Genomic DNA, 65,000 nt, shown 5'->3' with positions numbered 1-65,000 from the left:
AAATTAAGTATAGTACCTTTTCATCTTCAAGTTCTGAGCAAATTACCTCATTAGCAATTCCATGAAGTCACCTCACCCTCAAAGGTCTTAATCAGTACTCAATCCTTTTTAGAAAACAGCTTAGAAATAAACCAGGCAGTGAAATACATCTCAAAGCTCTACTTTTTCAACTCACATTTGTATCACTTGCTATAACTTGATATGATATTCACCAGAGGAAATTAAAGCAAATTATAAAATAATGCATGGTACTTGAAACACTTGGTGATCAGCATCTTTCTTTTCCTTTCCTTTAAGACAGGGTCTTGCTATAGCCCAGTTTGGCTTGGAATTCAAGGTCCTCTCTTCCCTAGGGGGGTGTGCAGCTCTCTCATCCAGCTCCACTTCGGTTTCTTTAAAGTATATGCTAAACCACTAAATTACCAAAAAAAAAAAATCTAAAACTGAATTAAAGTAGAATTAAGGTAAATATACTTCCCACCCTAGGAGAGGGAGACTGATAATCCAAATTTCCTCAAATATAATCTCACTCTCTTTCCTCTGTAATTCTAGTTTTTAAAAAAAGGGGAGGAGGGTTACTTCAAATTCGGCATTGGATTCTGAAATTTCTACGTTTTCGACTCGTTTTAACGATTTTTTTCCAAAGGCGGCAGACCAGTTCTTAACCTGCAGTTAGCTGTTGAGGCTCCAAAAAACTCAAATGGTGTACAAACTTCACGTGCATTTTCGAGGGAGAGCCATGGCCATCTTCAGAATCTCAAGGAAATTTTTTAATGTCATTAATTATATTATTATTATAGTCATTAGTATTATAGTCAGCTGGAGTGACAAAACTGTGTATGTGTGTCGGTGGGTGCATCTGAACTATACAATCACCGCTAAGTGTCTAAATAAAATACATCCTTTCATCCAGTGACCCAGATCCTGACACTGGCCTCCCAACCCGAATGTCTTCTGGTTTAGAATGAGGGAAAGCAGCTCCATTTCCCCCACCCTCAGAATTCAATCTCTGACCGACCCTCCGCATCGGGTCAGGTTCCGAGCCTGAGAAGGGCAGGAGCTCGCGTACCTGGGCGCTGGTTCGATTAAGGTGGTAGTATCCAGGTAGTGGATCTTGTAGAACTCCAGCAAGGCCGGCAAATGATCAAACTCCTGGTCCCCGATCTTAAAGCGGCGGTTGGGCAGGGAGTTGATGATGTAGTGCGAGACACGCGAGTTCTCGGACACGGACAGTACATAGTCCCCGGGGCAGGTAGAGGAGTCCCGGACTAGGAACATGCCATGGCGCTGGCCCTGGAGACGGGTCTGCGCCTCCTGGCGAGACACTGGCCCCATGTACCAGGCAGAGCGGTCTGCAGAATCAAACCTGGCGGACGACATGGTGCTGGGTCCGGGGATGGGCGGCGTCTGCTGCTCTCGCCTGCTCGCGAAGCCTTGACCCGCTGTCGGCTTTGGGGCCGAGGAAGGGCCTCTCGGAACACCTCGAGGCGCAGTCAGAGGGCCGGGTCAGGACCTTCCTCCCGGCTCCGGGCCCCGCAGCATCCTCCGCCACCGCCCGCCTGCACCGGGCCGGGAACACGGGGCCAAGCCGGGGGTCGAGGTGGGCGAAGCCGAGCGGTGCCGGAGGCCGCCTCGGGCTTCCCAGCGGCCCGCGCCCAGGGGTGGCTCCGGTGACTTCGGTCCTGGAACCCGCCGGCTCCGCAGCCTCGCGAGCCCGCCCCGGCCGTCCCACGAAGCCGCCTTCCCCAGCAAGAGTCGCGCCTCCCGGGCCGATCCACCCAGCCCGCTCCAACAGCCACAGCAACAAAATGGCGGACGCGGGAGAAGCCGCCGGGCCCCTCCCCCTGGGCCCGGCGCCCGCGCTCTGCGCACGCGCGGAGCCGGGCGCGGCCCCCACCCCGGGGCCCGCCCCTGGACGTCTCCGGGCGCAGCCAATCCGGCGTGCGCTCGCGGGGGTCCGGCCGGGAGCCGCTCGTGCGGGCTCCCGCGTTCCGGGAGGAGGCCGGGGAGGCCGGGGAGGCGGTGGGCCGGGCCCTTCCTGGGCCGCAGAGCGGCCGTCAGGCCCCTGCCGCTGTTGTCGGGACGCCCGCCGCCGCCGCCGGGACGCCCGCCCTTGGCAAGAACACAGCTGGAGCCCGGAGGGAACGGCGTTTTGAAAACCCGTTCCTGGGAACAAAGCGTAACGCGCTGGCCGAAGGTCTGGCCGGGAGGCGTGGCCCTCAGGTGACTGCGAGCCCGAGGGCCCTGATCAGTCATCACAGGGTGAGGGGACCATCCAATAGGTTACTGAAGAACGCCTGCCCTAGGTGATCCGACCTGGCGCACGTGGAATGGTGGTGAAGATCCGCCTTAGGAAGACTACAGTCAGGGGACTACCAGGCCGCCACAGGTTCTGATCCGCAGTACCTGTATCTGTCTTGAAGAAGGTCTTGCCTGCTCTAGCTCGTTGCTCTCCACACTTCATTCCCGCCGTTCCACGTTTGCTCAGCTCCAGCCATGCCCTCCCAACATATTTTCTCCCTCCACCCCACTAGGATCAATATTTTTTCTTTAGTTTGAGAGCGGGGCATTCAAGACAGAGTTTCTCTGTGTAGCCCTGGCTGTTCAGAAACTCACTCTGTAGACCAGGCTGGTCTCGAACTCTCAGAGATCCGCCTCCTGGGATTAAAGGTGTGCGCCACTACTGCCGGGCTAGGATCAAATTTGAATACAACAGGGATACTGTCTTATTCATCTTTATTTTGCCTGCCTTAACACCACGTCTAGTCTTGAATGATCAGACATTTGTTAAATAAATGACTATTGTAAAAAATCACCAACACACTGATGCTGGGTTATTTATCATAACATTTTCAAATTGGATGAACAGAAAGGCATGTCCCAAGCAGGGGGTGGTAGCACACCAGTAATCCCAACACTGGGGAAGTGGAGGCAGGAGGACCATGAGTTCAAGGCCAGCTGAGCTGTATAAGAACCGATCTAAAACTGGAAGTTAGAGGAGGGGAGGTCTCAAGTGAGAAAGACAGGAGAAGCAAACCCTACTTAGGTTTCTGTCAGTGACATTCATTCTGGCCATTTGTATTTCCATGTTCAGCAAATCTTAGATTGTAGGAATAGGTGGTTCCTTCCCGGTGGTAAGTAAGCAAATGTCAAGGTCTTTTGCCTTTTTGTAACTTATCGTAAGCATGTTTTTGCCTTCCCCAAAGATGCTTTCATGGGCATGGGCAGGAAGATTGCTCGGGGAGTAAGGTCTCCCTGGCCAAGCTTAACCATCTGATTGGATCCCAGGGTCTGAGGATGGAAGGAGAACCAACATAAGAAAGTTGTCCTCGCCGGGCGGTGGTGGCGCACGCCTTTAATCCCAGCACTCGGGAGCAGAGCCAGGTGGATCTCTGTGAGTTCGAGGCCAGCCTGGGCTACCAAGTGAGTTCCAGGAAAGGCGCAAAGCTACACAGAGAAACCCTGTCTCGAAAAACCAAAAAAAAAAAAAAAAGAAAGTTGTCCTCAAGCTGGGCAGTGTGGCACACGCCTTTAATCCAGCACTCAGGAGGCAGAGGCAGGCAGATCTCCGTGAGTTTAAGGCCAGCCTGGGCTACAGAGTGAGTTCCAAGACAGCTAGGGCTACACAGAGAAACCCTGTCTCAGAAAAAAAAAAAAATTCAAGAAAGTTGTCCTCTGACTTCTGTGTACGGTGGTGGTACACATGCATACACTTGCACATCATACACAAATACACACAAAAAATCAAAACATGCCAGGACAATGAGGTTTCTCTTTGGATTCCTGAGCACTGAACATGCCCTGTGGCTGCTGCTGAAGCCAACATGACAGAGACCTAATGGGTCTTTATGAAAAAATCTACCTTCTGATGCCAATAGAGATTGAGAGCCCAATATGGCCAGCTTTGGCAAGCATTAATGTAAGCCTAGGAACAGTAGCCATGAGATTGGATTCTCTAGAAGAGCTGCCAGCTAAAGTCATGCTGGGATCAAGAAAAACGGGCCTTGGTGGTTCATGTTCCTGGAGTTGTATCCATGCCAGTGGATGTCCACACAATCCAGAAGAGAATTTGACATTTCTCCTGCCGCTGTTGCTGTTATAACAATGGTGCACAACGCTGCTATTGTTTCTGGGATTACCATTTCATAATTGCTTACTACAGCTATCACAGTGGAGACCCTGGCAACAAAGTAGCTACCACAGTTAGTTAATCTTTCATCCTATTGGGCATGATAAATTTAATTCAGTAGTTATATACATCTCCATTGGCTTTGAAAATTATAAATTTATAAACTCAAGTTCCAGTTGCTTTGGGATACTATCTTACAAGGACTCCAATGAACAGTATGGCTCGTTAAGGAAGGGATGGCTCAGTTGCCTTTAGCCTACTGGCTATGGGTGATATAGGACCTCTGTTGGTCTTTTCTGTATCGAACACACAGATTGCAAGCCCAGTACCACTTTGAGATCTTTGGCAGCAATTAACCATGCAGCTCACACACAATTGAGCCTGTATGATAATGAGTATTCAGAGACGGGTAATGCTGGGGGGCACTCACCAACCTAAGACAGAGTGCCTGTGTGGCCTGGGCAGGCGTCTCCATGACAGGTAAGGTGACCTGCTGACGTCCCACACAACCCAAGTCAGAAGCTCATTTTTTTTTTTTTTTTTTTTTTGAGACAGGGTTTCTCTGTGTAGCTTTGCGCCTTTCCTGGATCTCGCTCGGTAGCCAGGCTGGCCTCGAACTCACAGAGATCGCCTGGCTCTGCCTCCCGAGTGCTGGGATTAAAGGCGTGTGCCACCACCGCCCGGCCAGAAGCTCATTTTTTAATAAAAGGGGACCTGCAGGTCCCTGGCCCCCGTTTTGGGTAACTGTTGCCTTGCTTTCGGACCTTGACCTTGATATCCTCCCAATGCTAATTCCTTGCCAGGTTCCACCCTCCTGAATGCTTAAGGGAAGTTCCTTGTCTGTGTATCCTGAATAACGGGTGTTAACAGCTTAGATGCAAGATTGTAAAACATCAATAGCGAACTTCTGCCTCTGGGTCCTCCCATTGTGCTGTAAGCCTGTATTTAACCTCCTACCCCTTCAAGAAATGACACTCGACATTTAAAATAATATATATATATATATACATATATATATATATAATTGAATGAATACTTCGAATGTAATCTATGAATACCACAAATGTGATTAATATCATGAGTGTAAGTAATGAATATCATGAGTGTAATTTAAAAATAAATAAAAAAAATCAAAACATGCTTTATGTTTATGTTGTTTTAGTATCAGCTGAAATTTGTATAGCTCAGATTTTGAATTTGACCAAGTTTAAATCATGGTTGAAGTTCAAATCAGTTGGGCTACTTAATCTTTCTTTGCCTCCCCTGAGACTACCAGCATTTATCTCCTAATAAATGTACCAGCTGCTATGGCAGGCGATATACGCCTTTAACCCCAGCTCTCCAGGGGCAGAGGCTGGAGCATTCAATTGGTCCAAGTTTGTGGCCACCCTGGTCTATATATTGGCTTCCAGACAAGCCAGGGATATATAACAATACCCTATTCTCAAAAAGCAGAAAGACAGCAACAAACATTTTACTGTTTAAAACAACCTTGGACTTTTTAATTATAACTGTTTTTTATATTCAGGCTATCTGTGTATTATTTCTCCTGCAGTTGTACATAAAATGTTTTTACATTCCAAAAAAGGACAAATACTATAGAATTGTATTACATGAAATATATAGAATACACAAATTCATAGAAAGATTAGACATTATCTCATGATAGAGAAGAAAGAATATAGCGCAATGATTTCCTAAGTACAGAATCTCTGTTTTGTGTGATGGAAAACCCCCACAGATGGACAGTAGTATCAGGACATAATATCATGAATGTAATAAATCAATGCAATTAATGTTAATTAATGAATATCATAAATATAATTACTGAATGAATACTGCGAATGTAATCAATGACTACCACAAATGTAAATTAAAATCATGAGTGTAATTAATGAATATCATTAGTGTAATTAAAAGATAATTTTTTTTTAAAGCGGGAAAAACACCACACCACACATACACACACACACACACCACACACACACACACACACACACACACAAGAAACAACTATATTCTCAGCTACTCCAGAGGTTGAGCAGGAGGAGAGAGAGTTCAAGCTAGCCTACAAAACATCATTTTTATTATTTTTTTCTATTATCAGCTTGATACAGTACCAATTCTTATCCTAATAGTGAAATGTTTCACTGAAGCTTGCCAGTGATTGAGTAAAACCAAAACTTATTATAAGCACAGTCATCCTAGGTCCCCCTGATAGGTAGTCTCTCCTGGTTCTATGGGTTGCAGTCTGATTGTTCTTTGCTTTAAATCTAGTATCCACTTATGAGTGAGTACATACCATGTTTGTCCTTCTGGAAAACATCATTTTTTTGAGACAGGGTTTCTCATTGGCCTAGAGCTCACCAAGTAGACTATGCTGGCTAAGCAGTGAATTGCAAAGATCCAACTGTCTCTGCTTTCAACACTGAGATCACAAACACATACCACCACCCTATCTTTTTTTATGTGAGTTTTGAAGACTGGATTCAAGTTCTCAAGCTTACAAAGCAAACATTTTATCCAAAGAGCTGTCACTCCATCCCCTGGTTTGTTTGATTGGTTTTTAAAAAATATTTATTATTTATTCTTTGAAAATTTAATTCATATATATAATAAATTTTGATCATATCACTACCCACCCCTCCTTCCACCAATCCTCCCTCTTGGAATCCCAAAATATTATGTTCCTTCCAATTTCATGTCTTTTTTTTTTTTTTTTCTTTTTTGAGACAGAGTCTCACTTTGTAGCCCTTGGCTGTCCTGTGTAGCAGGAATCTTAAAAGTACTTATTAATAAAATCAAACCTGAGCGAGTTTTTGGGTCCATGCTGGTAGATCAGAGAGACAGAACAAGCCACAGCTATCTCACCTTGCCAATTCCTCAGCTGGTCCTGTTTCCTCAGACTGGAAGCTTCTGTGTCCTCATCCCAATGGCTCTCAGCTGAACTGCAGCTTAAAAGCCTGAATGCTTAACCAGCCAAATACTGAACCAGCCAAATGCTTCTAGTTTCTGGTCCTCACACCTTATATATCTTTCTGCTTTCTACCACCACTCCCTGGGATTAAAGGCTGGCTTTCTGGGATTAAAGGTGTGTGTCACCATGCTTGGCTATTTCCAATGTGGCCTTGAACTCACAGAGATCCAGAGGGATTTCTATCTCTGGAATGCTAGGGTTAAAGGTGTGAGTGCCACCATTTTCTAGCCTTTGTATTTAGTGGCTGTCTGTTCTCTGACCCCAGATAAATTTATTAGAGTATACAATATTTTGGGGAACACAATGCCACCACAGTCCTGGAACTCACAGAGAGAAACCTGCCTCTTCCTCCCGAGTTCTGGGATTAAAAGGGTAGGTCACCACAACCCACTGCTGTGGCTGTTGCTTTTCTTCCTGCTCTTGCCCATTGTCTACAGATGTGGTCTTCAAAGTGTCATGCATACCTTGAAATCCCCGCTGGTACTTACTATTATTTTGTCTTTGTCCTGGTTGGATGGTTCCAATTGTTCTATCTTCTATTCAAGCTCAGCTATGTTCTCCTCCTCTTCATCTTATATTGCTGAGATTTTCCGCAGAGTTTGTTATTTGACTTACTATGTTTTTAGCTTCTATTATTTCAGACTGTTCTTTCTTCAGTATTTCTCAACTCAAACTTAGTCAAAAGGCTAAGAAACAATTTTCTTTGATAATTATTTTTTTAATAACTTGTTATTTTTATTTAATGTGCATTGGTGTTTTGCCTGCATATATGTCTGTGTGAGGTGGCCAGATCTTGGAATACAGACAGTTGTTAGCTACCATGTGATGCTAGGAATTGAACCTGGAAGAGCAGCCAGCCCTCTTAACCACTGAGTCACCTCTCCAGCCCCCTTCTTTGATTTTTCTGTCTCTGTTGAATTCCTCCTTTATATCAACCACTGCCTTTTTTTGTTTGTTTGTTTGTTTGTTTTGGTTTGGTTTTTGAGAAAGGGTTTCTCTGTGTAGCCCTGACTGCCCTAGAACTAGCTCTGTAAACCAGGCTGGCCTAGAACTCAGAGATCCTGCCTCTACCTCCCGAGTGCTGGGATTAAAGATGCATGCCACCACCTCCCGGCTGATTGCCTTTCTTATTTGGCTCAGCTGTTTGCGTTTTTAGTATGATAATTATTTTATCCTTATTTTAAGTTCTTTCTCTGGGATTTCATTTAATTCACTCTCATTAGATGCCATTACTGTGGGGCTAATAATTCTTGAGGAGTCATGTTGTGTTGGTGTCCTGGTTTCATCTGTTGACGTGATAAACACCCTCACAAAAGCACTTTGAGGAGGAAGGACTCATGTGGCCCACAGTTCAGGTTGGACTCTATCACTCTAGGGAATGAAGGCAGGAACTTGAAGCAGCCAGCCAAAGTAACAGACCAGAGCAGAAGAGGGCTGGAACATGGCTCAGTGGTCGAAAGCACTGGTTTATTTTCCAGGGAAACAGTGTGATTCCCAGCACACTAATGGCTGCTCACAACTCTTTGGAGCTCAAGTCTCGGAAATCCAATGCCCTCTTCTGGTCTCCAGGGGACTGCACTCATGTGGTACACATACATGCAGGCAAAATCCCATACACACAAAAATCATAAAAATAATGACAACAAAAAAAGCAGAGAAAGAATTAATACATTCATGCCTACTGCTGCTGAGCCCACTCTCTACACTTGTATAGTCCAGAACCAAGACCCAAGGGATGTGTCATCCATAATTAATATAGTTGAGACAATCCTCCACAGACCAACATGATCTAGACAATCTCTTGTTAAAACTCTTACACCAGATGATGGTGGTACACGCCTTTGATCCTAACACTCAGGAGGCAAAGGCAGTGGATCTCTTAGTTCAAGGCCAGCCTGGTCTACAAAGCAAGTTCCAGGAAAGCCAGGGCTACACAGTAAAACCATGTCTCAAAAAAAAATTTTTTTTCTTCTGGAACTGAGGACTTGTTATGTAGCTGTTCTCTATGGAGGGAGGAGAGAAGCCAGAGCACACAAGATTAGTAAGTAAAGGAAACATACAGACTGAGAGAATAAATGAAACTTACAAGGCTTAGGAAGGTCCTGAACTTCCCGAGATTTACAAGCTCTCCCCTCCCTAAAGATGTAGGAGAAGTCAGCATTTGCTAGGGAGAAGGCTCTGGAATCAGGGAGGCTGCTAGAATGTGTGCACCGAGCTTCAAAGATGTGGCAGGAGTCCCCTGTGCTGGAGTGTGCTGGAGATCAGCTGCTCTTGCTGAATTACCTTTGGTCTGTTGTCTGTGACGATTTGAAATGGATAGACATTGTTTACATCTCCACAGGAAAGGTCACAAAACTTAGTTCATGATTAAGTCCTTGGGCCATCCAAGGTCCTCCCACTCAGTTGCTAGCACCAAGCCTACTTGAAAAGTAGTGATGACTGAGGTCAGAGGCTAACCCTTCAGGTGAGGCAGTCAGACCAGTCTATACCTGCAATGGCAGTGACTCAGGCTCTACAGAGGGTTACTCTTCGGGCAGTGAAGATCCACCACCTTCCGCAGCCACGGCAAACCTTGTGGCTAAACAATATAAACGCCATTCCGGAGTGTGTGGAACAGTGAGAATGCCACTTCTCAGAGCAGCTGTCCGGAAGGCCTGCTGCGGCAGAGGACTATCTAGTCTCCGGAGCTGCTTCTCTGTGATTTTCCGCGCTCTAACTTTCTTAGGATTTTGACTTTATTCTGCGGAGTAATGGAGAAGTGAGAAAGAGGGTCCCAGTCATCCCAGTCTTCACGTCCAGTCATGCAGTGCCTGCTCAAAGAACTGTATCTTCTCTTTTAATTAATTAATACATTAATGTTTTCTAGCCCAATTAAAGTTTCCCTCCCTCCCTCCTCTCCTCCCAGTCTCTCCCCTCAGTCTCCTCTCTTTCCACCCTCTTCCTTTTCTCTCTAGAAAAGGGCAGGCCTCCATGGATGTCAGCCAGCCATGGCCTATCAAGTTGCAGGTAAACTAGACCTCCTCTTCTGTTAAGACTGATGAGGCAACCCAGTAGGAGCAGAGTCCCCAAAGAGTAACAGAGTCAGAGACAGCCCCTGTCCCACTGTGAGAGTCCTCAAGAAGATCAGGCTACACAACTGTAACATGTGCAGAGGCCTAGATCGTCCCTTGCAGGCTCCCTGGTTGACGGCTCAGTCTCTGTGAGCTCCTAAGAGCCCGGGTTAGTTGATTCTGTGGGAGAACTGTATTTTCTTGTTCGCTCCACACCTTTCTTTCCTTTCTTTTTTCGTGTTATGGATCAAACCCAGAACTTGTTTGTGCTCAGCCCATGCTCTAGCACTGAACTACATCCCCAGTGAAGCGCGAACCTAATAGTCTTAATAATGTAAACCCAGAGTCAGATGTAGGGTGAAAGCTGAAAGATCAGAGAAGCAGAGCAACTAGAAACTTCTTACCTCTACAAAATCTCAGACCTAATGGGGCAATCCTGTCTCTACAAATCTTTCAACTGAATTGGTCAAGATTCTGTCTCCACCCACCTTATATTCCTGTCTCCACCTCTCTAGTGCTGGGATTAAAGGCATGTGCCATCACTGCCTGGCTTGTTTCTCTTTTAGACTGGTTCAATCTCTTGTAGCCCAGGGTAGCCTTGAACTCTCTATCTTCCTGCTTCCTCCTCCCAAGTGCTGGGATTAAAGGTGTGTACCACACCAGGTGCGGTGGTGCAGTGCCTTTAATCCCAGCACTCAGAGCAGAGCCAGGCAGATCTCTGTGAGTTCCCAGGCCAGCCTGGGCTACAGAGTGAGTTCCAGACAAGTACCAAAGCTACACAGAGAAACCCTGTCTCCAAAAACCACCACACCACCACCAAAAAGGGTGTGTACCACCACTGCCTGGCCTCTATGGTTAACTAGTGGCTAGTTCTGCCTTCTGCTCTCCAGGCAAGCTTTATTTATCAGAACACACCAGCCAAACTTTATTTGTCAGAACACAAACCACAATATATAACACTCCAGTCCTGCTCCCCACCTCCCTCAGATTCCCTATGTTTCCTGACTGGCTTCAGAATTTTGATTCTTCTACCTTTGCCTCAGAGTACTGGACAGAAATGACCATCACATCTGGTCTAAGCATCCCTGCCCCTGCTCTTCCTTAAAACGTATTATTAGGCTAGATAATTGCTTTTATAAAGGACCTGTGCTCGGCGTTCACAGTGCCCACATGGTGGCTCCCAACCATCTGTCCTGATTTCCTGGGTGCTGGGCATACTCATGTGGAAATAGATATGCACAGGCAAAACACTCAACACATACACTAAGTAAATACTTTTCAGTTGTTTTATTACTAGTTATAGCAGCATGCACACCATGGCACACGAGTGGAGGTCAGGAATCTGCTGTGTAAGGTCAGACTTTCATGTGGGCTCTGGGTTGAACTCAGGTTGCCAGGCTTCCCAGAAAGTGCCGCTACCCACTGTGCCATCCGATGGTCCTTGTCTTTTTAAGAGCAAAAAGAGTATTTTCTTGAGAAATCTTTCTGGGAGATCTTTCTCCATGTGCTTCATTTAGACCAAATGAAAGGTATGTTGCCATCAAGAAAGAAAATCACTGTGTTAGACTATCAAGCCAGTGTGGACTAAAATTTCCCTCACTCAGTTTCAGGGAAAGCAGCCTTTTCTATGATCCTGAGATAATGATCATTATGTGCATACACTCCCACAGCTGTACTGAGCATCTTCAGGCAGCTAGGTGCAAAGGTGGAATGTTGGCACTGCCCTGCTCAATTTAGGAATTGAATGAGCACTAAGTGTCGGTCAGTGGTGGCACACACCTTTAATCCCAACACTCAGGAGGCAGAGGCAGAGAAGATCTCTGTGAGGCCAGCCTGGGCTACAGAGCAAGTTCCAGGACAGCCAGGGTACACAGAGAAACCCTGTCTCGGGGGGGGGGGGACGGGGACAAAATAAAACAAAACAAAACACTAAGAAATCTTCTGGTATTTTTTGTTGTTATTAATGATACTTTTAATGCTAGAACTCAAACCCAGCGCTTTGTGCATGCTACAAAAGTGATTAGTACTGAGCTACAACCCCAGCTCAATCTGCTTTGTTGTTACGGTTGAGATGGTAACAGTCTCGCTATGTAACTACAGGCGCTGGCTAGTTTTATGTCAACTTGACATAAGCTAAATTAAGGGAAGGAACCTCAATTAAGTAAACGCCTTCATAAGATCAGGCTGTAAGCAAGCCTCTAGGGCTTTTCCTTAATTAGTGATTGATGGATGAGGTTATGCTGCCCGTGGCCGGTTGTCCTGAGGTCTGTAAGAAAGCAGTCTGAACAAGCCATGGGGTGGCAAGCCCGTAAGCAGCACCCTCCATGGCCTCTGTATCAACTCCTGCCTCCAGGATCCAGCCCTGCTTGCATTCCTGTCCTGACTTCCTTCAGGGGTGTACTACAGTGTGGAAGTGTAAGTCAAATAAACTCTTTCTTCCTTAAATTGCTTTGGTCATGTTTTTTCATCATGGCCATTGAAACTAACTAAGGCCAAGGTGACCTCAGCTTGCAATCCTGCCTCGACTTCCTCATTGCTGGGACTTTAAGCTTGTGCTCCTACAGCTGACCTAGTTTGCTGATTTTGTTGTTGTTGTTCTTAGAGATGGGTTCTCTGTGTAGTCTAGTTTTCTGATTTTAACTTGGCTCCTCAAATCCACCTTAACCCCTATAATAATAATAATAATAATAATAATAATAATAATAATAATATTCTGGCATTCTCTCTCTCACTCTTTCTTTTCATTCATCAAAAGTTCCTGAATGCTGATCTGTGCCAGGTATGATGTTCTGAAAACCCTCTCTTCAGAGATTTTACATTCCGGCTTAAATTGCCTGATAGTTGCAGAGAGCACCCTTCTCAATTTAAAATTTCTTGTGATGTTGGTTATCATTTGTAGGAAACTAGCTATGCCTGGGTCTATAAAACTAATAGTTCAAAATCATCCAGAGAGACTGTGACATGCGATGCTGATGTTGACTGGCATCCTTAAATGGAACTCCTGTCATAACCACAATTGGGCCAGAACTTGGTTTTTTGAGACAGAGTTTCTCTATGTAGTCCTGGCTGTAGACCAGGCTGGCCTCAAACTCAGAGGCACCTTCCTCTGCCTCCCAAGTGCTGGCATTAAAGGAGTGTATCACCACCACCGCCCAGCTGGGGCCAGAACTTTTAAAGTGGCAGAATGACATGGTATTAATATAGGTGTTAGTCCATCTCAGAGGATGGAAACTTTTTTTCCCTTGTTTTTCGAGACAGAGTTTCTCTGTGTAGTTTTGGTGCCTATCCTGGATCTCACTCTGTAGACCAGGCTGGCCTCTAACTCACAGAATGCTGGGATTGAAGGTGTGCACCACCCGCCCTGTGAGGATGGAAACTTTAAGCAAAACAAATGAACAAAACAAAAACAAGACTGGGAATGTGGTTCACTAGGCCAAATGTCTTCCAGGCAGTTCTGGGTTCTGTTCCCAGCACCATGTAAACCAGGTGTGGTGGCATGTGGGGGCGCAAAGGTCTGTTGAACCATAACCCCATAATGTCTGTCCCAGACTCTCCTTCCCTAGACCTTTATCTTTAGCTCTAAGATAATAGAACCCATCCTTAGAGGGGATGTACGTGTACTTTATAGCCTGCTGACCTCTATGCTATCTCTGTCAGAGACCACACCAGATCCTAGGCCCTTAAGCTATAGAACCCACCTTCTGGCTCACATGTACTTTGCAAAAGAGTTCTATGTAGTCACACCTTAAGCTTATTGTGCACCTAGACTTGGAATGAATGCTGCCTGGAAAACCCCCTCCCCCGCCCCTCCACCTTTTCTACTGTGGCAATGTGCTGGCAATAAACACCCGGCATCAGACTCTCTAGACTCTTGTTTGATCCAGTTTGAATAAGTCAACCTGAACCAGATTTCATTCTCACCTCTTCATGGTTCATTTTCCTACCTCCTGTGAAACCTGCAGGGACTCAGTGGCAGATGCCTATGATCTCACACTGAGATCCAGGAGAGTTCCTCAGGACCAGGCAGAACGTGGCTTTCTGGAACTAAACTGAGAGAGAAGATTGGAGAGAACCATTATAGATTTGAAAGAAACCTCTCACCCCCAAAAGTCTGCATTAACAGCAGCCACCAAGATCAGCTGTGAACCTGGGACCAAGAGCTGATGTCTGGGTGGTAGCGTTCGTTTACTTGGGTGTTATTTATTTATTTTCAGTGCTGAAACTCAACCCCAGGTGTGATGGTTTACATGAGATTGCCCCAATAGGCTCATGTATTTGAAAACTTGGTCCCCAGTGGTGATGCTGTTGGGAGAAGTCTAGTAGGTGCAGTCTTGTTGGAGAAGACACATCACTGAGTATACAAAGCCTCACACCGTTCCAGGGCTCTCTCTGTCTGCTTTGTGCTCTCAATCTAGGAACTGGCTCCCAGCATCGGGCTCCAGCCGCCATGAATGCTGCTGTCTGTCTGTCTGCCGTGCTTCCCACCATGTGCCTGCTGTCTGTCTGTCTGCCGTGCTTCCCCACCATGATGCCTGCTGTCTGTCTGCCGTGCTTCCCACCGTGATGCTGCTGTCTGTCTGCTGCCGTGCTTCCCACCGTGATGCCTGCTGTCTGTCTGCTGTGCTTCCCCACCGTGATGCCTGCTGTCTGTCCGCTGCCGTGCTTCCCCACCATGATGCCTGCTGTCTGTCTGTCTGCCGTGCTTCCCCGCCATGATGCCCGCTGTCTGTCTGTCTGCCGTGCTTCCCCACCGTGATGCCTGCTGTCTGTCCGCTGCCGTGCTTCCCCGCCATGATGCCTGCTGTCTGTCTGTCTGCCGTGCTTCCCCACCGTGATGCCTGCTGTCTGTCCGCTGCCGTGCTTCCCCGCCATGATGCCTGCTGTCTGTCTGTCTGCCGTGCTTCCCCACCATGATGCCTGCTGTCTGTCTGTCTGCGTGCTTCCCCACCATGATGCCTGCTGTCTGTCTGCCATGCTTCCCCACCATGATGCCTGCTGTCTGTCTGCCGTGCTTCCCCGCCATGATGCCTGCTGTCTGTCCGCTGCCGTGCTTCCCCACCATGATGAACTCTTATTCCTCTGGAACTATGACAAATGAACTCCTAATTCTACAATTTCATTTATTGCCTTGATCGTGGTGAATTATCACAGCAGTACAGCTGTAGCTCATACACTGGGGCCTTATTCTTGCTGGCCAAGAATACTCTACCAGTGAGGTGAATCCAAGCTATTTTGTTTGTCTTGTTTTTGTTTTTGAGACTGGAAGAACTTAGGGTACCGATGAGCAGAAATCAACAAAGAGTCAGTTTTGCATTCAAATCCTCTGATATGAGTTCCAGTTCTGACACCCGACCTTCTGTCCAAAGGCTCTGGATGTGGACACTTTGTCCGGCCCTAGGGTCAGAGTTCACATTCTCAGTGTTCCTCCTGCCTTGAACTGCAGTTATACTGTGGGTCCTTGCCAATGTGCTGCCAAGCAGGTGACCAAGAATCCTATTACTAAAATTATTCTTTCTTTCCCACCCCAAAATTAACATGTTTATTAAATCAGGTTTTAAAAAATGCTCACTCAAGCTAGGTGGTGGTGGCGCATGCCTTTGATCCCAGCACTCAGGAGGCAGAGGCAGCTGGATTTCTGTGAGTTTGAGGCCAGCCTGGTCTACAGAGCGAGTTCCAGGACAGCCAGAGCTACACAGAAAAACTTACCTTGAAAAAAACAAACAAAACAAAAACCAAAATAGAAACATAAACAAAATATGCTCACTCTAGAAACAAGGGTGTACCAGGTTTTTTCTTTTAGGCTGCCACTCAGCTCCCAAATCATGACACAAGACTTATTAGTTATGAATGCTTGGTCTCAGCTTAGGCTTGTTTCTTGCTAGCTCTTATAACTTAACCTGTTTCCCTTCATCTATGTTTGGCTTCAGGCTTTTACCTTTCATTCCTTCTGTATGTCTTCCTTTCACTGCTTCTTGTGTCTGGTTGGCTGGCGGCTCTGGCTCTGGGTGTTTCCCTCTCTTCCTCCCTCATTCTCTTCTTTCTTCTCTAGATTTGTCCTCTATGTATTCTCTCTGCCTGCCAGCCCCACCTATCCCTCGCCTGCCCAGCTGTTAGTCATTCTGCTCTTATTAGACCAATCGGTGCCTTAGGCAGGCAAGGCAAAACAGCAACACATCTTTATATAACTAAACAAATGCAGCATAAACAAATATAACACATCTTTACATCATTAACAAAGGCAGCAGAGGCTTTTGGGAAGCTGTTCCCCATGCTGGATTGATTACCTCCCCAGCCTTGATGCAGGGGGAGCTTGGTCCTGCCTCAACTTGATGTGCCATGCTGTGTTCACACCCATGGGAAGCCTGCCCTTTCTGAATGGAGGTGAGGAGTGGATGGGAGGGGACAGATGGGAGGCAGGGGGAGGGAACAGGAGCAGAGGAGGGAGGGGAATCTGCAGTTGGTATGTAAAATAAATGAAAAAAATTTAATTAAAAAAAACAAAGGCAGCAGAAAAAAATGTAACACACCTTTACACAGTTAAAGTAATATTCCACAGAATAAAAAATGTAGCACACCTTTACACAGTTAAATATTTCACAACAAGGAGGGTGCTGGACAGATGGTTCAGTGGTTAGGAGTGGAGATAGCTCTTGCAGAAGACTTGAGATCAGTTCCAGGACCCATGTCATGCAGCTTACACCCACCTATAACTCTAGCTCCCAGGGGCATCTGACACCTCCGGCCTCTGCAGGTGCCTGCACTCATGCGCACATACACACCCTCTCACCACGGGCACACAACTAAAACAATAAAATAATAACTTAAAAAGTCAATAACAGTATTAGGAAAGTAAAACTATACCTTTCCATGTATATTTGTGTGTTAGCGGAAGCCATGTTTGAGACTCACTTTGCGTTCCATTATTGTAAAGAAAATATAACGTTATACGTTTCACCACAAATCAGAGGGCTCACCCTGCACCCTTCACACTGTGGTTGGCCCTTCACATACGCTATGGTTTCCATTACCAAAGACTAAGAAGAAACCTAGCTCTGACTAAAATGTAGTGAAACTGCGGCTGGTAAAATCTATCTCACCACACAATCACGTATTATCGAAATGGGCACCATATAAGTAGATAAATTTGTGTGTTCAAGCACATTTTTAAAGGATAATATCGGCCAACTATACCATTTAGCATTTAGCTTGCTACCTAAAATTTGGTGATGTATAAAATTTTTATCAAAATCAATAAATATTTAATTCTGTATTGCTTTTCCATCAATAAAAAATATTTTTAATTACATTTTAATTTACTTTGTGTGTATGTGCATACGTGAGTGGGGATGTGTATGTGCCACAGAGCTTGTGGAGGTCAAAGAACAATTTGGAAGGGTAGTTTGGTGGTTTAAATGAGAATAGCCCCCTTTTGCTCATATGTTTGAATGCTTGGTCCCTAGTTGGTGGAACTGTTGGGAAGGATTAGGAGGTGTGGCCTTGTTGGAGGAGTATTGCTGGGTGCCCTTTAAGGTTTCAAAAGTTCATACCATTCCCAGTTAGCTTTCTGCCTCATTGCTTATGAACCAAGATGTAAGCTCTTAGATACTGTTCCAGTGCCATGTCTGCTCCTGCTACCATGCTCCCTGACATGACGGCTATAGATTTTAGTAGTTTGAATGTAATTGGCCCCCATAAGATCATAGGCAGTGGCACTATTAGGAGTATGGCCTGTTAGAGAGGAGTGTGTCTGTGGGGCGGGCTTTGAGGTTTCCTATGCCAAGGATACTGCCCAGTGTCTCAGTTGACTTCCTGTTGCCTTCTGATCAAGATGTAACCAGCACTATGTCTGACTGCATGTTGCCCTGCTCCCTCCCATGATGATAATGGACTGAATCTCTAATACTGTAAGCAAGCCACCCAGTTAAATGTTTTCCTTATAACAGTTGCCATGGTCACGGTGTCTCTTCACAGCAATAGAAAACCCTAACTAAGACAGAAGTTTGTTCCAGGACTGGGGTATTGCTGTGATAGAGAGATCCATGCTGTGGATCATGTTTTTGTTTGGAGGAATTTGGACTTTGGTACTTTGGGTTAGGAAAGCAATGGAATGCTTTAAGCATTGCTTAGTGAGCCACACCAGTAGGAGCATGGAAGACAGAGGTGCTAAGAGCTATTTGAACTGTCGGGGCTGGCTCAAGAGATTACAGAGGAGAAGAATTTACAGAGGATAATAATTTTAGTATTTTGCCTAGAGATCATTCTTGTGATATTTTGGTGAGAATGTGTCTGCCTTTTGCCCTTGTCTGAAGAATCTGCCTGAGGCTAAAGTGAAGAATTTGGATTAATTCCATTGACAGAGGAAATCTCAAAGCAACCTAGTAGACTCTGTCATGTCGTTATTAGTGTTAAACTCTAATGAAGATTCATAATGAAAAGGAGCAAGCTGAGCAAGGAAAAATATTTGAGGAGAAAAAGAGCCTGGAAAGTGGAATGGAGCTAAGTTCTGTGTTCAAGGAGATAAATGGATTAGAAATGGAATAAGGGAGTGGTGACCTCAGGGCGAGATCCCACCAGCTAAATTTCCAACTTGTGAAAGGAAATTTTAAAAAAGCTTAGAGCTGGGTGTGGTGGTGTACGCTTTCTTTTTTTTTTTTTCCTTTTATTTTATTTTACAATACCATTCAGTTCTACATATCAACCACGGTTCCCCTGTTCTCCTCCCTCCCACCCCCTCCCCTTACCCCCATCCCACCCTCCATTCCCACCTCCTCCAGGACAAGTCCTCCCCCGGACTTCGATCAACCTGGTAGACTCAGTCCAGGCATGTCCAGTCCCTTCCTCCCAGACTGAGCCAAGCGTCCTGCATAAGCTCCAGGTTTCAAACAGCCAACTTATGCAATGAGCACAGGACTCGGTCCCACTGCCTAGTTGCCTCCCAAACAGATCAAGCCAATCAACTGTCTCACCTATTCAGAGGGCCTGATCCAGCTGGGGGCCCCTCAGCCTTTGGTTCATAGTTCATGAGCGCATGCTTTTTAATCCCAGCACTCAGAAGGCAGAGGCTGGCAGATCTCTGAGTTTGAGCCCATCCTGGTCTAGAGATCCAGCTTCAGGATAGTCAAGCTTAGGCAGTGAAAAACAGAAAGCTGGTGAAGAAGTAATTGAATTCGGGGCCATGTTCCAGCCCTAGTAAGCAGTAGAACTTGGCAGCTTTGGCCACATGGTTCTGGCTTTAGAGTTAAAGATAGAAAAAACAGGTTATGGAATTTGCCTAAAGAAAGCTGCTAAGGCCAGGCATGTGTCAGGGGTGTCCCTGAATGGAGACCTAGTTGAGAGGCCAATGTGTGAGGCTGTGAAATTGAAGCCTGGATTGCCTTAGAGATGCCAAGATGTTAGAGATGCCCGAGTCATGGGATACCTGCTGAGGAAAGCTGCTAACAGGGAGTGGAACCAGCCCGAGAGGAAGAAGTGTGTTCCGGACAACAAAGCTGAACGGAGTTGGAGATCCAAAGAGCATTTTGACATGAGAAATGGAGATGCAAAGTTTGCCCATTTGCCACTATGCTTTGGAAATATGTGATATGGTTTTTTTTTGTTTGTTTTTTGTTTTGTTTTCGAGACAGGGTTTCTCTGTGTAGCTTTGTGCCTTTCCTGGAGCTCACTTGGTAGCCCAGGCTGGCCTCGAACTCACAGAGATTCGCCTGGCTCTGCCTCCGAGTGCTGGGAATAAAGGCGTGCGCCACCACCGCCCGGCTGTTTTTGTTTTTTTAAGACATGGTTTCTATGTTTAGTCCTTGCTGTCTTGGAACTCACCATGCTGGCCTTGAACTCAGAGATCTGCCTGCCTCTGCCTCCTGAGTGCTGGACTAAAGTGTGTGCCACCACCCTGGTCATGATCTGTTTTTTTAATTTTGATTTTACAGGGGATTACAGTTAAGAGATTGCATGAATCTCAGAAGAGATTTTGAACTTTTGACTTTAAAACATTGTTGAGACTGTGATAGACTATGGGACTTTTGAAGTTAGACTAAAATGTATTTTGCATATGATATTACAAGTTTATGGGGCTAGGGAGTGGACTGTGGTAATTTGATGTAATTGGCCCCATAATCTATAGAGAATGGCACTATTAGGAGGTGTGGCTTTGTTGGGTGGATGTGGCCTTGTTAGAGGAAGTGTATCACTGTGGGGCAGGCTTTGAGGTTTCCTGCCCAGTGTCTCAGTCGACTTCCTGTTGCCTTCTGATCAAGATGTAGCCAGCACTGTCTGACTGCATGCTGCCTTGATCCTTGCCATGATGACAATAGACTGAACCTCTTAAACAGTAAGACACCCCAACTAAATGCTTTCCTTATAAGAATTGCTATGGTCATGATGTCTCTTCACAGCAATGGAAACCATAACTAAGACATGGACTCTAACCCTTTGAAATTGTAAATCCCAGATGAAGTCTTCTATAAGCTGCTTTGGTATTTCCACAGCAATAGACAAGTAACTAAGAGAAGTAGGTTCTCCACTTCTGTTGTGGAACAATTTCCAATAAGAAATCATTGTATCTTGGGAGCTGGAGAGATGGCTCAGCAGTTATGAGCATTTGGTGCTCTTGCAGAAGACCTGAATTTGGTTCTCAGCACCCAAGTGGTGGCTCACAATCATCTGTAGCTCCAATTCCAGGGGATCTGATGTCTTCATTGGCCTCCACAGGCACTGCACACATTGGTGCACAGACATACATGCAGGCAAACATCCATACACACAAAAAATAAAAAATCTTAAAAAATATTGAAAAAAAATCCCAGTCATTCTTGGAGGGAGACTCTTTTAAGGCTCATGATATCCTAACAGAAGGCGTAACATTACATCCTGCAGCCGGGCGTTGGTGGCGCACGCCTTTAATCCCAGCACTCAGGAGGCAGAGCCAGGCGGATCTCTGTGAGTTCAAGGCCAGCCTGGCTACCAAGTGAGCTCCAGGAAAGGCGCAAAGCTACACAGAGAAACCCTGTCTCAAAAAACCAAAAAAAAAATTACATCCTGCAGGAAAGCTCATTAAAATTCAGAAAGTAAACAATTTAATAGCACTAGGAAGTTCCTGAAACTGACCAGATTCATTAGGCCCCTCCCTCCCAAACTTAAAAACAAGAAGGACTGGCAAGAGACACTCTCAGACAAGCCAAACTGCCTGGAAGGAGCAGAGGCCAGTGGATCTGCCTAGAAGAGGGTCAGAGCAATCGGACCACCTGGAAAGGCTCTCCAACCTGTGGAGTTGCCTGCAAGTTGTGTCGTGAACCCTGACCTATGCTGGGTGGGCTTTTGGTGATTTAGCTCTTTGAGTCATTTCTGCTCCTGTAATAAACTTCTTGGTTTGCCACGTTGGACTTTGGTGGCCTCCTTGCTTTGCTGTTATTGGTCCCTTACTGGGGGAGCAGACATTTATTCGTGTCTTCCTAGCAATATTGTCACACAACAGAACTGAGACAGGAACCAGCAAAAGCAAAGACGAGACTGGGAGGCGACTACGTGCTCCTGCCTAAGGGTAGCCAGACGCCCAACTGGGGGGATCTGGATACGCTGCTTTCCCTAAAGGGCATGGGATAGGTTCCTTTGTAAAGGATGGAGCTACCTCTAGGTGGCAAAATGCCCTGTCTCCTACCTTAATGGTTAACCCAGTGGGGCATGTCCAGGACTTGGCTGGGGACCACCCTAAGAGAAGGGTTCACCTTAAGATAATGTGCTTTTCCTTCCAAGAATGTCTGCCTCCTAGGACAGTCAAATGAATTACCAAGGGGTTCAACTGGGTTTTCCCACCTTTCTGCAGCCTAACTTGGAAGCTGTAACTATTCTTTCAGAAGCTGGCCAGAGCTAAGTATGCTTTTATTTTACATTAAAAAAAAAACTTTGTATTCTTTTATGCATATGGATGTTCTGGCTGCATGTTTGCCGAGGAGGGTGTCGGATGCCCTGGAGCTGGAGTGACAGGAGGTGGTGGCCTGTGTGGGTGCTGGGAACTGAAACTGGGTCTTCTGAAAGAACAGTCAGTGCTATGAACCATTAAGCTACCTCTGCAGCTTCTTAAATTATTTTATCAATATGACTAAGAACTCCAAAACGGGAACCCCACGACCCTGATAACAATATTTTCCTGCTTTTAATTCTTTAACTGGCAGGGAAAAACAACAAAACAGCCTGGTCCCGCACCCCTCACTGGCATCATCTTCTTGCTGTGTCAGCAGCAGCGTCCCCGCCCCCCCCCAACAACGAGAGCTGAGATGTGTAACCAAGGCTCAGTGTTCTACCTAGAGGGAAGACCTGGGTAGGAAGCCCATGGGCAAATCCCAATGAGGTTGAGTCCTGTCTGGTAGGGGATGGTAATACCTGCTTGGTGAGTGAGGTCTGGCGCATGAGTATAGAGATGCCTAAAAAAAAGTTAGAGGTTTAAAACAAAATGTTCGGTCTGAGAGAGAAACACATGAGGATCAGTGTGTTGGCGGAGCGTCTCGGCCTTTGCACAGCCACCACTAGGTGTAGTAGAAAGTGTTTTAGGCTGAGTGGTTACTCACTGGGAATTTGCTCGTGTGAGATGATACAAGGAAAAGAGTATAATTTAGGTCTGTGCTAAAGAGTCCTTCCCTGGGGGAAAATGAGATAAAAATGATTAAAAAAAAATAACTCTTAGGGGCTAGAGAGATGAGTTAATGGCTAAGATCACTGGCTGCTCTTCCAGAGACCTGGGTTCTATTCTCAGCACTGCAGGGCAACTTACAACCATCTGTAACTTTAGCTCCAGGAGCTCTGAAACACTTCTGGCCTCTGTAGTCATCAGGCATGCAGTGGTACACAGACATACATGCAGGCAAAACATCATATACCCAAAATAATAAATAAATAAATAAATAATAAATAAATAAATAATAAAATTAAACATTTTGATTTTAAAAGATCAAACAACAACAAAAGGAACCCTAAAGATAGGAAAAGTGGCATTTGATACCAGCTCAGGAGGCCAGTTGGAACTCTTCATACAAGAGGTTAAAAAAAAAAGTCCATTTATCAAGGATGTTAGCTGGGATGTAGCTTTAGTGCTTTGGCAAGTCCCAGGGTTCACATGACCTTTGTGAAGTGAGGGCTTAGCAGACCTGGATGAGTCAGCCCAGCATGTGAACTGGGTTTGTAAGATGTATAAATAGGAAAAACAAGTAAAGTTCACCACAGGGGTAAAGAAAATCCAAAGCAGAGAGGTGTGTGGGGCGGGATCCTTCTTGCTCTGAGGAAACCAGCCTGCAGAACTGTGAGTGCATTCCTGTGGCGAAAGCTACCTCTTCTGTAGTGCTGTTATGATGCCACCTTCAGATGCAGTAGCTAAGACCACACATCTTCTCAGTCCTTTCTAAGAGTGTACTGGGGCTTGAACCCAAGACCTTGAGTTACCACCCTGAGCTATAAGTTTTTTTTGTTGTTGTTGTTTTGAGACAGGTTCTCTCTATGTAGTCTGGCTGGCCTGGATTGGCTATATTAAGAGTAGGCTGCCTAAAACTCACAGAGATCTATGAATGCTCAGCCAACAGCTCAGGCTTGTTACTAGCTAAATCTTACATTTTCAATTAACCCCATATTTCTTATCTATGCTTTGCACGTGGCTCATGGCTTGTAACCTCATTTTCTACACATCCTGCTTCCTCTGCATCTGCTGGTGTTTCCTCTGAAACTCTGCTCTATTTCTTCCAGTCCTTAGTTTGATTGTCTGGCTTATACTTCCTGCCTGGCTATGGGCCAATCAGCTTTTTGTTAACAATGAGAGCTACACATTTTACAATGTATGAGAATTATTCCACAGCATGACTCTCTTCAGTTCTTTTTTCTTTCTTTTTTTTTTTTTTTTTTTTTTGGTTTTTCAAGACAGGTTTCTCTGTGTAGCTTTGCGCCTTTCCTGGAACTCTCTTTGGAGACAGGCTGGCCTCGAACTCACAGAGATCCGCTGCCTCTGCCTCCCGAGTGCTGGGATTAAAGGCAAGCACCAACCGCCCGCTTTTTTCTTTTTTTAAACAACTTTTTTTTTTTTTTTTTTTTTTGGTTTTTCAAGACAGGGTTTCTCTGTGCAGCTTTGTGCTTTCTGGATCTTGCTCTGTAAACCAGGCTGGCCTCAAACTCACAAAGATCCACTGCCTCTGCCTCTCGAGTGCTGGATTAAAGGCGTGTGCACCCACTGCCCGGCTAACAAACTTTTTTTTTTATTTGAAAGTTTCATACATGCATAATAAATTTTAGTAATTTTTCATTATTATTTCCCCTCATTACCCTTCCTACTCCCGCTGAATCCTGTCTTCCCTCAAAGCCCCACTTTGTGTTCTTTTAGAGTGTGACCCACTGACTTTAATTAGGGCTGCTTGCATGAGCATGGATGGAGGCTATTACTGAACATGGGCAACTGCCCTAGTTTGGTGTCTGTTGCTGTGATAAAAGCACTGGGCAAAGCCAATTTAGGGGATGAGGGAGTTTATTTGACTTACATTTCATGTCACAGTCCATCATCAAGGAAGCCATGACAGGAATTGGGAGGCAGGAACCAAAGCAGAGACCCCAGACTGATGCTGCTTACTGGATTGCTTTCATGCTTGCTCAGCTTACTTCTTATACCACCGGGCCAGCTTCACAGGAGTGGCACTGCCCACAGTTGGCTGGGCTCTCCCGCATTAACCATTAATCAAGAAAATGCCCACAAACGGGTCCAGAGGTCAGTCTGTGCAGGCAAAACCTCAACTGGGCTCTTCTCTTCCCAGCTGATTCTAGTTTTTGTCAAGGTGACAAAAGCCAGCACAACAACTTTTCAGTAGCTACAGCAATGGAGAGGGACACCCTTCCCTAGCCATCAGTGGTCCTTCAGGGAGAGATGAGGTCTCAGGAGCTTCCCCCTTCCATGATGCAATGAGGTGAGTCATGTCACATCCAGAAGGTACTTTCTGCAACACACTTCTCCATCCTCTGGCTCCTCCATCCTTTCCACCTCTTCTGAACGTTCCCTAAGTCTTGAAGAGGGTACTCTAGATGACTACCTGCCTTTTGGGACAGGATGTGCTGGCTATTCTTGGTTGTTAACCTGACTACACTGGGCATACCTGTGAGATTCCTTCCTTCTTCCTTCCTTCCTTCCTTCCTTCCTTCCTTCTTCCTTCCTTCCTTCCTTCCTTCCTTCTTTTCTTTTTTCACCTCCTTTTTCATTTTGTTGTTTTGTTTGTTTTTGAGACAGGGTTTCTTTGTATAACCCTGGCTATCCTGAAACTCACTCTATAGATCAAGCTGGCCTGATTCAGAGATCTACTTGCCTCTGCCTCCCAGTGCTGGGGTTGAAAGCTTGGCTTAGATGATCCAAGTAGTATCAAACAGTTACTTTTTAGTTCTTTTTTGTTTTGTTTTTGTTTTTCCAAGACAGAGTTTCTCTCTGTAGACCAAACTGGCCTCAAACTCGAGATCGCCTGCCTCTGCCTCCTGAGTGCTGGGATTAAAGGTGTGTGTCACCACTGCCTGGCTAAGATTTGATACTTTTTTTTTTTTTTTTTTGGTTTTCAAGACAGGGTTTCTCTGTGTAGCTTTGTGCCTTTCCTGGGATCACTTGGTAGTCCAGGCTGGCCTGAACTCACAGAGATCCGCCTGGCTCTGCTCCAAGTGCTGGGATTAAAGGCGTGTGCCACACGCCGGCTAAGATTTGATACTTTTAAGTGGATGGAAAACAAACAACAGTTGATGACATAAAATTCAGATGTTCAATGTTCATAAATGTTTGATTGTTGTAAGGCCTGGAGGAATGTGAGTGCCCCCCCCTCCAGACACAGGCAGCCAAGCTCTGCCTACAGAGAAAAAGCCCAGGCTCAGACCCGGAAATCCACAATCCCACCTGGAATCCACGCCCACAAGAAACCCTATACAACCTGTGTTCTGCTCAGTTCTCTGCTGCTTCTCACTCAACAGAGGCAGCACTCTCCTGGATTTTTCCCTCTGTGTGAGGATTGGTGTGTGGAGTGACTTTGTGGTATTCCTTGGCTCCCAATCGCAGGATACTTTTCCCCAAGGAAACTGTCTTCCGGGAGCGTGACACTGACAGTTGGAACACAGGCATCTCATTTGTGCATTTTCTTTTTTGAGGGGGGAGGGGTTGTGCTACTAGAGTTGAACTGTACTACAGAGACGATTTGGTCGATGGGCTTGAATCGCTCAGGTTGGTGAGAGCAGGCTCAATGGGTAAGGGCACCTGCCTCCAAGCCTGACCACTGTTTGATCTCTGGGACCCACATGATGGAGAGAACAACTCCTGAAAGTTGTCTTGTCCTCCACCTGTGTTCTGGGACACAAGAACACACCACACACACCACACAACACACACACACACACACGCACACGCACACAAGCACACACACAGTTGTTTTCTTTTTTAAAGGCCCTGATGGCGTGACCCTTCCAACCTAGACGCCCACCCCAGCCTCCAGAGCCGTGAGCTCTACACATGACCTCATCTGCAGTGTTTAGTGCAGTGGAAACCGTGATTCTGGATTCCGTCCTGAGCCACTGCACTAGATGGAGGTGGCAGAATTTACTGAGGCAGACAGCTAGGGAATAAAAAATTCAGGGTTTTTCATTTTTGTTTTGCAAGACAGAGTTTCTCTGTCTGTCTTGGCTGCCCTGGAACTCACTTTGTAGACAGGCTGGCCTCGAACTCACCAAGATCCTCCTGCCTCTGCTTTTCGAGTGCTGGGACTAAAGTGTTTATCACCATGCTGGGTACAAATTCAGGTGTTTTTTTTTTTTTTTATTATGTGTATGTTTTGCCTGGATGTATGTCTGTGTGCATGCTTTCTGCTGCCCGTGGAGGCCAGATGGGTATTAGATCTCCTCAAACTGGAATTATGGATGGTTTGTAACTGCCACATGGGTGCTAGAATTGAACCTGGGTCCCTTGGAAGAGCAGCCAGTTCTCTTAATGACGCCATCATCTCTCCAGCTCCCAAATTCAGATGCTTGCTGGGCTTTGATCTTCCTGCAGAGGGGTGAGATAACTAACAGACGGACAAGCTCTAATGACCTTAGGCTTCTGACCTATTTTTATCTTTTGGTTGTAGTGGTGTTGGTGATGTAACCCATGGCTTGTATGTGCTAAACACATGGTTTACCACTTGGCTATCCTCAACTTTGAGGGTTCCTAAATGGGCCTCAGGACAAACACACTAAGATTTACCAAGAACGGTTCCCTCACCCATGACTTGACAGGAACACTTAGGGCGTAGGTTCAAGGACGATGCTCATCTTCTAAGCTGAAGGGTGGAGGACAGAGCGATCTGGTGGACAAAGACGCTGCTCAGCTCTATGGCTTCACCTCTCTTCTTTTACTGAGACTTGGTCCCATGAAGCTCAGTTTGGCCTTTAACTTGCTGGTAGTTGGAAAACCTTGAATCCTAACTTCCTGCTCCATTCCTCACATGCTGGACACAGGAATGTGCTACTGTGTTCCTGGTAGTTTGCCACTTTGCTCATAACACAGTTCATTCACTGAGTTGATGATGCTTAACAACATTAATAAACTTCAAAAAATACGTACAGCGGGCATGGGGGCGCAAGTCTTTAATCCCAGCACTCAGGAGACAGAGCAGGTGGATCTCTCTGAGTTCAAGGCTGCCTGGTCTACAGAGTGAGTTCAGGATAGCCAGGGCTACATAGAGAAACATGTCTCGGAAGAAAACAACAACACAAAGAAACAAAAAACAAACAAAAATTGTAACGAGGGCTGGGAGAGAGATAGCTCTGGGAGAGGATAGCTCTGGGAGAGGGATAGCTCGTTGGTAAAGTCTTTGCAATGAAAGCATGGGAACAGAACTACTAATCCACAGATCTTAAGAACCATGTTAGAAAGTGGAGTATGGTGGCATGTGCTTCAATCCAGCACGAGGAAGGGAAAAAGGCAGCTTGGGTTGCTGTTGAATTCAGGCCAGTGAGAGACAAGGTGGGCAACCCCCCTCCCTCCTTCCCCTCTCTCCCCTCCTCTCCTCTCTCTCTCTCCCCCTCCCTCCTCTCTCTTTCCTCCTCCCTCTCTCCCCTCTCTCTTCACACACACACCTGAAGAAAAAGGCTTATTCAGGCAAAGTAGAAAATTTTTACTAAGTGACACATTATACACTTAAATTACACATTTATGAGGAGAAAGGGAAATTAAAATGCACTGTATCTTTTTTTACTTATTACGTGAATGAACTTCAGGCCTCTCCTACTGAATGAGGAAAACAATTCCTGAGGCCACTCTAGTGCTGCTAAGTTACAAGTCAGTACATGTTAGAAGGAGGAGAATGCGCTTATTTTAGTCCTTCTGAAGGCAGTTTGTTTCCGTCTGTCTGCAGACCTCATGTCAGGATGTGCTCACTGGTCTGCTCTATGACATGGGATTCCATTCCACTCCCCGCCACTACCCTTCCCAGGCAGAGTGCAGGGGTGATCTCTTCTCTTCCCACCACTAAACTCAAGCTCATGGCAATCCTCCTGCCTCCTAAGTGCTTGTGACTGCAGGTGTCAGCCAGCAGATCTGGTCACAATCATCATGTGGTAAGGACAGTGGACTTCTCAGGCTCTTTACTTTCTGCGATGCCAAAACCACCCTGCTTCCTACGGCAGCACTGGCACCAGCAGGTCTCGGCCAGCCAGGGACCATTTCCGCAGAGCACAGCCCAAGTCTGAAGAACAGAACAAAACGGTTGAGACCCTCTGACGGTTCAGATGCTGAACAACAGAAGGAAGACAGGTTTCACAGTCATGGAGTGAAAGACTGGGAAAGGAGAGAGACTGGCTTCATTAACTTAACAAACAAAGGAAGGGGCATAAAATGTTCTTATGCTTCAAGTCAGCTGAATCTCTGACACTCGGCTGCAATGGAAGGCATTCTCAGATGTTAATTTCTCAGGACTGAGGTGTAATGATTAATCCACAAGGCTATGTCCGATTCTAATAAAAAGCAACAGTTATAGAAAAGTTGAAAACAGATGGGTTGGTCTCTATTGTTTTGAGACAGAGTCTTGGTATACAGTTCTGGCTGTCCTTGAGCTCACAGAGGTCCACCATAGTCAGATCTTCAGATCTAGGGACAGATGGACATTGCACCCCTTTTTGCCTATGGTGGCTATATTTCCCAGAAGTTGGGCATTTTGTGACAGGAGTGTGTACAAGTTGCTACAGGAACAGTAATCACGCTGTTACCATTTTCAGTTTCTCTCCCCAGTGGTGGAGATAACCCACCCCGAGAGAGAAGGGCAGGGACTCGACCACTGAGCCATGCCCACAGCCCATGCACGCTTTGCTTATGATCTATAGATCCAGATGCTAAAGAAAGGATCCCAAAATGGCACATGAGCCATGTTTCAAGGCAAAAAGGCACTGGCATTTTAGTTTTTACCTTACCAGTAAAAAAACAGTCCCCTTTACCATCTTCAAATATGTGAATTTGATTTTAAGATAGTCAAGTGCTCTATGGCGTCAATGATTTTTATTGGAAGTACCAACACAAGGAAAAATTGTTATAGAATCAACTTTAATTAATGCGTCTAGATGTTTTTCTTTGGAAGAAGAAGGGAATGAACTAGCTAGCTAAAATGGTACCTGGGCTTCTTCTTGGTCAGTCGTCTCATAGAAGATCAGCATCATTTGGGGATCTTAGTCCTCAAACAGGTGGGCACTTTGTGTAAACAGAGAATGGGTGGGGTCCCAGGTGGATGAGGGGACCCCAGGCACCAAATAAACACTGCCTTGGTACTATTCCCAGGCAGAGGGCTCAGTGGAGAGGTTCCTGTTTGTGTGATACTCCAGGCCACAAACTCAAGGGCAACTGGTTGGCCTTGAGCCAGTGGAGAAAAGCTGTCCAGCAGAAAGTATGAGATGACAGTAAGTAGGTGGGGAAGGAGGGCTCATCCGGTTTCCGCACACTTGCAGGTGTCATGTCAACAGTCCTGGTCTGAATCCGTCTACTGAAATAAGGAAAAAAAGAGAAGACGGGGAGACAGGGAGGGATGGGGATGGACGGACAGGCGGAGTAATGAAGGCAACACATCCACTTCTGGATCTCGTGGTCCTTCTCAGTGTATGTGCAGGCGTGTCAACAATGACTGACATGAACATGTGGGAGGAGTCTTCTTCTGCCACACACCCAGGTCCTTCACATCTGAATTCACAGTAAGGCCTTGGAGTGAGAGACTCAGCAAATGAGGAAGCAGAGGCAGCAGTTACGATCCTGCCACAGCTTTGCAGACACTGAAAGAAAAATTGCCATGTTCTCTTCTCTGTCGGCACTGTAATCGAAGGCTCAAGGTGCTCACAACTGGTTACCATGTTTACATTACAACTCAGAGACAGCTCAAGATTGTAGCCATGCCGATCTTACCAAAATGTGGAACACACACATTTTTTCCCATTGAAACTAAAATTCTTAAGACCACATCTGAACACACACATGTTAATTACATACTGTGTAATCAATAACATTTCTTAGGAGTTTAAAAGAGGCTTTTGAATCTTTTCAATCACCACGGAGGAGAATTCCTTTTCAGTTTCTTTATAGTTGCGAACTTTCTTTTCTGTGCTTTTTATATTGATATCTAACTTGTCCACTTTGGTTGTTAGCCGGTCAAGAATGTCGTCCTGCTCCTCAATTTCCGTCTGCATTCCTAAGGCTATGTCCTTGAGTCGGCCCAATCCCATGGAGAGCTCAATCTGTGAGAAGGAAGCGATAGGCAGTCACAGTATCCACAGGTGCTTCCTGCCACTGGATGCTCAGTGGCATCTGGATTCCAGTCCTGTCTAAGAGACTGAGTGCACAGCTTGTAGCCTATGTTCTCAAAACACACAGCAGTGAAGAGAAATCTACTTACTACTAGTAATATGCGGTCGATGTAGGAAGAAGCCATTGCGTCTCCTCCAGATGACCACGGTTAATGTTTGTCTGTTGAGCACAGTCTGGACAGGCAGCTCTGGCCGCCCTGAAACCCACTATGCAATCCAGGGTGGCCTTGAAGCCACAGTGATCTCCCCGCTTCTGCTGCCCGAGGAGAATATAGGGCCACTACCACTACAGCATGTCCCCTAGTCCTGGAGAATCAAACCCAGGCCTTCGTGTGCTAGGGAAGCACTCTGACACTGAGTCCATCCCCAGTCTCCTTGATTTTCATGAGACACAGGATCTTCACTGATTTTCCAGGCTGGCCCGGATTTGCAACCCCCTAGCCTAGCTGGATTACAGGTGTCTGCACTAAGCCTGGCAGACTGTACGATTCCTGAGGTCTTTGAGACTGTGCCTTGGGTTTCCTGGAAAGCAAACGTTTAGTGGCGCTCACCCAGGCCGCGTGAAACTTCCTGGGTTGGAGGACACGAGCACGGGAACATGGCTGAAATACATGGCCTGGTGGACGGGCCTCAGTGGGTGAGAGGATCTGAGTCAGATCCCACACCCACGTAAGCCGGTGTGGCTTTCTCCTGGGCGCACTTGACCCCAGGGATGCCCAGGTCTGGTCAGGAGTCAAGTAAGCAGTGAGGATGCTGGGCTGACGCAGGAAATGGGGACAGTGGACAGGTTCTGAGAGTGAGGCCGTGAGACGGGCCTGTGACACTGTGGGCGTGACACTGTGGCCGTGACACTGTGGGCGTGACACTGTGGGCGTGACACTGTGGGCGTGACACTGTGGCCGTGACACTGTGGGTGTGACACTGTGGGGTTGTGACGCTGTGGGTGTGTCACTGTGGGTGTGACGCGTGGTGTGACGCCATGGGTGTGACGCTGTGGGTGTGACGCTGTGGGTGTGACGCTGTGGGTGTGACACTGTGGCGTGACGCTGTGGTGTGACGCCGTGGGTGTGACACTGGGGTGTGACGCGTGGGTGTGACACTGTGGCGTGTGACACTGTGGCGTGTGACGCTGTGGCGTGTGACACGGCCAGGAAGCCGGGAAGTGGCTGCTGCGGCTCCCACACTTACCCAAGTTGCTGTCAATCTTGTGGTGATAGGCTCGGAGGCTCGCGTTCTTGGGGTAAACCTCAGTCATCTCAGCAGAAGCAGGCCCTCTGGGATCGGGTCTAGTTCAGAAAGAAACACCAGAGAGACAGTTCACTGGAGGTCACTGCTCCATGAAACTGGCCCATTCTTTCCCGAAGTCCTAGAATCTGTCCCCGGGCCTCTCTTCTACAAGGAAAGAACAGGGGTGGAAGTGGGCCATGTTTACAGGCTGGAGCAGTCAAGTCTGAGCTCCAGCTGGTTCCTCAACATCAGCAGATTGAGGACAAGTCACCAGGTGAGATATGGAAAAAGACATGTATGTAACAACACAACAGGGAACCGCCAATGCAAAGCTACAGACTCACAGGCAAGCTCTGGAGACAGGTTGTTAAGTTTTGATTTTTTTGCTAAGGATTGGAACCAGGGCCTTGTGCCTGCTAGACAAGCACTCTGCTATAGAGATATCCACGAACCCTTCTACCTCTTAGTTGTGTGTGCGGCAGGCGTGCACATGTGCTTGTGAGACAGGGCCTTGCCATGTTGCACAAGCGACTCCAACTCTTGTGCTCAAGCTATTCCTGTAAGAGCTAGAACTACAGGTGCATGCTACTTCACCTGGCAGAGCCGGCACAGCCAGGTCTAAAAACCAAAGCTGTTGAGCTATGTGTGCATGCCTGTACTCTGGCACACGGAGCAAGAAGGTCAGATTTTAAAGTCACCCTCTACTAATGGAGTTGGGGACTGGGCTAAACGAGACTCAATCTCAAAAGAAACAAAATAAACACGAGAAACAAAGCAAAGATCAAAACTGTTGCTGGTGCGGTGTTTGCACAGATGAAAACCGCCTTTAACGCCCGCCATTGTGTTTTAGATGCAGGGTCTCTCTCCACTCTGCAGGGCGACGCTGAGGCGGTTTTCCGTGGGCCCTGTACAGTCAGTCTTCTCTCTCTCCCATGGTTTGTGCCTTTCCAGAATAAGCTGTGTCTAGGTCAGTCTGTCTGACTTCTGACTCTTCCTCTTCAGGTCCCTCTCTCTCTCTCTGAGACAAAGTCTCCCATGCTTTCCTAGATGAACCTGGCACTCACTATGTAGCCAGATCGTACTCAGGTTTCACCAATCCTGCTACTTCTGTCTCCTGCGGGCTGGGATCACAGGTGTGTCCACCATGCTCGGACACTAGGTTCCCTCTTCTACTTTTATTTGTGGATGTGTGGTGAATATGCATACTTAGGTGTGCAAGTGCCTCACACAGTCGTTGTGGAAGCCAGAGAACAGAGTCTTCCTCTACTGTTCTCCATGGTGGTTTGAATGAAAATGGCTCCATAGGTTCATGTGGTTGATGGAACCGTTTGAGAAGGATTAGGAGGCGTGGCTTTTGGAGGAGGTGTGTCATGTCGGGTGGGTTCTGAGGCTTCAAAAGCTCCCAGCATCCCCAGTGCTCTCTCTGCCTCCTGCTTGTGTTCAAATGTGAGGTCCCAACTCCTCCTGCTGCCATTACAGACGCCGACCCTCTTGAATTGTAAGCCAACCAAATGCTTTCTTAAGCTGCCCGTGTCTTGGTGCTGTTGTCATAGCAACAGAAAAGGTCACAAGGGCATCTACTTTAGTGTCTAAGCTGAGTCTCTCATAAAGCCTGAAACTCCAGCCAGCAGGCCAGCTGCTCGGATTCACCTCTCTGCCCTGCAATGCTCTGAGATGGTCTCATGTATCTAAAGCTGGCCTTGAACTTTCTAGGTAATCAAAGATGGCCTTGAGCGCCTGATCCTCGTGTCTGTATCTCTCATGTATACCAACATGCCTGTTATTACGGTTGGTTTTAATGTCAACTTGCCACAAATTAGAACCACTGAGTAGGAAGCCTCACCTGAAGAACTGTCCTGACTGCCTTGACTGGTGTGGGCAGACTCTGGGCACCCTCTGGTAGCCCAGATGAAGTTGATCTGCCCTGTTGCTGGGCTGCTGACCTCACTGACAGCAGACAGTTTTCAAGCTTTCATTTGGGACGAGGGACCAGAGGCTCTGCAGGAACTGTCCAGGCTTTTGTCAGCAGACTGGGATTACTGCGGCCCGGGCCTGTGCATCAAGCACTGGTGGTCACGCCCACAAGAGACATCTGGGGCAGGGCTCCTCCCACTGCTGAAGGGGTCTGCCACAGGGACTGAGCGACTCTCAGGTTCTCAGCTCTCAGGTGTGGCCCTGCTGGTACTATTTAAGCTGACTCATTAAATTCTCTCTCTCTCTCTGTCTGTCTCTCTCTCTGTCTCTCTGTCTCTCTCTCTCTCACACACACACACACACACACACACACACACACACACACACACACACACACTCATCCCTCTAGTTTTGTTCTTCTAGAGAACTCTGACTAAAACACCTAGCATTTTTGTTTGTTTGTTTGTTTTTCTGAGAGTCTGGCTATATAATCTAGAATGACCCCAAACTCAAACCCACAATCCTCCTGCCTTAGCTTCCTGAGTGCTGGGATAATAAGCATGTGCCACCATACCCGGCTTATCTTCCAACTGTGAAAGACCACATGCTGAAAACGGGCCCAGTGTGATACCCCAGAATAAATGCTCTTATCCAAGAGGCCAGCTGATTTGCCTCTCTACTTACATACAAACCACGTTCTTCTGTCTTTAACATACTCATGAACCCTGGGTAGAGGAAAACATCTCTAAGGGCCATTTTACTTACAACAAGGATTTTTTTTTTTTTTGCTTTTTTTTTTTCTTTGTTGAGGTTGAGTCTCATATATGCCAGGCTGGCCTCAAGCCCACCATACAGCTGAGACTAGACTTCAACCCTGATTGGCCCACCTCTACTTCCCAACGCTGGGATTATAGATGTGTTCTATCATACCCAGCTTTACAGTTAGCTTTTTTGCTACTACAGTTTCTCAGAGCTACACCAGGAGGGGTTCATGTTCAATGGGGTACAGGTTCCCACTTCCTTAGTCATACTCCGTGGGGGAGTGAGGTAGGGCGGAACCCACTGTAACACATACCTCTGGTTCCTAAGAACACCTTGTGTCCCTGATGTCCCTGATTGCCACACCAACTCCAGTGTCGTCCATGTGACATGAACAATTATGTCAATAATAGTGGATGGGAGATACGTGTCCCAAGGGACTAAGCTCCCTGGAGGTCCCTGGCAGAGTGCCCGTGTTATGCCTCCTTCTCGAAGGAGACGTGCTTCACAGATCATGAGCTCTCTGGCTATGGGTTCTGTATAAACTGCTTTTCTGATAATGTTCTAATTAATCTATGAAGCACAGCCAAAATTAATGAATGCTTGGGTTGTGAACTATGGAGAAAAGGGGAAGCTGGACATGGATCTTAATTAAATATAGCAGAATGAACTATTCCTTAAAGACCTCAAGCCACTAGATAAAGAAAGTATAATAGTTCAGGCACTTCTAGGGAATAAACACTCACCCAATAAGAATCCTTTAGGAATCCCAACTAAAGTGATTTATGGCAGAAAACATTATCTCATAGGAGGCAGATGGTGGGCCCTCTGTTGAGGAAGTTCAGCATAGAAAACTTAAGGACTACAGCAGAACCCCCTTCCCCCTTACAGGTGTAAAAGTACAAGAGTCCATATTCCAGCAGGTAAAAAGGTTTTATATTAGAAGAGAAATATGGTAAAGAACTGAAGAAAAACTTAGGGACGATCTGCAGCATTCAAATTGGCTAAGTGGGCCATGAGAACCAGAAAAGTAAAAATGAATAATAAACTAGTGAGCGGCTGAGATAAAGATGAAGGACACAGCTGCAAGAAGCCTACACAAATCTAGGAACTGTACTAAGTTTAAAAAACAGACTGCTCTTTGGGTCATAAAGCTCTTGTGAGTGAAGGGATATGTCTAGCGCCAATTAATAATTGTGTGCTTGCTGTTTTTAAAAGATGATATAATTGAATTATTGCCAAGCTCTTGTTGCTCCTTGTATGACTTGATAGTTTTTCTTTTCTGTATATAAACTACTGATTTGCAGAAGTAAAATTGCAGCAGATTCAAACCACTTCTGAGTGTGTTTGTCTGTCTGTCACTCGCCGAATCCTTGCCTTCCTGACTACCCAAGCTCTGGTCCCCCTACGGTCGTGGTACCCTCGATGGGCCAGTGATAGCATGTGGGATGCAAGGTACTGGGAGTTCAGCACATTGTTTTAGAGAGACGGCTGTGCCTGTACTGGTACTTGAGGGTTCAACCCTGAGACCTCCCCACACAGATCCAAACCTGAGTTTTCACACACATTGTCAACTCACCTTCATCATGCAGCCTTCTGAGGTTTGGGTGGCTGGCTTGGTACTTGCTTTCCTGATCCTTACTTGTATTTATGGCTTCTTTCAATCTTTGGATGAAAAGAAAACATTAAAGGAAAGCATGTATGACAGTGTCACCTCTGTGCCGGTGTGTGCACAGTGGTGTCACTTGTCTTCCAGGACGCCATTGCTGCACATCTCATGCTTCCTTTGCTGACCTCACTGCAACCATCCTGGCAGTAGCGCTGGCCACACAGTGGGGTTGACGAAGACCTTACTCAGGACAAGGAGTCCTTGGGCCAGGTGGGTGAAAGCGCATGAACTGACCAAGTGGGGTGCCTGTGACAAAGGATCAGCAAATTATGACCTACTATCTATTTTCCCTATTTTTTTTTAAAAAACGTAGTCCAGGCTGGCTTCAACCTCAACATGTAGCTGTTGAAGAACACCTTAAAATTCCTGATGTTCCTGCCTCCACCTCTCAAGTGCTGGGATTACACCTCACCTGGCCCCACATTTCTTTTATTGTGATAATATACACATAACATAAAGATCCATCAATTACTTATAGTCATAGCAAAGAATGGCTTTTACATATGAACACTTGCCCTGAATGATAGGTAATGTCAACTTAGAAACTCAAGTCTTTAAAAAACAACAAACAAACTAACCCACCCAGAGTCTCAGGGCTGGAGATGGCTCAGCAGTTCAAAGCACTTGCTTCTCTTCTAGAGGACACAAGCTCAGATCTAAGCACTCACACTGGGAAACTTACAACTCTAGCTCCATGGGATCTGATACTGTTCTGACCTCTGTGGGTATCCACATACACGTGAGAGACACACACAGAGGCGCAAATTCAAAACAAAACAAAACACTTAATCAACACACACACACAGAACAGGGTCTTTGTAAATCTATCGTATGTGCATTGGTGAGTGTGTCAGTGGGATACAGCTACCTTTCCCAGGACTTGACAGTTAACCTAAAAATTTCCTTTTCAGGATCCTCTAAAATATGCCTTTGTCCCAGACAGCAGGAAGCAATTTAAGAACACAATGCTCACATTCCCAAGAAGTGGGGTGGGTGGTTTTTGGTCATTCAATGGGTTATGGATAATTGTCATTGTTTAGGGTGGTTGGTTACAAGTTATTATTGTTAATGGTCAGGAAAAAGGCTAAACAAAGGAGATCAGACTTATGGTTCTTGTTTGAAAAAAGAAAAAAAAAAGAAAAAGAGAATATAAGATAAAAGGTATATTATTGAATCTACTTTGAAAAGAAAAAAAGGATACAGATATAAGATAAAAGGCAGATTACTGAATCTACTCTGAAAAAAGAGAGAATATAGATATGATATGATAAAAAAGTAGATTATTAAATCTACTTTTAGAAAGCAACTACTAGTTTTAAATATTTTTACATTGGATTGGATTTTTGTGTATTGTATAAAAATTATGTATATTGATACAAATTTGAGATTGATTTTGTTAGAAAACATTGTACATATATTTCTCATCTTGTTCAAGGTATTGTACCTATACAGTTTTGTGGTGGTATTGTGTTCCCCAAAATATTGTGTACTCTAATAAATTTATCTGGGGTCAGAGAACAGACAGCCACTAAATACAAAGGCTAGAAAATGGTGGCACTCACACCTTTAATCCTGGCATTCCAGAGATAGAAATCCCTCTGGATCTCTGTGAGTTCAAGGCCACATTGGAAACAGCCAAGCATGGTGACACGCCTTTAATCCCAGAAAGCCAGCCTTTAATCCCAGAGAGTGGTGGTAGAAAGCAGAAAGGTATATAAGGCGTGAGGACCAGAAACTAGAAGCATTTTGGCCTGGTTAAGCTTTCAGGCTATGGAGCAATACAGTTCAGCTGAGATTCATTCTGGATGAGGACTCAGAGGCTTCCAACCTGAGGAAACAGGACCAGCTAAGGAATTGGCAAGGTGAGATAGCTGTGGCTTGTTCTGTCTCTCTGATCTACCAGCATGGACCCCAATAACTCGCCTCGGGTTTGATTTTATTAATAAGAACTTTTAAGATTCCTGCTACACAGTTTATTAACAATGTAATGCAAATTGCTAGTCCTTGAAGTTATGATTACCAACTAGTTAGGATATAAGAAATGCGAGTTAATACTCATTACAATCAAACTTGTAGTCATATTAGGTATGTTCTCAAGGTCAAAAAGAAGTATATTTTAGATAGACAGTCATCTTCAAATACTTCAGAGACCTACAGAATATGGCATTTAAGATGTTTTGATAACAGATTCTTTTTTTTTTTAGTGACAATGAGACATGTCTGCTCCTAGCAGCACCAATTCTACTTCAGAGAAGATGATGGGCATCAAAGAGACTCCACATGGAGTTTACTTTTTGTGGCAAAAAAATGCCACTGGGCAAGAAAATGCCCTTGTCTTGACTGCTGATAGTATGCTATCTAAAATGGACAAGCAGGACACAAAAGGAAGGACTGCTGATCTTGCCAAGACAAGGAAGGAAGGCCTTCAGAAAATCCTGCTTCATAGATGAGTCTGTCAGATATGCTAGGCCTGTAGGCTGAAGATGGATGCCCAACATTGCAGAGAAATCTTGGGTGACTGTCCAGGCAGCCAGCTGTTTCTGTCATTTCTCACATATTTTGGAAGTCACTTGTTTGCATTTCCTGTTTACTTAAGTTAATATTATTTCCTTTTCAGGTCTCTGAGGGAGTTGAAAATTAGATAGTTATAGTTTTCCTTGTTAAGAAATTCAGAAAAGAAACTCACTAAAGAGGTGAAAAAGTGTATAAGTTTGAAAGACATCAAAAGATAGTTTTTGGTTGGTAATACAAGTTGAATAGAAAGTGAATTAGGTACAACATTTTGGACTCACCAAGATAGGATAAATAATGGAGTATTTTTCTCTGAATCTGTCAAATGTTAATGGACTGGACATTGTTAATGTGATTCTTGATTTTATATATTGTATGTACTTATTGTATGTAGTTTTTCTTATATTAGTTATAATCTTTATTATTTTAGACAAAAAAGGGAAAATGTAGTGATATATTGTGTACCCTAATACACTTGCCTGGAGACTGGAGGACAGAGTCAGCCACTAGATTAGACATAGAGGCCAGACAGTTGGTGGCACACACCTTTAATCCTACCAACTGAGGATCCTACCACCAGATGGATCTCTGTGAGTTCAAGGCCACACTGGAAACTGAGCCAGGCAGTGGTGGCACACACCTTTGATCCCAGTATTGGGAAGCACACATGCCTTTAACCCTAGGAAGTGACATGGCTGGGCGAAAGGTATATAAGGTGTGAGGAAATAGGAACTAAAGCAGTTCAAGACTCAGAGGATTTCAGTCAGAGGACTCATGGAGTTGGTGAGGTAAGAGGTGGTGGCTGTGGCTTGTTCTGCTTCTCTGATCTTTCAGCTTTGACCCCAATATCTGCTCTGTTTTTTGTTTTTTTTTTTTTTTTTTTTTTTTTTTTTTTATTAAAAGACCATCTAAGATTCAAAACAACATATCAGATCCTCTGGAACTGGAGTTACAGACAGTTGTGACTGCGGGTGCTGGGAATTGAACCCAGTCCTCTGGAAGAGCAGTCAGTGCTCTTAACTGCTGAGCCATCTCTCCAGCACCCAAAACAGGATCTTATAAATCCTAGCTGCCCTTAAAATACTGATACCAAACTACCTATTCTGATTGCAGGCATGCACCACCCAGCTCAGCTAGTATTTCCCCTCCCCCTTCTGTTTCTTTGTTTACTTTTATATTTGTGTGGTTAAAAGCATTTGTTACTCCTTCAGAGGATCTGAGTTTGGTTCCCAGCACCCATATGGTGCTCACAACCATATCTAATTTTTTTGTTGTAGTGGTGGTACATGCTTGTATTCCTGACACTTAGGAGATGGAGGTAGAAGGGTCAGGAATTCAAAGCTGGTCTTGGCTACCTTGTCAGCTTGAGGTGACCTGGGCTACATGAGACTCTAACTCACACAGCCCACAAAAGAATTTCTTTGGAGAGTTGGTCACAGAGAGAGAGAGAGAGAGAGAGAGAGAGAGAAGAGAGAGAGAGAGAAGAGAGAAGAGAGAGAGAGAGAGAACATGAATTTTGGCAGTCCATGCTGGACCCATGCCATCACTGTGGCATGGGTGACTCTTTTACTTCTCCCAAAAGAGGCTAAGTGACCTCAACAACGAGAACAGCTTTGGGAATGAAGGCAAAAGCTTGCCAAAGGCCTAGAGCTGGCTTTCCAAATTATCTGAAGCCGATCAGGAATTCTTCTGTGGAGAGTTACTAGCTCGGAACAACTACGAGATGGGTGCGGACCACTTGGCAAATGCACTTGGTGCAAATGTCCCGGCGGGCCCTCCGTCACCAGCGCTGCAGAACTTCTGACTAAGCATCCACTGGTCAGGGAGCTGCAAGTGCTCAGAGACTGGCTGAGGACCACCAAGGGAAGAGAGCAATGCCAGCACAGGCTTATCCTGAGTCTGTCTCTGGAGCCCTGTGAAGTGGAGGCTTAGCCCAGGGCTTCCAGAACGCTAGGCAGCACTCTGCTGCCGGAGCTACATCCCCAACCCCATATCCACGATTCACTAGTAAAACAGTATTCAAACTGCGTGTGGAGAGTCGAGGCTGTTACCCCAGAATTTGGGAGAAGACAGCAGGAGGATCAGGAGTTCAAAGTCACCTTCAGCTAAATGTGAATTCAAGACGGCCTTGGTTACATGTTACTTGTTTCCCAAAAAATAAGACAAAACAAGGGCCTGTGAGAGATGGCTCAGCAGGTAAGGATTTGTCACTAAGTGAAACAACTGGAGTCCAATCTTTAGGACCCACATGGAGGAAGACGACAATAAACCCCTGCAAGTGTCCTGCACATGGCTGTGGCTTGCACTCCCCCAAACACACACAAAATTAAAAAACAAAACAAAGCCACTTTAAAACAAAATAACACAAGAATGACCTGAGGTATGAATAACGGCCACTGTTTTTAACAAACAGCCAATTCTTTCGTCTTTTTTTAAAGATGGTTTTTATGTGCATGAGTGTTTGCCTGCATGCATGTCTGTGCATCACGTCTGTGCCTGGTGCTCAGAGGTCAAGACAAGACACTGAATTCCTGGAACTGTTTTATGGACGTTGTGAGCCACCACATGGTGCTGGCAACTGAACCCAGACCCTCTCTGCAAGAGCACAGTGCTCTTAATCGCTGAGCCAACCTCTAGTCCTGCCTTGTCATTGAACATGTGGTGCTGAAGCCTGCCAAGTCCTTACATACGATCACTGTATATCTGCCCAAAATTTTTGAGGTAAACAATCTGTAATTTTAAAGTGGAATTAATAGACAGATTAGTTTAGATACAGAGAAGAAGAATAAGAAGTTTTTTTATATTACTCATATGTACGATCCATTTTTTTGTGGTGGTGGGGATAGAATCTAGGACTTTACACATTCTAGACAAGTCTTCTACGTGTGTGTGCGCGCGGCGCGCGCGCGCGCGTGCGTGTGCGTGTGTGTGTGTGTGATATTGAGTTACATTTATTTATTTGGTGTGTACGTAAATCTAGAGATCAGAGGAAAATCTGTTGAAATTTGTTCTCTCTTTCCACAATGTGGACCCCAGGAATTGAACTCAGGTCATCAGGCTCGGCAGCAAGTGCCTTTACCTAGTGAGCCATCTTACCAGCCCAACCATATATATTTATTTCTTTTCTTTTGTTTTTTAAAACTGGTCTCATGGCTGGTGTTTGAAATCTAGGTCTCCCTGCCATAGCTTCCTAAGTTGTTTTGATCACAAGTATGCACCGTCACATCTGGTTTGAACTTGCTATCTACCTGCCTCAGCCTCTTCAACAGCTGAGATTACACATAGGCCCCACTATGTCTGCTTTTTGGGGTGACTTGGTAAAGAAACATTCTGTAAAAGGAGTCACATTTATATTGATGAAACTTTCTAAGACTGGAGTCACAATGACTGGGTAGATTTTATCAACCAGATGAGCACATCGGGAGGGGAGTGGCTTCTCTTTCAGCATGGCCAAAGGTGAATAGTTCCTTTCCTTGAGTGACCATAGGGCTCCAGGATACCTGGAAGGCACTACAAAGCCTAAGAGCCTTGGCTCCTTCCACACAACCTGTTTTCTACTGTTTTCTATGTTCAGACTGCAGACACTACACTCACCTGCTGTTGGGCTGCGGGGTGATGCTGCCATTCTGTTCAGGTGGAGTCTCCACTGGTTTGGATTTGAAGTAGTTGATAAATCCTCCAAACATACTCTTAATGCTGTTGATATGTTTCTGGCTTATCTTCAAATCCTGATCCATCTTGTCCACCATCTTCTCAGTGTGTTCTAGGACTCCTCGCTGCCGGACCAGCTCCTGTAGAAGGCAAGAGGCATCATGCCATTCCCCTCACTTTTAAAACCACAGTACATTCAAGTCTGGGGCTGGGAATGTGGTTCAGCTGGCAGAGTGCTTATCTGGCATGCAAAAAACCCTGTGTTGGATCCTCAGCACTCCATCAACCAGGCACGGTCACACACACCTGTAATCTCACAAATTGGGAGGCAGAGGCAGGAGGATTAACTTAGTATTATATTTGGCTATAGAGTGACTTTGAGGCAAACTTGGGCCAGGTGAGACCCAGTCTCAAAAAAAGTCTCTCCAGGAATGGTAGCCCACACTTTTTAATCCCAGCACTCAGAACTTGGGGAAAAGAGACAGGTGGGCTGGCGTGACTTCTAGGCAGGTCCACGCTTTGTCTGGTTTTCCATGGGGCTGCTGTGGCTTCCATCCTTTTCTAGAGTATTAGTGTACAAAGTAACAGACTTCCTTGTAATATTCCCCACCCCCAGACTTCTAGGTCAGACAAGGCTACATAGAAAAGACCTGTTTCAAAAACAAAGTTTCAAATGATTTACTTATTATTCTGGCTGAAGAGTGGGGGTCACACATGAAGGTCAGATGATGACCTGAGAGGTCACTTCTCTCCTTTTACAGTGTAGGTCCTGAGGATGGAACCTACGCTGTCAGGCGTGGCAGCAGGCATCTCCATGAACTGACCCAGCCCACTGGCCCATTCTTCCTGTTTTCACACACCCCTGCAGCCCCGCCCCTTTCCTCCTCCCACTTACACACCCAACGTTCCAGGACCCTCCCCACCTATTTTAAAGTCCTCCTCCCACAACTTATGGCCTTTCAAGTTTCAAGGACTCTGCCTATACTTGTTCCCACTTACATAGACATGTTTTAGAGTTAGAAAACTAGGATTCAAATCCAGCATGGTGGCATACACCTTTAACCTCAGCACTCAGGAGGCAGAGTAGGCAGATCTCTGAGTTTGAGGTCAGCCTGGTCTACAGAGTGTGTTGGCAGAAGTTTCCTGTCCAGATTGCCTGCTCCCAAATAACCGACACAGAGACTTAATATATTACTTATAAATGCTGGGCCAATAGCTCAGGCTTAAATTAAGCCATATTTCTTATCTATGCTTTGCCATGTGGCTCATGGCTTGTTACCTCATTTTCTATACGTTCTGTTTCCTAGGCAGCTGGCTGGCACCTCTGCTGACTCCACCCTTCCTCCTCCCAGAATCCTCTGTGTCTGGCTGTCCCACCTATACTTCCTGCCTGGCTACTGGCCTGTCAACTTTTTATTAACCAATAAGAGTAATACATATTAAAGTGTACAGAAAGATTATTCCACAGCATTTCTCCCTTTCTGTCTAATTAAAAAAGGTTTTAACTTTAACATAGTGAAAACTATATATAAAAAAGTTATTAAGCTGGGCAGTGGTGGTGCACGCCTTTAATCTCAGCACTTGGGAGGCAGAGGTGGGTGGATTTCTGTGAGTTCAAGGCCAGCCTTGTCTACAGAGTGAGTTTTAGGATAGACTCCAAAGGTACACAGAGAAACCCTGTCTCAAAAACAAAACAAAACAAAACAAAACAAAAAACAAAACAGTTATTAAGTAGGAATTACAGTTATAACATCCAGTCCATTGTATTTGACAAATTTAGAGAAAAAACCCAATTATCTATCTTATCTCGTGAGTTAAAGTTATATACCTAATTTACCTTTTATCATAACTAAGGAAAACTATAACTGTCTAGTCTTCAACTCTAGCAAAGTCCCAGGAAGAGTGAAATGTTACCTAATGATAACATCTCGCTGCCTGGACAGTCACCCAAAGTTCCTCTGTAACACTGAGACATCCAACTCTGGCCTACAGGTCTAGCATATCTGACAGACTTTCCCATAAAGAGCAGGGAATTCTGAAGGACTGTCCTACCCTGTCTTGGCAAAGTTTTGCAGTCACTTTTCTTGCATCCTGCTGGTGTTTGGACAGTATATTGTCAGCAACTGAGGCATGGGCAGTTTCTTTGCTCATATGACTAGCTTTTGCCATAAAGAAAGCAGACTCCATATGGAATTTCTTTGATGCCCATCATCTTCTCTGAAGTAGATCAGTGTTGCCTGGAGCAGATATGTTTCACTGTTATGAAAAGCCTTAGGTTATTTAACATCTTAAATGCAATATTCTGTAGGTCTTGAAGTGTTTAAAGACCATCTATCTAAATATATCTGTGTATGACCTTGAAAACATACCTAACATTACTGTAAGTTTGACTATTTCAAGGTTATAATTGAGGAGTTTGTATTACTTTCTAACTTTTTTTGTTGTTTATTTTTTTGTGGCTTTTTGAGAGAGGGTTTTACTGTGTAGCCCTGACCGTCCACCTCGAACTCACAGAGATCTGCCTGCCTCTGCCACCTGAGTGCTGGGATTAAACTGCCTCCACAGCCTGGCACAACTGTTTTTTGCTGTTCTGGTTCCTCCGTTTATTGAAAGTTCTTTTCTTCTTCCTCTAGGGTGTTAAATAAATGTTTTCTGGTTTGCTGTACTGGACATGATTGATTTCTTCTCAGTTCTCTCTTTCATGAAATGTCCTTCTCCCTGTGTTCTTGTGTGTGAAACTGCCTTTCTTCTTCCTCAGTGTATGACACTAGGAATTTTCTGGAGTGTTGACTTAGTTGTCATAAATTGCCTTATCTTGTTCATGTTTTGAAATATTCCTCTATTTAATAGATAATTTTGTTAGATATTGCATCTTGGTGGATGTCACTGACTTTCAGGACTCAAATTCTATCATTCCATGTTCTTGCCTTTGGGGTTGCTGACAACAGACCCGGCATTCTGAAGTTTCTGCCTCTGGATGGTAGGGATTATCTTGCCGTAGAGAGTATTATTTCTTTGCTTTGTATTTTTGACTGTATCGATCAAGATGACTTTAAACTCACAGAGATCCACCTGCCTCTACCTCCTGAGGCTGGATCAAAAGGCACCACCATTGCTGGGCCTTAATTACTGATCTACTTACAAGAAGGAATTTTAATTTTGTTTCTTTCATTTCTATTTGTGCTGGTTAGTTTTTGTTAGGTTGACACAAACATACATATATGTGGGAGAAAGGAATCTTAATTAAGAAACTGCCTTCATAAGACTAGCAAGTCTGTAGGGCATTTTCTTAATTAGTGATTGATGGGGAGGGGCCAGCCCATTGTGGGTGGTGCCACCCCATGGCAGGTGTGAGTGTATAAGAAAGTAGGCTGAGCTAGCCATGGGGGAGCAAACTTATTATCAGCTTCCTCCTTGGTCTCTGCATCAATTCCTCCTTCCAGGTTCCCGCCCTGGCTTCCCTCAGTGACTAGATTCGTCTCTCGTCTTTTCCACCCTTTGTCCCACTGTTTATGTCTTAACTCAGAATGGAAGTCAGGAAATGTGTTGTTGGGGAGAGGCTTTGCTTTTGTATCCACAGGAAATGAAAAGCTATGGATTCCTTTCAAAATTAATAAAGATCAGATTTGACTGGGGGAGACCTCCTAAAAATCTTGGCTACAGACATGAAGAAAGAAAACCAAGAAAAACTACATGACAGGTGATGTGGGAACAGCTCTGAGACAGGATAAGACATGAATTTTGTTGGCTATAGAGTCCTCATGACTTATTATTACATGTCATCCTTTCATTATGGCATGGATGGAGATTTATATTACAGTTTTTTATGCAGTCCAAACCATCTTAAAAAGCTGACAGATGCCTTTTACCAGCTGAACTATAGAACAAAAATCATCTTTAGCTATTATTTGTGAACAATGCACATTTCATACTGTGTAAATACAATGTGTATGTTACCTTTAAAAGTTTGTGTTTTCCGAACAAAAGGACCAGACACCAATGAAAACAAGCAGCCAGGTGATCCAGCCTCACAGAATGCCTCTGTTGCCATTTCTTCAATAATCTGCATCCAGACAACGTCAAAGCAGCTAGCTGAGAGGGTCCAGCCAGGACTTCAGATAAGTTTCTGCACTTTCCCATTACACAGAGACTGACAACAAATGATACACTATCTCTCCCAGCCTGACTATTATCCCAATTTCTTAGGATCTCCTAAAGATGCTGTCACCTCCAGAAAGCAGAAAGCAATTTTAATAACACAGCACCCCCATTCCCAAGAGGTAGTTTTTGGTTATTCAGTGGTTATGATGTCTGTTGTTGTTTAGGGATTTGGTTACAAGTTGTTATGCATGGTCAGGGAGAAAACGAAAGCAAAGAAGGTTAGATTCAGGGATCTTTTTCTTTTTCTTTGTTCTATCCTTTCTCTCTTATCTAGTGTTGAAGGAAAAATAAGGGATTAAGGGATGAAAAAAGGGAGGGCTATTAGAATGAGAGTATTAAAAGGGTAGATTATTGAATCTACTTTTTTTCCGAGACAGGGTTTCACTGTGTAGCTCTCGCTGTCCTGGAACTCACTCTGTAGACCAGGCTGGCCTTGAACTCACAGAGATCCACCTGCCTCTGCCTCCCGAGTGCTGGGATTAAAGGTGTGCGCCACCACTGCCGGCCCCATGTAACTCACTTAAAATGTAATGTGAATTTCTAGTCCTTGAAACTATTATAATAAAATGTTTAGATAATTAAGAATGCAGGTTAGTAATTAGTCATCTATAACAATCAAACTTGTAGTCATGTTAGGTATGTTTTCAAGGTTAAACGAGATATATTATTTAGATAGATAGGTAGTCTTCAAACACTTCAGAGATCTACAGAATATGGCAATCAAGATGTTTAATAACATAAGGCTTTCATGACTGTGAGGCACCTCTGTTCCTGGCAGCACCAATCTACTTCAAAGAATATGATGGCATTTAGAGAACTCCGTATGGAGTTTGCTTCAAATGTGGCAAAGTTAGTCACTGGGCAAAAAAACTGCCCTTCCCTTGACTGCTGACAGAATGCTGTCCAAACTAAACAACCAGGACACAAAGGAAGTTGACTGCTGAACTTTGCCAAGACAAAGGAGAGACAGTCCTCCAAAATTCCTGCTTCCCAGAAACTCTGTCATATATTCTAGGCCAGTAGGGTAAAGCATGAATGCCCCAACATTACAGAGGAACCTTGGAGTGACTATCCAGGCAGCCAGCTGTCTGTCAATTTCTATAGTTTAGAAGTTGCTTGCTCTGCATTTCCTGTAATATTTATCTCAAGTAATATTTATCCTTCTCGGGTCTCTGATGGGGTTGAAACTAGATAGTTTTTTTTTAATATAATTATATATATATATATATATATTATATATATAATATATATATATATTATATAATTATTGGTTTTTCAAGACAGGGTTTCTCTGTGTAGTTTTTGGTGTTTGTCTTAGATCTCACTCTGTAGACCAGGCTGGCCTCGAACTCACAAGAGATCTGTCTGGCTCTGCCTCCCGAGTGCTGGATTAAAGTGTGTGCCACCACCTCCTGGCTAAATAGTTATAGTTTTTCCTTGTTACCAAATTCAGAAAAGAAACTCACAAAAGAGATGGAAAGTTTATAAAAGTTGAGAGACAAAAAGTTTAAGTTGTTTACCTAAGAAAATGTTATAAGGTCTAAAAAGATATTGTTATGTTGGTAATACAAGTTATGACAGAAAGTGATATAGGTACAAAACTCCGACTCACCAAGATAGGATAGATACTAGAGTACTTTCTCCAAAGTTGCCAAATGTACTGCACATAGTGAATGCAATTCTTACCTAATAATTGTTCTTATTGTATATCGTTTAAGGAGGAGATGTTGGGATAATCCTTTTGTACACTGTGTGAAGATGTGTCTCTGTTTAACCTCACCTGCCTAAGGCACCTTCTGATTGGTTTAATAAAGAGTTTAATGGCCAATAGCTATGCAGGAGAGGATAGATGAGACTTCTGGGAGAGATAGGAACTCTGGGAAAGAATCTGAGTTGGGAGACTTGCCAGCCAGACTCAGAGGAAGTCAGACATATGGTACTGAGGAGAGGTAATGAGCCATGTGGCAGAACGTAGATTAATATAAATGGGTTAGTTTAAGTTTTTTTTTTTTTTTTTTTTTTTTGGTTTTTTCGAGACAGGGTTTCTCTGTGTAGCTTTTGCGCCTTTTCCTGGAACTCACTTGGTAGTCCAGGCTGGCCTCGAACCCACAGAGATCCGCCTGCCTCTGCCTCCCAAGCTGGAATTAAAGGCGTGCGCGACCACTGCCCGGCCTGGGTTAGTTTAAGTTTTAAGAGCTAGTTGGGAAAAGCCTAAGCTAAGGCTAAGCTTTTATAATTAATAAAAGTCTCTGTGTCATTATTAGAGAGCTAGCCACACAAAGAAAGACTTGCTATACAGATACTTACAATTACAATTCATAATAGTTGCAAAATTACAGTTATGAAGTAGCAACGCAAACAATTTTATGGTTGGGTAACCACAGCATGAGGAACTGTATTAAAGGGTCGTGGCATTAGGAAGGCTGAAACCACTAGTTTAGAGTGTAGAACGGTAAACAAAATGTACTGCCTTTTCTATCAAAGGGTTAAATAAGGCAAAAACAACATGTGAAACACTGTAAAAAACCATCTGGTAAAAATTTAAGTTCCACCCCAGCCAGCACTTCCTGAATGAAAATGTGCTCAAGGTTGCAGCCTGTTCTCAGGAGTTGTACTTTGCTCATTAGGTACACCATGTTGAGTAAGTTGGCCACTGCTTCTTCTTCCTCCTCCAGATTTCTCCTCTATCCTCTCTGCCTGTCAGCCCCACCTATTTCTCTCGCCTGCCTCACTATTGGCTGTTCAGTTCTTTATTAGACCATCAGGTGTTTTAGGACAGGCACAGTAACACAGCTTCACAGAGTTAAACAAATGCAACATAAACAAAAGTAACACACCTTAAAATAATACTCTACAACATTTCCCCCCTTATTTTCTAAACAAAATGAAAGGTTTTTACTTAAACATAGTAAGACTATATACAATAAGAACAATTATCAAGTAAAGATTACATTCACAATGTACTGAATTCCAATTCATTTGCGTCTGACAAATATAAAGAACTCGATTACCTCCTAACTGTGGTTGACACCTTTATCCTCAGGAAAGGTTGAGAAGGCCAATGGACTCATCCAACAAGAGCTTTCTCAGGCACTATAAAAATTCAAGCACCATGTTGGTAGCCAAAATGTTGTTGCATTTTCTTTACTCTTTTGGCAGTCCCCCAAGAGCAAAAACAAACAACAACAGAGATCCACCTGCCTCTGCTGGGACTTAAGGCATGTACCATTATTCCCAGCTTTGGGATTTTTGTTGTTTTTTCGAGACAGGGTTTCTTCTCAGTGTAACAGCCTTAGCTGTCCTGAACTCACAGAGATCCATCTGCCTCTGCCTCCTGAGTGTTGGGATTAAAGGCGTGCGCCACCACCACTGAACAGCTTAGGAATTTTTAACTGAAAAGGAAAACGTTTTGGACTGTGTCAAACAAACTTGCAAGAGCTCGTTTTCAGAGAGAAAGGACCTGATAATTTATCTTCAGAGTCTTCATAGACTGTTGTGGAACAAGCTAGAGCTATGAATTTGGATAAATATGATTCTGTAGCACCCGGGTATTTCCTATTGTCCTTCCTCTTCCTTTTCTTTTCTTTCTTTAATATTAGTACTATTTTGCATGCTGCAGCTCAGACTCCGTCCTTACATACAGTGCTCAACCCTGAGCTACATCCACAGTTCTGGAGGATTGTACAGGGCAACAGATGGCGCTGGGGGTAACATGGGCAAAGCTCTGGTGGGCTGGAGGCCATGTTACTCTAGCATCCAGGTCTTCCTGTCACGGCAGGATTCCTCACAGCCACTTCTCCTGTCCACTTAGAACGCGGCAGGGGAGACAAAGAGCATGGCATCTCCCATCTCCCCATTGCCCTTACCCGATTCCAGACCACCCCACGCTCTCCTACAGGTTTGAGCCCTTTTGAGATCCTTTACAGAAGGCCCTTCCTCCTCAATCACCACCTCCCAGCCCAAACTCTCCCATGGTCCAGGTGATTCCCCTACCTCTCTCTTCTGAGGTCCCTTTTCCCGTTCATACTGTGATCCTCACCAACCCCTCAGCTGCCAAGCTCTTGGGACATCCATGCTGGACATCTCTCCAGACTCAAGTGGGCATCTATTCAGGATACATGGTCTGTCCAGCAGCTGGGACCCTCTACCCTCCGGTTTTCCAAGATGTCCCACTAAAGGGCCTATCTGCTCTTCTGCTCTGTACAATTGTCTACAGTACAACTAGGGCAGATGTTAATGATCTGTCTTTTTCCTAGAAACTTGCCTGTCCCCGGACTGCAGGAGCTCGCATGTCACATGTCACAGTGACAGAGTCTCAGCTGCAGAGGAACCCAGACATCTGACGCAGATGTTACACCGGGAACACAGGAAATATGTAAAGATGGCTTCTCCTCTGAGAGGCAGAAGGTCAAAGGAGGGAGGGCTGCTTTGGCTTCTGGAAGTTTCCATGTATCAGAACCTGTGCTCCCTGGCGAACATGAGACCAGCCAAGCAAAGAGCTTCTTTGGTTAGACTCCTCCCTAAAAGGGATAGGAAATGACTGGACCTAACATGCTCTGACCGAGGACCGCCCATAGAGGAAGGGGTGTGGTCAGGCCCGAGGTAGGTGAACTGGAGGTGCTCCCTCAGTGTTCCCTGTGAGGAGGGACTGGCCAAGACTCCATACTCCAGCTATGCTGAAGACAGAACTCAAATTACTCCGAATTTGGAGTGTACTCCCATAGCTCAGAAGTGACTGTGTTGACTTTTTCTATCTGCCTCTGTGAGAATGAGGCCAACACAGGCCCAGGTGGCTGGGAGGTGGGGGTGTGAACTCCTGGATAAGGAATGTGGCTCAGCTGTAAGACGCTTGCCTAGCACACACGATGTTGGGGTCTCAACCTCCAGCACTCTGTAAACTGGGTGGTGGGACATGCTGTAATCCCAGCTCTTGGGATGAGAAAGCAGAGAATCAGGAGTCCAGGGTCATTGCTGTAGAATAATCCTCTGTACACTGTAAAGATTTGTCACTTGAATTGGTTTAATAAAATGATGATTGGCTGGTAGCTGGGTAGGAAGTTAGCAGGAAAGCCAAACTGAGAATGATGGGAAGAAGGAGGGAGAGTCAGGAGTCTCCAGCCAGACGCAGAGAAGCAAGATGAGAATGTCGTTTTGAGAAAAGGTATCAAGCCATGTGGCTAAACATAGATAAGAAATATGGGTTAATTTAAGTGTAAGAGCTAGTTAATAATAAGCCTGAGCTACTGGCTGAACATAAGTATAATTTATAAGTAATATTAAGCCTCGGAGTCAATTATTTAAGAAGTGGCTGCCAGGTATTTGGGAACAGGCAGGGAGAAACTTCTGCCTACAGGTCATCCTCAGGTACATAGAGTGAGAGGTCAGCCTGAGCTCCATGAGACCCAGTCTCAAAAACAACGAACAAGAAGCACAAGATGCCTTCCATGTGAAGAATGGACAGGCCAAGAGACTATGAGAGATCACAGGTGACCCAACTGCTTTCAGCCCCAGGAGTTTTCTAAATTTAAACAGCAAAAAGAAGAGAGGGGATATGCTTGGTTTTGCCAAGCAACCACAAAGTTCCTCCATTCCTCTTTCCTGTGATTGATTCCTGAGAGCAAGAACAAGCCAAAGTCAGTGAGACAAAGACCATGCAAGAGCACAGACTGCCTGAAAGTGAGGTGACAGCCACCTAGACAGGTTATGTTCCAGGCACTGTGAGGTTTCAGGGATCAGAGGTTCTTGCTGGCCGAGCATGGAAAGGTCTGTGGGACTTTCTCCAAGATACTTAAGAAACTCACTCTCTGCAAGGTTCTTCCAGTGCTAGTGATCTATGGGGACTAGAAAAGCCTGAACTCCGCCCTGAGGTGCATATAACCCCTGCAGGGTAAGAACATGTTCAGTCTGGCCCTCTACCTTGCTAACCACACCGTGGTGCTGAGAACTGAGGAAGGCGAGCACATCCTTGCTTCATTGAGCTCATTACCTGGGAAAAACAATAAAAAGGTCATCACACACACAACACACACACACACACACACACACGCTTATTTTTTTGTCGCAGTGAACCAAGCCCAGGAAGGATTCTTGCCTGGTTTAAGGTTGTATCAGAGTCCCAAGGGTGGGTGGAATAAATGCTGAAGAAAGCAGCTAGTCTAGGCAGCTGCAGTAACTGAGGGAAGTGGAACTGTGTGGTGAGCGCACACGAGTGTGGGTGGACCCATCAAGACCCGATGCTGAGCCCCCCCTCCCCCAGGACAGCAGTAACCACTGGGTCACACCACAACCTACAGCTAGGGCGTCCTGTAACATCAGGTAGCCTCGTAATGAGTTTGAAATTAAATTTAGCTATTAACTGATAAGTACATGAATGTCAATCTGTGGTCAGTGCACTGAACCCGGGCAATGTAAAATTCTATTCAGAAAGGAAAAAAGAAAAAGAAAAAGAAAAAGAAACTTTTCCTCATCATTTTTCTCCTCTACCAAGGTAATAAACACTCACACTAACAAATTCTAGCTGTATGGCTGAGCAAACGTGAAACTTGCTGGTTCTGTATGAGCCAGAGATTTCCTCGCATGGAGTGGATCAGAAACACAAATTGTTATTAGGTTACATTAAAAAAAAAATTGCCAGGTGGTGATGGCGCACGCCTTAATCCCAGCACTCAGGAGGCAGAGGCAGGCAGGCCTCTGTGAGTTTGAGGCCAGCCTGTCTACAAGAGTGAGTTCAAAGATAGCCAGGACTGTTTCACAGAGAAACCCTGTCTCAAAAAAAAACCCTGAATCAATAAATCACTGAGACTGGAGAGGAATTGATCTAGTAGCTGTCTTTCTGTCCTTATCAGCCTTTGCTGATAAATAGGCTTCAATGCGTCACCATGACCGACTGCAGAGGAGCAGTCTGGTTAGGAACCCTCACAAGAATGACTGCTCCCCTAGCTTTCTAGAAAACAAAGAACACACCTATGGCAACGGATTTTACTCTAACTGGGAAAACCTTTAGCTTGTCTTGCCACTCTGCTCCGGGCTAAGAGGGATGCTGTCTGTCTGTCTCTCCACCTCTCTGAATCGAATGCCCAGTGTGGCTTCAGTCCCAGGCACTGGAAAGACTTAAAGATGAGCAGGCCTCTGAGAAGCATGTGCCAGTCAAGCGCTGAGCACATCATGTGTCAGCCTCACCAAACAGCAGTCCTTTTCCACCGGTGCCGCAGTGTCCACCAACAGCAGGTTTGTTGTGGCGCTCTGCCGAACTGAGATGCCAGGCTCCAAAAAAGAAGATCACTGTGGAATGCCTATACTGCTACAGGAGAGGCAGCGTTGTCCCGGAGGGTGAGCAGCTTTGACAATGTCCATGCAGAACAGTATTATAACGTCCACTATTAGAGGATGGCTCATCCACAGAATCATCTATTTAGTGGAATACAATATGGCCATTAGCCTGCCTCCCCCTCCCCCCCAAAAATCCTCACTGCATTTAACTATGATGAAATAACCTTCATTACTTCTAAATAATATACAGGGTGTTATATAAAGAACACCTCACTTTAGAGTTAGAAAGAGTGAAGATGCTGGTGTGGTGGAACATACCTTGAATCCTGCACTCCCAGGAACAAAGTCAGGTGCATCTCTAAGACGGAGCCAGCCTGCTCTACCTAAGTTCCAGGACAGTCAGGATTACATAATACTATTGAGAAAGGTTCTCTTTGTGCTGGAGACCTCGGCAGTCAGAGTGCTTCCAGCTCTTCCAGAGACCTACCTGTTCACAGCGAGCACTTGAGCATGTCTATGATCTCAGCACTATGGAGCTGAGGCAGAGATCTGAGTTCAAGTCAGTCTGGCTACACTAGGAGAGCTTATCTCAAAACAAAGTGACCTGTTCACCAAGCCCCAAGCCCCCAACTATGTGACTGGAACATTAAGCATCCAGTACACAGATTAAGAATCATATCACAACTTCTTAGAGGCAGACGATACATCAGCATCCAGGGAGCCCACAGCAGGATGGGTGAGAGCAGGTGAAACAGTAGCTATGATGGTATAGGAGTAATTAATACCCCCAGATCTGCCCACGTCCCTGTGGTCAGAGGAGGAAGGCTGGAGAGAAGACAACTTTTGTTTCAACTATATTACTTTTCAAAACTGCAAAACGCTTAAGATTATTTTTAGCTGATGTATCAGTAATTTCTTAATTTTCTTCTGCCCAAACAACTGTTTTATTAGCAGATTAGGGACAACCTGGCATCTTGGAATAATCCTTATTCCATGATGTGCATCCTGCAATCCCAGCACTAGAGAGAGTGAGGCAGAGGATTCTAATCCCAGCCAGCCTGGGCTCATAGCAGACTGCCCACCAAACCAAACCTCCCCCCAGAAAAGGTCTTAAGAGATTTCAGAAGACCAGCTCATTCCCACTGGGTGACTTACAACTATTGACTCCAGCTCCAAGGATCCCCTGGTGCCCTCTTCTGGCTTCAGGAAACACCTCCACACGTGAGCATACACAACAGACACTTATATTAAAGAAAGACAAAGCAAAATTCCTAATTCCTGAAATTTTCTTTTCTTCTTTTCTGTTTCTTTCTTTCTTTTTTTTTTTTTTTGTTGTTTTTTCGAGACAAGGTTTCTCTGTTTTGGGCCTGTCCTGGATCTCGCTCTGAAGACCAGCTAGCCTCTAACTCTGATCAAAGGCGTGCGCCCTGCCACCCCGGCATTCCTGAAATTTCTATGCGGAAAGAGCCGACGGGAACAACAGCTTGTCACATCAACACATTATCTCTAATAAGGCTAATACAATTCAAGATCTGCTTCCTGAGCAGAGTCGTCCAGCAAAGGGACTCAAACATTCCCATTAGTAAGGTGAAAAGTGTCAAGATGTGAGAAGAACGCAAGCTTCCCTTGCTCTAGAGCTTCAGGCATGACCTGGCACCCGGGCATACACAGTCTACTTTTAACTGGTCACTAGAGGAACAGCCGAAGACTTCTACCAAGAAGTCACATACAAACGAAACAGACACTATACAGGCCCGCATTTGCCGTTTTAACTCAGTTCTGACCCTCAGACAGAACGTAATTTGTTTGAAGTTTACCTTTTAACTAGACACGTAGCAGGAGAGCGGGGAGGAATCAACCGTGCAGAATAATAGGTAAACACCCTCTTAGAAAAATCCCCAAAGACCGTCAACAAAACATTCCCTTCTCACGTTTTCTAAGCAAGGCTGGCCAGCAGTTCAGCTCAGTTCTGCCCCAGGCTCACCTCGCAAGAGGCGACTCCGACCTTCTCCGATTCATACATGAGACAAGGACCTGCTGGTGCTGGCGGCCGTGGCCTCGCCCTGCGCAGCACCTCCTGTCGCAGGTACTGCTGACGGTCCATGGGCGCGTCGGGCCCGTCCGGAGGGTCGCGGGCGTCCTTCCACGGCGGCGACCGGGTGTCCTCGTCCTCCCACGTCGTCGTCGAAAGGATTGTAGCTTTTGGGGTAGCCGGACATGGTGCCTGCGACGGCCTGGACCTGGAAGCAGGACGGGCGACCGGGCCAGGAGTCGGTAGCCCAGGGCCGGCGGCGGACTCACCGGGGGCCGCCGCGAGCGCAGCTTCCGCCAGTCCTGCGCCGGCAGCCCCGCCTCCGGAGCCAACCACCGCAGCGAGCGCGGAGGGGAGCTGGCCGGGCGCCGCCGGGTGCAGCCGACCGGCGGTCACGTGGCCGGGAAGCCGGGTGCCTCTGCGCCTGCGCGCTGAGGTCCGGCGGTGCAGGCCGGAGTTGCGAACGCAGCCGCCTGCGCCGGGGCGCGCGCTGTGATGGCGGCTGCTGGGGCCCGGGGAGGCGGCGGCGGCGGCGGCGGCGGCTCGGGTCCGGCTCTGGCTCCAGCACCTCCCGAGGCTTTTATTTCAACACAGTGCTTTCACTGGCCCGTTCCCTGGCTGTGCAGAGACCTGCGTCCCTGGAGAAGGTAACGCCGCGGACTGTCAGGAGGAGGTGGTGGAGCGGCGGGACGCTGCTGGGGTCTGAGAAGGCCACCTGCGACCAGAGGGGGCTCCTTCGGAGAGCGGGCAGCGAGGCGGGGAGAGGGGTCTGTGGAGACGGGAGCCCAGCGGTCGGCAGCGCGGAGGGAGGTCCGGGGCCGGTGGACTGGAGGCTGGTGAGCTGTGGGCGGGCGGACTGCGGCGGTGACATCCGCGGCGGAGGCTGGGGCTGGACCGTGAGCGCCTGCGAGGCGTGGCGAGATGAGCCAGGGACCAGGGTCCAGCCTGGGCCTTCGGTCCTGAATTTCCCACTTTTCATTCCGTGACCTTGGAGAGGTGTCTTTCTCTTAAAATGGATTGTCCTCCCTCCGCCGCGCCCCGCTTTTTGCCCTCCTCATCGGATTGTGGGGGAGGACAGAGAGAGAGCACTGTGTCTGAACGTGTTTTCTGATCTGCACATAGACTGCATATTTAAGAGATTGGTAGCATCAGACTGCATCAAAAGGTGGTGTGTTTCGAGAAGGTGCAGTGGCAGGAATGGGCAGTGAACTGTTAGTGGGCTGAGAACTAAATTCAGGATTGCTTCAGCAGAGAAAGATGTTCAGAAGACATACCCAACTCTGCTTGGAGCTGGGATGGGGGTGTGAAGGATATAACCCCAGGATTAAGGAGGCCAACCAGCTTCTGTCACAACACCAAAGGATGGTGGGAAGAAGACAGATTTTAGTCAGACCTGAATTTCGTCCTTACAGTTACTTGCTGTGTAGTCTTTAGGAAAAAAGCTCCAGTGCTCATAGCCTATTTGATTATCCAAAACAAACGAAGATTTAATGAGCTCACATAGGAAGCGTTTTGCTCAGGGCTAGGCACTGAATGGATTAACGATAAAAGCCAGCTTCTTTTCTCCCAGGAATGTGTGAAGAAGAGGTTAGCACTGAAGGGGGAGGGGGGTTGTCCATCCAACTTTCCGAAAAATGAAAGAGAAATATTTCCTGGTCAGGATAAGGAGCCAGGGTGACCTTACACAGGTGCCTGCTGGTGGGAGATGCTGAAAGGCAGATGAACTGGTCTTTGACCTTGTACGTTCTCAAACTTGATTTTTATCACTTACCTGCAAGGTGAACAGTTCTGGAAGATCTAATGCCAACCTGACTTCTGGCCAAAGAGAGAGTATAAACTGGACATGGTGCATGCACCTGCAGTCCATGCTACTCAGAAACAGCCCAGTGTCGGGACAGATGCTGAGTGGTAGCTGCTCTTTTAGAAGACAAGAGTTGGGTTCTCATTACCCATGTCTGTCAGTTTACAACTGCTCCATAACTCCAGCTTCAGGGAATTAGAAAAGCCCTCTTCTGGCCTCCAAGTGCACTTGCATGCAAACACACACACACACACACACACACACACAAATAAATAACACAAATAAGATCTTTAAGTGAGAAAAAAATTAGATGCTTTAGGAATTCTGGTACAACATATCAAGATCCTGACTCAAAAGGAAAAAGGTGTATGTGTAAGTGTAAGAATATGAGTTTGAGTGGTACATATTAATAAATTTTTATCCCTATTACTTGCTTTTTAAAAACTATTTTATTTTTATTTTATGTGTATGAGTGTTTGCCTGCATATATGTTCTGTACACCATGTATGTGCCTGCTACTTACAGAGGTCCAAAGAGGGCATTCCTTTAGAACTGGAATCATGTGGACTACCACATGAGTGCAGGGAACCAAACAGGAGTCCTCTGGAAGAGTATCCAGTGCTTGGAACAGCTGAGCCATCTGTTCAAACCCTCGCTTTATTTTCTTTTTAGTTATGTGCTATTGTGGCATGTGGAGGCCACTGGACACCTTGCAGGAGTCAGTTCTCTCCCTCCACCATGTGGGTGCTGGAGATGGACAGGTCGTCAGGCTGACTGCATGGGTCTTTATGAACTGAAACTCCCCTCCCTGCCTTGCCCCCTTTGTGGAGGTATCTCACCAAGCTCTGGCTTCATGGAACTCCTGAAGGATACCAAGCAGAGCTCCACTTGCTTCTGCTTCCCAAGTGCTGGAGTTGACAATGTGTGCCATTACATAAGTATGATGACAGGTCAATCCACATGCTGGTTCTCTCTTGTAAAATCCCGAAACCCAAAAATGCAGAAACAATAATTTGGTGTTAGAAAGGTCAATAAAAAGACATGAATAAAAGCAGCTTAAGAAGGGCTGGAGAGATGGCTTAAGCAGTTAAGAGCACTGGCTGCCTGTTCTGGAGGACCCTGGTTTAAGTTCCAGCACCCACATGATGCTCACAACTGTCTGTAACTCCAGTTCCAGGGGTTCTGATATCCTCTTCTGTTCTCCATGGGTACTGCATGCTTATGGTACACAGATCTACACAAAGGAAAACACTAATGCATTAATGAAATAAAAATAAATAAACCTTAACCCTCCCCCCAAAAAAATCATGTTTACATTTGTTTAGAGAAGTAGAGGAGGGAAGAAGGAAGTCAGAACTTGTGGGAGCTGCGTTCCCTTCACCATGTGGGTTCTGGCTCAGATTGTCAGGCATTGGTGGCAAGAGTCTCTACCCACATGTTAATCCTGCCAGCCTGAACTGGGTCATTTTCTTAACGTTATCTTGTTTTAATATGTGTGAGTATTTTCACCTGCATATACATCTATGCACCACTTGGATGTGTGGAGGCCAGAAGGTGGCGTCAGAACCCTTAGGGCTAGAGTTTTAGGTGCTTATGAGCCACTATATGGGATGCTGGTAATCACACCCAGGTCTTCTGGAAGAGCAGTTCCCCCCTTAATGACTGAACCATCTCGCCAGTTCCTTAAAACTGGGTGATTGCTTAGATGTCCTTCATCTTTAACAGCAATAGCTTTCTTTCTCATTCCGCAAACTGAAGAGTGTGCACTTCGAGCTCAATCTGTTTCCTATTCATTAGTTCATCAGTCACAGAAACATGGAAGGTAGGTAAGATGTGGACACAGACACACTCGATAAACGTAAAAACAAACAAATAACATTTAAAAGAACATTATGGAGCTCTGGATATAGGTCAGTGGTAGAGTGTGTGTGTTTGGCAGAACGCTTGCTTATCATGAACAAGGCCCTGGCTTTGATTGCCGGTAACCAAATCAATACAAAACAAGACTTTCAAATTAATTGTAAACCTTGTTAGTTTTGTTTCTTGTCATAATTGCTTGAGTTGTATAATTTAAAGGTAATTTAAAGTCCATAAAACTACTTGTTTATGGAAAGCACTTAGAAACACTTAGCAATCACTTCTGTGCACAAGAGTTAACAGAGCAGATCCAAAGCTTCTGCCTGTGCAGGTTTGCTTGTGAGACTGGCCCATTGGCAGGCATCTGAGAATTTGGCATATTGAACTGTCCCCTCTATTTTCCTATTTATTGAGTGTGATCCATTATGCCCTTAACTCTGTGTATGGTATATGATCTCTCACACACACATTGTTTAAGTGTTTGTTCTTTTTTTTTAATTAATTAATTTATGTATTATCTATACAAGAAGAGGGTGCCAGATCTCATTACAGATGGTTGTGAGCCACCACGTGGGTTGCTGGGAATTGAACTCAGGACCTCTGGAAGAGCAGTCGGTATACTCTTAACCTCTGAGCCATCTCTCCAGCCCCAAGTGTTTGTTCTTTTTAAAGACTTATTTCTATTTAATGTGTTATAAATGTTTTATCTGCCTGTATATATGTGCAGCACGTGTGCCTGCTGCCCTCCAGAGGTTAAATGGAGGTGTTAGATCCCCCAAACTAGAGTTATGGGGGGTGCTGGGAACTGGACCCCAGGTCTTCTGCAAGAAGCAGCAGATATTTCTTAACCACTGGGGCGTTCTCTTCAGCCTAGGAATTTCCATTTAAAGCAAGAATGTCATGGTTTGGTAAGATGGCTCAGTAGAGAAATGGTGTTCCACTGGGATGCTAATCAGGGTTGTCAACTTGATCACATCTGGAATCAACTAAAACCCAAGCAACTGGGCACACCTGTCGGGGATTTTTCTTGACTGGCACATTTGAGGTGGGAAGGACCCCACCCTAAATCTGGGCCACACCTTCTGGTGGCAGCCTACATAAAAGAAAAACACTGCTTTTAGCCTGCCTGCCTATTCTCTTGCTGGGAGATCTGTCTGCTGTCAAGACATTCCCTCAGTGGTATTAGAAACCTACTTGGACTGAAGCCTACCTGAGACCTGAGCCTTGTAAGTGAACGACTACAGAGTCTTGGCCTTTCTGCCAGGAGACAGCAGTTGTTGGACTAGTTGGACCACAGCTTGTAAGCCACTCAAATAAATGGCCTTTCAATATAGATTCATTTGATATAGATTTATTCTATTACTTCTGTTCCTCTAGAGAACCCTTACTAATACAGCCACTAAGCCCTACAACCTGAGTTTGACTCCTGGGACCCACATTGTGGAAAGAGAGAACCAACTCCCACAAGTTGTAGCTACACACACACACACACACACACACACACACACACACACACACACACAAATATTGTAAAATTAATGGTGACTCACTCCTTTAATCCCAGCACTCAGGAGCAGAAGCAGGCAAATCTCTGAATTTGAAGACAGCCAGGGCTACACAGAGAAACCTTGTCTAAAGAAAACCAAAACAAAAACCCAATTTTTCAAAGTAAGAGTTTTATAACCCAAATTATAATTCCTTGATTAGTTATCAGTTTACTTCAAACATACCTCCTAAGTTATTTCACAGTAAAGAATTACAAAAATTATAAAAAGAATGTTTTAATTTTTTGCGCTTCAATGAAAATTATTTTACTCAGGATCTATAAAGCATTAATTTGCTTTTAAATTTTGCAGGGTTTTGTTGCTGCTGTTTTGGTTTTGGTTTGTTTTAAATCAAATGAGCTATTACTCAGATTGTTTTGTAAAACTGGTGTTTCCTTGGTATGTAAGGCTCAAAGTTTCTTATTTTACATTTTTGAATTTTTTCATAGCATTTAAATTTTTCTGTGTCTAGGTATATATTTTTTAATTTTATAAAAAAGTAGCTTAAGTGTGTGGATATTTTTCCCTGCATGCATGTCTGTGCACTACACTCACGCCTGGTCCTGTGGAGGCCAGAAGAGGCCTTCATACACTCCTCTTTCTTTCTAACGCTTATGTGTGTGGGTGTTTTGCCTGTGTACTGTGTGTGCGCCTGGTGCCCCTCAGAGCCCAGAAGAGGGCATCAGTCCTCCTCCAACTGGGGTTGCAGGTGGTTGTGAGCTGCCGTGTGGGGCTGGGAATCGAGCCCAAGGTCCTCTGGGGAGCAGCTGGTGCTCCTCACTAAAGAGCCCCCTCTCTGGCCCATTTTTTTTTTTTCTATTTTTCTCTCTTTCCTTTTAGAGAGGTTGTCAGGGGACTTAGTACAGGTCATATGGGCCTGAGAAAGGCTCAGTGCTTTGGTATGACGGCCTCGACCTGACAGCCGAGGTTAGCTGTGCAGGCCACTCTGATGTGATTGGCACCTGAGGCACCTTAATGGCTTACACTCCTACATTTGTCCCACCACACACCACAGTTGTGTCCATTTCCTCTAATCCCAAACTACCAGACCAAACTATGAATTCTCATTGGATTTTATTTTTTTCTAATTACTTAATTCATGCTTTCATTCAGAAAGCATTTATTGAGCTGGTACTGTTCACTGGTGATGTGAGAGTCCGAGAAAAGAAGAAATAGCTCTAATTTGGTGATTTGTCTAACCAGCAGCAAGTCCCCCATCTACTGAGGTCCTGAGCCTGTCCCCAGACTCCTGCCACATCTGTATCCTAACCATGAGACTCCAGACGTGTGTGCTAGGTTGTCTCCATGGTAGGATAACAGGCATGTGTAACCAGTGTCCAGGGTTGGACACAGCTCCGTCCACAGTAGGCAAGCAAGCCCTGTACCAACTGAGCTACATACTTAGTTCAGAACTCTAAAATATTTTAAGAATATATTTTAGGCTTTTTGGTTTTTTATGTTTTTCAGAGACAAGTATCTCTGTGTAGCCCTGACTGTCCTGAAACTTGCTCTGTAGATGAGGCTGGCTTTAAACTCAGAGATCGGTCTGCCTGTGCCTCTTCAATGCTGGGATTAAAGGTGTGCGCCACCACTGCACAGTTAGAATAATTTGATTCCTGTCTGAGCTTTGACTTTTTTCTTATAAGCTGTCCCTAAGACTTGGATCTCTCCAAATCTTTCCCCCTGTAATTGGAGTCCACCATCCAGAGTACTTCTGTGAAGTCTTTTGAGACTGAGTTCTCAGTCCTCCGCCCTTGCTCTCTAGGAGAAAGATGAGAGGAGGGGAAGGGAAAAGAGGCAGGCTTCTCAGTGCTGGGTTCCCTTAGTACAGTGGCCTGGTCACCTTGCTCTAGTTTCCTGGGCTTGCCCCGCTTCAGAATGTGACTGAGCAGCCCCTACCAAATTTCTTCCTGGCTCTGTCTGGCCATACTTCCTCTGCTTCCAGGAAATACAGTGGCCTGCACCTGCTTCTCCTCTGGTCCATTGTACCAACGGGGCCCTCACTCTGTGTCAATAAAACCCCGGACAGAGCTGCAGTTAGTGGCCTTGCATTTCTCTCCCCGTCCCAGGAGGCCTTTTTCCAGAGTCCTTTCTCCAGGATGAGAATGATGTCCTGTCTCCAGGGTCTTTGCTACTGATGTGCTACTTAGACGCCATTGTGGCATTAGGGACAGGCAGCTTTCCAGCTCCAGAAGATGAGCTTGTTAACCCTGATCCATGGAGGAATGGATGGCTAGGGATTTAGGACAGAGGGCTTCCTGAAACCCTCTGCTTATCTTGTTAATCCCACAGGTCCAGAATAAGACCACTACCACAATTTTGAGCCAAAGTTGAAGTAAGCTTTAATTAAATACTGGCCAGGTGGATGGACTCAGGCCAGGTCCATAACCAGGTTTCCCAGGAAATGGCCTCCAGTCATTTTTTTTTTTCTCTCGAGACAGGGTTTCTCTGTGTAGCTTTGGTGCCTGTCCTAGATCTCACTCTGTAGACCAGGCTGGACTGAACTCACAGAGATCCACCTGGCTCTGCCTCCTGAGTGCTGGGATCAAAGTTGTGCGCTGCCGCCACCACCTCCTGGCTAGACCCTTCCTTCCTTCCTTCCTTCCTTCCTTCCTTCCTTCCTTCCTTCCTTCCTTCCTTCCTTCCTTCCTTCCTGTATGTATTTATGTGCTTATGTATTTATTTATTTATTACATATGCAGTGTTGGGAGCCACCATGTGGTTGCTGGGAATTGAACTCAGGACCTCTGGAAAAGTAGCCAGTGCTCTTAACCTCTAAGCCATCTCTCCAGCCCTAGACCCTGTCTTTGAAAAAAAAAAATGTTTGGGCTGGAAAGATGGCTCAGTGGTTAAGGGCACTGACTGCTCTCCCAAAGGACCCAGGTTTATATTCCAGCACCGACATGGCAGCTCACAACTGTCTGTAACTCAAAGATCTGACCTGCAGGCAAAACACCAATGCACATAAAATAAAAGTAAATAAAATTTTTTTAAAAAGTTTAACAATGAACCTCATACCGCTGATTCTTTAAACTTAACTTTCAGTTCCCAGAGAATTTGTGTCTCTGGAAGGACCCTCTCAGGTTCCCAGTAACAAAGAAAGCAGTCTGCCCGCTTTGGCAGCACGACTGTAGTGGCTTGCTTTTGACCTACATAGCTTGCCACAGCTTGTCAGGGTTGGTCCTCGTCAGGTGTTTCCTCTCCACGTCCTGCTAAGGAGGAGGGCTGCTTACTTTCTCTTGCTTTGGTGTTTCCGTAAGTGAGCAGGTAAAAGCATTGCCACAGTGCTTATTTACTTTTGATTATGTGTATCAGGGGGCGGGGCGGGGGGATCTGGTTGTGCTTGTGAATGCAGTCTAAAGATGCCTAAGGGTGTCAAATCCCCTGGAACTAGAGTTACATGCTGCTGCGAGCCACCCGATATGTGTGCTGGGAATTAAAAGTGGGTCTTCCGGAAGAGCAGTATGTAGTCTTAACTACTGAACTGTCTCTCTAGCCCACCCTGTGTTTTTAAGATAGGGTCTCCTATGTAGACCAGGCTGCGCACTCACAGAGATCCACCTGTCTCTGCTCCCTAGAGTGCTGAGATTTGTCACCATGCTTAGCCATTTTTCTTTACTTTTAGAAACTTTCACTTAAGGATTTGTTTG

General features: G+C 45.5%; 2 protein-coding genes across 2 annotated transcripts; both read right to left on the bottom strand.

The window, feature by feature from the left end:
- Window positions 1-294: 294 nt before the first annotated feature.
- Window positions 295-1,582, bottom strand: LOC114710541 (crk-like protein). Its single transcript, XM_037202005.1, has one exon. It carries the CDS (start codon window positions 1,378-1,380, stop codon window positions 1,003-1,005), a length of 378 nt encoding a protein of 125 aa, XP_037057900.1. The 5' UTR covers window positions 1,381-1,582; the 3' UTR covers window positions 295-1,002.
- Window positions 1,583-28,725: 27,143 nt separating this feature from the next.
- LOC114710534 (synaptosomal-associated protein 29-like) lies at window positions 28,726-56,335 on the bottom strand. The gene is given in 11 exon segments (XM_028894697.2): window positions 28,726-28,860; window positions 30,701-30,886; window positions 31,507-31,806; window positions 31,908-32,241; window positions 32,715-32,721; window positions 36,435-36,520; window positions 42,630-42,826; window positions 56,101-56,143; window positions 56,145-56,178; window positions 56,181-56,289; window positions 56,291-56,335. Coding segments are annotated over 11 exon segments (1,476 nt in total).
- Window positions 56,336-65,000: the final 8,665 nt, after the last annotated feature.

The sequence above is a fragment of the Peromyscus leucopus genome, unplaced genomic scaffold (assembly GCF_004664715.2).
Source record: "Peromyscus leucopus breed LL Stock unplaced genomic scaffold, UCI_PerLeu_2.1 scaffold_842, whole genome shotgun sequence".
Lineage (NCBI taxonomy): Eukaryota > Metazoa > Chordata > Mammalia > Rodentia > Cricetidae > Peromyscus > Peromyscus leucopus.
The sequence above is the reverse complement of the archived record's forward strand: the minus strand, read 5'-3'. Positions and strand labels throughout refer to the sequence as shown.

Coding starts and splice junctions, on each gene's coding strand:
- LOC114710541 (XM_037202005.1), bottom strand. CDS start 1,380: ATGTCGTCCGCCAGGTTTGATTCTGCAGACCGCTCTGCCTGGTACATG.